Below are 72,089 nucleotides of genomic sequence, written 5' to 3' on the forward strand. Positions count from 1 at the left end.
ACTGGACTCCTGTGGTATCACACTTCATGAAAGAAACTAACAATATGAAGCGGAGTCATCTTAATCATTTTTAGATTGACATTTCAAAAAGGGTTAAGGAGCTATATTCTGTCTGTTCCATCTGTTCACATGTTTCCTGAAAACATGTGCTGTGATCTTTAATTTTCTTTAACAAGCATAGTTTTCACTTACCAATTAATGCTAAAAAAGGTAAAAGAGAGATATAAATACTTATCCTATAGAATTTTGTATTCCAAATCATGTCCATCATGTAAGAAAAAAGTAAAATAATTCATTTTCAGTACCATTATTCAGTACCCGATCTCCTCCAGTTAGAGAAACAAATAATTCTTTCAAACATCTTTATGATTTCAGTAACAACTCACGGGTAGGCAAAAGTTTGCTATTTATTTAATCTTGGAGGAACACTGGAAGGAAAAAGGAATGTAGACAGTGTGGAATGTAGGCAGAACTCCTTTACATAGCTGGCCACATGTGGCTTTAACAGCTTCGGGGAAACTGGCTGAGGCTAAGGTTTACATATTTCTGTTCAGTAAGGGTATCCATGGTGGTAACTCTCATGATGACGGTAGTCATCCTGGTAACCATCTTGGTATCCTTGGTGATAACTATGGTAACCGTAGCCTGCGTACTCATCTTCTGGGCAGCGCATCCCCAGTGACTGCTGAATGGCCATTTCCTGTCTCCGAAGTTGCATCGAATCAATTAAATCATACACTATTACCATGGACCACATTGGGGAAGGATACCAGGATTTTACATTTCCATCTTTTCCAACTAGAAGCATAGAGAAGTACTCTGGGCTCACTTGAAAATAGTTACGTATATCTTTCACTAAATGGGCTGGTACGTCTTCTCGCTCAACAACAGAGCTCCCTAGAATAGGATGAGAAAACAATGTTAGTGGATTAAAGAGTCAGTACTCAGGAAAACATCAAAGTAAGAAAAAAAATCACTGTGAGAATCGAGAGAGGACCTATGAGCCTCATTAGCTCAAAATCCAAAGAAGCTTGCTGGTTTTTTTCAACTAGAAATTAAATATCCCTGCTGTTCTGCAACATTATTAGTGTCAAACTTTGAGGCACATAATGTCTCTTATAGAAATGTTACAAAATATAAAACCAGTCTCTTAATTTAATCCTGGCAAAATCAGTTTGTTTACAATCTGTCACTAACAAAGACTATATTGTTTATATTTTTAAATTTATTTCCAATTAGCTTAGTTAGTTCTTTGTAATTATAGTTTTCCCTTTGGTGCTGTTGTCTTTATAACAAAAAGCTTATTTCATCATCAAAGGTGGAAAATACCAATTATGTAAGAGCTGGATAAATGTATTTGAACTGCTACGATTAGTGAAAAGAAGAAAGGGGGTGGGGGAAGGCAGCTGACACTGTCCAGCTTTGTGCCAGGATTTTAGACACATTATCTAGTGTAAAGAACTTGATCTTGGAAGGAAGGACTGGATTTGCCTTCTGAAACCTTTAGTCATTAGTCATTTTCTTTCAGCTTCTTGGAGCCTGTTAATATATATCCTCATCTGTTGAAAGGGAATCAATAAGATATAATCTATGGGCCTCATAATATCATTGTGAGAATTAAATGAGATAACATACATGAAAATGCTTTGTAAACCATAAAGCCCTGTGCCGACGAAAAGCATTAGTTAAGGAAGTGGATATTTTTACTGTCACTTATGAGTGATTTCATATTTAAAACAATGTTAGTGCTTGCAATCCACTTCCCCTTCCTCTTCACACATACTGTGCACACACACACACACACACACACACACACACACCCCTGTACAGGAGGTGGGGAGGACTCACGGAACTTTGTTCACCTTCGAGGTATACCCACTGCTTGCATATAATTTAATAATTTAACTGAACTGCATAGTAGTTTAAATCGTTAGCAAATAAAAACGCTATACCATTAATCGGGAACAGTTCTAAAACTCCCCCAACTTCCTCTCCAACGCCTAAGAGCTTCAAAATGGTTATGTGGCGCAGACCTGGGAGAAAAAAGAAAGCCACAGAATTAGGGGAAAGGACTCTAAGTTATTTTTTACCTCCAAAGACCAGTGTCTGACAATTAAAAATCTGTAAGTTTAAAAAGAATATGGAACATAACCTGATCAAATAGAATAATCCATTTTTTTTGTAGGTTGAAATAAAGAATTTGCTCTTACATTGTGATTCACACTCTATTAAATAACAAAACAAAAATGAAGTCATCAGAACATTAAAATATCTGAGATGATCTAACTGTTCAGTCTTCTAACATCACATAAGCTTACCTGGATAACTTTCGGAGAAAAGACTGCAGACCCCATTCATTGTCATTGATAATTCTGACTTCCTTGAACAAAAGTTTGTCAGCTTAAAGGGCAGGTTCTTACCACTTATTTAGAGGATTCACACTCAGGCAAGCACAGTATGCTTCCCGCCCTCAACTCAAGTTTCAGGAAAGGAGAGAGGTCATGCCTTGGCAGCTCATTGGAATTCATTTGAAGATGAATTGCACATGAAGGGATTCAGGATGACGAGGGGGCTGTTAGGTCACCCTATCAAGATTTCACGGTTTTAGACAAAATCCCAGCCTGGTCAGGATAATAACTTGAAACTAATAATGTAAATATCGATGGTGTTTATTGTCCAGGAGATAAAATTGAAAGCCACCATGGGAGGCATTTTTTAAGGAGGAGCTTAAGGCAAAATAATATTCACCCCCCAAAAAATGTTTGTGTTCTTTACTCTTCTCCCAGAGAAGTGAGGCATTCTGTTCTACATGCTGTTGGGTCATGTTTTCAGATGGAAAGATCATGAATTTAGTTATTCCTGGGAAACATGACTTGTTCACATTTCCTGATTATTGTAAACAAGAGTTTGCTTACAACTAATGTGCCTTAGGCTCTGTGGACAGAGATTAAGAACACCATCTGATAGCTGCTACAAAGAAATCTTTAGAAAATTAACAAGTCCTGATTTTATTTATATTCTCTTATTGTGAAGGGTCATTAATGGCTCTAGGAAGTTCTGTCTTACCAGCACCATCGGTAGCTATAAATAATTTAAAATAGGCTTAAGAATAGTGGCACAATCAAATCTTATAAATGTTAAAATAAAGTTTTAAATTATTAACCCTGATAATAGGAGTATAAATAAAAACTCCCAAGTTTTCTAATTTTTCTTACTGTTATGAGCTTGTTTTCTGCCTCCTTTGAGTTATTATTTCACATCTTAAAACTGAAATGTGTTTATAATTTACAGTTACAGGTACCTAGCAAGGACCCAGGCTCTGTTAACAACTCTCCCCCCACGCACATAAGTCAAGCACAGGTTTATAACTAACAAATGATTCTTCTTCCTAATGCAAGTGCCAAAATAATGCTGATTCATCTATGTTCCAATAATAGATTTTTAAAATCTGTGGTCCCTGCTACTTCCCCCCACCACCCATGACTCTCAGACATTCTTTCTCTGCAAAGGTACATCTTCAATGAGACTTCAGTTGTGATTTCCACTCTTGAAATTGCCATTATCTCCGTGGTTCATCATTGAATTTAGTAATAAGTTCTATGTGCTATACATTTTCCTTTCTGTATATCCATATTTAAAAATTCTATCAGCCCAGTAAGATAATAATGTTTGGTAAAGAAGCATACGTGAGACGTTATCAAAATGGCAGCGTGCAGTGAGCCTCTGTAAATCTCCCCTGGAATTTACAACTAATCAAACAACTATAACTCCACAAAGGACTCCCTGCACAGCAGACAGGCAAGACAAAGAGGCCCACTACTGAATTCACCTAAAGGTGGGCGAATCCTGCGAGCAGGGAAGGAGGGAAGGGAGAAGTGCGGAGATGGAGCCGCGTGGGCACAGGACGCAGACCTAGCTCAGTGCTCCGAGCTCGCTGCATCTGGAACTACCGCAGCTGTGGGAGAAGGAAGACTCAGACTGCTAGGGCTCCGCTTATGGCCCACAGGGCTGAGGGGGCAGCATATAATACGGCTGAAACCAACGCTCACGGCAGAGACCTCAGAGAAAAGACTGAGGGAAGAAGGCTGAAAATGGTGGTTTAAGCCCTCACTGCGGAGCAGAGAACGGAAGCCTTAGGCACTGAGAAAAGCCGCTCCCTCCCTACCTCACAGAGCTCGCCCCGCCCCCACCTGCCCGGTGCTAGAAGCAGAACAGTAGCAGTGTCAGATCAAAAGAACAGAATATTTGCTGTTCTGAGAACTGTGGACCACAAACACAGATTTGCAGCCCAATAAGTTCCAGCAAAGGGGAGGGATCTGTGGAAGCAGGACCGGCTGTGGTGGTGGTCGCCGCCATTGCTCTGGGCCACCTCTCACAACTCACCCCACCCCTGACCCCACCTATCTGGGCAGATCCCTGCAGGAGTAAACAGAACTGCTGAAACATACGGGCTCTGAATCTGGTGCAGGAAGAGATTTGGAACTTCAAAAGCTCTCCGCATACCCACACGGACACTGCACCCTGTGATCCAGGCAAACTATTAACAGAGGAGAAGCCCGTCTCCCAGGGAATCCCCCCATTGTGTGAGAAGCTGGAATAGTGCAGAGAAAACATAGCACTACCGTGTGAGAGAGGAAAAAAAAGTCTGCAGTCGGAGAGAAAATAAAACATTGTACCAACAAGTACCAGAAAACAAAAGAAACACCTCTTCCTATCAACCTGTTGCAGAAGCCACTCCTGTAGATGTCTAGGAAGAGAAATAATAAATCAGTAATCACCATGAATAACCAAGGCAACAAGACAGCTCAGAAAGAAAGTGAAAAGTCTCCAGAAAAGGAACTTAAAGATATGGAAATATGTGACTTAAATGACAGAGAATTCAAGATTGCAGTTCTGAGAAAACTCAACGAGATGCAAGAAAACACAGAAAGTCAGTTTAATGAACTCAGAAACACAATCAAAGAAAAACATGAGCATTTTACGAAAGAGATTGAAATTTTAAAAAAGAACCAAATAGAATTTCTGGAGATTAAGAATCAATAGAAGAAATTAAGAATGAAATAACCAGCTTAGGTAGTAGAGTTGACTAGATGGAGTAAAGAATCAGTGACATTGAAGATAGAAACCTGGAAATTACACGGATGGAAGAAGAAAGAGACTTGAGACTTAAAAGAAATGAAAGAACTCTACAAGAACTTTCTGACTCCATCAGAAAGAGCAATATACGAATAATGGGCGTACCAGAAGGAGAAGAAAGAGACAAGGAAACAGAGAATATATTCAAACAAATTGTCGATGAGAACTTCCCAAACTTGTGGACAGAACCGGATCCTCGAATCAAAGAAGCAAATAGAACACCTAATTACCTCAATCCCAACAAGCCTTCTAAAAGGCACATTGTATTGAAGCTGTCTAAAATCAACGACAAAGAAAGACTCCTCAAGGCAGCCATGGAAAAGAAGACGGTAACCTACAAAGGAAAGCCCATTAGATTATCATCAGATTTTTCAGCAGAAACTCTACAAGCCAGGAGGTAGTGGAACCAAATATTCAAACTATTGAAAGAGAGAAGTTATGAGCCAAGAATAAAATATCCAGCAAAGATATCCTTTAGATATGAAGGAGGAATAAAGACCTTTCCAGACATACAGAAGCTGAGGGAATTTTCTAATACATGACCTGCACTACAAGAAATACTAAAGGAGGCTATTCGACCATCATCAACAGGGACAATTTGTGGCAACCAAAACATAAAAAGGGGGAGAGTAAAGGCCTGAACCGGAATATGGGAATGGAGAAAGTAAGCGTGCTGAAGAAAATGGAATACTCTAAATATCAAACTTTCTTTTACATGAACTTAAGGGTAACCACTCAAAAAATATCCAGAACTGAAATATATACTGTAATAAAAGAAGAAACAGAGGGAAACATCATAGAATACCACCACACAGAAATAATAGACAACAACAAAAAGGCAAAGAAACAATGGAGACACAGCCTTACCAGAAAACTAAAGATAGAATGACAGGAAATCCTCACATATCAATAATCACCCTAAATGTAAATGGATTGAACTCACCAATAAAAAGGCACAGAGTAGCAGATTGGATCAAAAAACCAAACCCAAACATATGCTGTCTCCAAGAGACACATCTCAGCTATAAGGACAAGCATAGATTCAAAGTGAATGGGTGGAAATTGACACTCCAAGCAAATGGTATCCAGAGGAAAACAGGTGTAGCCATACTGATATCAGATGAAACAGACTTCAGGATGAAAAAGTTAACAAGAGACAAAGATGGACATTTCATAATGGTAAAGGGGACTATACAACAAGAAGACATACCAGTCATCAATATTTATGCCCCCAATCAGGGAGCACCGAAATATACCAAGCAACTACTAACAGAACTAAAGGGACAAATTGACCAAAACACAATTATACTAGGGGACTTAAATACATCATTGACAGCTATGGATAGATCATCCAAACAGAAAATAAATAACGAAATAGGAGCCCTAAATGACACATTAGGTGAAATGGACATAATTGATATATATAGAACACTTCATCCTAAAACATCAGAGTATACATTTTTTTTCTAATGTACATGGAACATTCTCAAGGATAGACCATATATTGGGACATAAAATCAGCCTCAGCAAATTTAAGAAGATTGAAATCATACCCAGCATATTCTCTGATCACAATGCTTTGAAATTGGATATCAACGGCAAAAAGAAAGCAGGAAAAAACACATATACATGGATTTAAACAACATGCTTTTAAAGAACGACTGGGTCAAAGAAGAAATTAGAGGAGAGATCAAAAGATACATAGAAACAAATGACAATGAAAATACATCCTACCAAAATTTTTGGGATGCAGCAAAAGCAGTTTTAAGAGGGAAATTTATATCATTACAGGCCTATCTCAAGAAACAAGAAAAATCCCAAATAAACAACCTCATGTTATACCTTAAAGAACTAGAAAAAGAAGAACAAATGAAACCCAAGGTCAGCAAAAGAAAGGAAATGACAAAACTCAGAGCAGAACTAAATGAAATAGAGAACAAAAAGACAATAGAAAAAATTAATGTGACAAAGAGCTGGTTCTTTGAAAAGATTAACAAAATTGACAAACCCTTGGTTAGACTCACTAAGATAAAAAGAGAGAAGACACTAATTCACAAAATCAGAAATGAAAAAGGGGAAGTTATCACGGACACCACAGAAATACAAAGGATCATCCAAGAATACTATGAAGGACTATATGCCACAAAATTCAATAACCTAGAAGAAATGGACAAGTTCTTAGAAACATATAGCCTTCCTAGGCTGAACCATGAAGAACTGGAAAATCTATACAGACCGATCACCCGTAACGAAATTGAATCAGTCATCCAAAACCTTCCCAAAAGCAAAAGTCCTGGACCAGATGGCTTCACTAATGAATTCTACCAAACCTTCAAAGAGGATCTAATACCAATTCTGCTCAAACTCTTCCAAAAAATTGAAGAAGAGACAGTACTCCCTATCTCATTTTATGAGGCCAACATTACCCTGATACCAAAACCTGGTAAGGACGACACAAAAAAAGAAAACTACAGACCAATATCTCTGATGAATACAGATGTAAAAATCCTAAACAAAATTCTAGCAAATCGAATACAACAATGCATTAAAAAGATTATTCATCACGACCAAGTGGGGTTCACCCTGGGGCACAAGGATGGTTCAACATCTACAAATCCATCAATGTCATACATCACATAAACAAAATAAAGGACAAAAATCATATGATTATATCAATTGATGCAGAAAAAGCATTTGACAAGATGCAACATACATTTATGATTAAAACACTTAGTAAAATAGGTATAGAAGGAAAATACCTTAACATAATAAAGGCCATATATGACAAACCCTCAGCTAATCTCATAATTAATGGTGAAAAACTGAAGCCCTTTGCTCTACGTTCAGGAACATGACAGGGCTGTCCCCTATCACCTCTGCTTTTCAACATAGTGTTGGAAGTCCTTGCCAGAGCAATCAGGCAAGAGAAAGAAATAAAAGGCATCTAAATTGGGAATGAAGTTAAATTGTCACTCTTTGCAGATGACAGGATGCTATATATAGAAAACCCTAAAGACTCCACCCAAAAGCTATTAGAAACAATCAACAAATACAGTAAAGCTGCTGGCTACAAAATCAACGTACAAAAGTCCATTGCATTCCTAGATACTAACAATGAAATCTCAGAAAAAGAAATACAGAAAACAATTCCTTTTCCAATTGCAGCAAAAAGAATAAAACACCTAGGAATAAACTTAACCAAGGATGTGAAAGACCTATATGCTGAAAATTATAAGACATTTTTAAAAGAAATTGAAGAAGACACAAAGAAATGGAAAGACATTCCATGCTCATGGATTGGAAGAATCAACATAGTTAAAATTGCCATATTACCCAAAGCAATATACAGATTTAATGCAATCCCCATCAAAATCCCAATGGCATTTTTTTAAAGAAATAGAACAAAATATCATCAGATTTCTTTGGAACCACAAAAGACCCCGAATAGCCAAAGCAATCTTAAGAAAAAAGAACAATACTAGAGGTATCACACTCCCTGACTTTATCTTGTACCACAGGGCTACAATAATCAAAACAGCATGGTATTGGCAGAAAAACAGACACATAGACCAATGGCATAGAATTGAGAACCCAGAAATAAAACCACATAAATATGGACAGATAATTTTTGACAAAGAAGCAAAAAACATACAATGGAGAAAAGACAGCCTCTTCAATAAATGGTGCTAGGAGAATTGGATAGCCATGGGCAAAACAATGAAACTGGACTGCTATCTGTCACCATGTACCAAAATTAATTCAAAATGAATCAAAGACTTAAGCATAAGACCTGACACAATAAACTTCATAGAAGAAAACATAGGTACTAAACTTATGGACCTTGGGTTCAAAGAGCATTTTATGAATTTGACTCCAAAGGCAAGGGAAGTAAAAGCTAAAATAAACGAATGGTACTATATGAAACTTAAAAGCTTCTGCACAGCAGAAGAAACCATCGACAAAATAAAGAGGCAACCAAGTGAATGGGAGAAGATTTTTGCAAACAGTGCCTCCGATAAGGGGCTAATATCCAAAATATACAAGGAACTCATGAAACTCAACAACAAAAAAACAAACCCAATTGAAAAATGGGCAGACGATCTGAAGAGACATTTCTCCAAAGAGGACATACAAATGGCAAACAGACATATGAAAAAATGCTCAACATCACTAATCATCAGAGAAATGCAAATAAAAACCACAATGAGATATCACCTCACCCCAGTCAGAATGGCTAGCATCAACAAGATAAATAGTAACAAGTGTTGGAGAGGCTGTGGAGAAAAAGAAACCCTCATACACTGTTGGTGGGAATTGAGACTGGTGTAGCCGCTATGGAAGGCAGTGTGGAGGTTCCTCAAAAAATTACTAATAGAATTACCATATGACCCAGCAATCCCTTTCCTGGGTATCTACCAAAAAAATCTGAAAACATTTATACATAAACACACATGTGCTCCAATGTTCAATGCAGCTTTGTTTATGGTGCCAAGACATGGAAACAACCAAAATGTCCTTTGATAGATGAATGGACAAAGAAGTTGTGGTATATGTACACAATGGAATACTATTCGGTGGTAAGAAAAGATGATATAGGAACATTTGTGACAACATGGATGGATCTTGAGAGTATAATGCTAAGTGAAATAAGTCAGACAGAAAAAGCAGAGAACCATATGATTTCACTGATATGTGGTATATAAACCAAAAACAACAAAAGAACAGACAAACAAATGAGAAACAAAAACTCATAGACACAGACAATAGTTTAGTGGTTACCAGAGGGTAAGGGGGGTGGGGGTGGGGGATGAGGGTAAGGGGGATCCAGTATATGGTGATGGAAGGAGAACTGACTCTGGGTGGTGAACATACAATGGGATTTATAGATGATGTATTACAGAATTGTACACCTGAAATCTATGTAATTTTACTAACAATTGTCACCCCAATAAATTAAAAAAAAAAAAGCATACGTTAGTTTTCAAAACACTGGGCAATTCACTACAATAATAATAATAATAATAATAACAATAATAATAATAAATTGTTTCTCTTTACCCGTTTGTCTTAAAAATAAGATTCTTTGTAACAGATCTTGCTGTCTGCCAGTTATAGATCAAAATCCTTTTTAATGGAATGGCAATATATTATAGTGTGCTTCACCTAATATATTAATTCGCAAAGCCATTCCTGTTTTACAAGAGACATTTAATGTGTAGAGAAGTACCCAATGTTGGTACCTAAGAATTACTGAACTACATGATGACACCTGAGTTTTATATTTGAGACAACTATTTAAAAACATCAAAACAAGAAGACACATAATAATACAGATCCCTGAAAGTAAAGGAGTCTTTTCAAACACTTCAATGAAGAATATGAGCAGAGAGAATATTGAGAAAATAAAAAGTAGACCCCAGTCTGAAAAAAGTAGCTCCAGTCTGAAAGAAACTTTGTACTCAATATAATTGAATAAGTGTCTGGGAATCTACAGTCTGGACCGGGGCATATTTCGATGATCTAAGCTGCTGTGTCCCATTTTAGAACTGACCAGGACGAGAGTACTGTGCTAAAGCCATGATGACCAGGCTTCCTACTCACCAAAATTGCAGGCCTGACCACTGAGGGCCGAGAGCTGCTGTGAATAGGCCCAGTCTTCATCACTGGGAGCAGAGATCACCAGCAGCCGCCGCCTCCATCGGAACCTGGGAAAGAAGCAGAAGGCCACAATTACTGCTTCAAACAACAGAGGCTAGTGTAAGAAAGCAGAGGAACTTAGGCTGTCGGTTTTTTCCTGTGCCCAGAATAAAAAACACTGACCCTTAGAAATGTCTCCTAGCTCCTCAAGGCCATTATACTGCATTTCCTGCACTTTGTTCTGTTGTAATTTCACAATCTGCTTACTGTGTGTGGCATTTGCATGATGTGTCAGGCATGAGTCTAGCCACTATGATGGATGAAGTCACTTAAGAAGAGACAAAGCTCTCAGACGCAAGGAAGACTGACCAAAATTGTGTTACAGTGTAGCAACAGAAAGAGGAAATTGGAGGGAACTGAGGAAAACTCAAGTTCTAGTAGCATTCCCTAAGGTTTGGAAGGGGTTAAGAAATGAATATGTGGACAGGAAATAGAATAGGAAAAAATAACTAAATTTTAAGTAGGTAATGGTGACAGGAGGAAGGAAAATGGGAAAGTGGCTCAAAGGATCCAGGAGAGTTCCTGGAAAAACAAAGACTTATTTACCTTCCTCAGGAGCCTGTGATTCTTCCAGAGGCAAATACAAGTTCTAACATAAACCCTATATCACTAGTAAGAACCGACACTTACAGAGTACCCCTATGAAGTAGACTGGGGCTAAACCTAGAGCCATAGGAGTTTAAAATATATAGTACACTTGTTTCTGCTCTTACAGCTCCAACACAGGAGGGTAGTAGAAAGAGCTGCTGTCTTATAGTCAGGAGGCCTGAAGCCATGTTTCGTCGCTGCTACTTTTTGGGTTCCTTGAGCATGTCCCTCAGTTCATCTAAGTTTCTGTTTTTCCTTATCATCTCTAGAATCAGAAATTGCATCCACTTCAAAGTGGTGTTATAAGAAACCAAAGCTCATCCATGTAAGTTTTCCATGTGATGGCATGAATATAGATTGTGTGTACATCTGCAGACTTCTCGATGTAGAACTTTGTTCATGAACAGACCTTGGACATTGTCTACCACGATGCCATATGATAACTGATTTAATCCTTACGTTTGTGTATCATTTTATAGCTTATTTCCATCGACACAGTATATGTTCCTCATTAGAGTTCAATGAGGGAACGGCTTAGTGTCTCCATTTTACAGATGACAAAATGAGGCTTAGAGGAATGAAATAATTTGCCTCATTAGTAAATCTAAGAGGTTGTAGCAAAACACAGATTTCAATGACGCCCAGGCCAGTGGTTTCGCTAATCTCCCACCCTCAGCGATCCTGATGCTTGGCTGGTGCTCTCAGGGTCCCTAAAAGGGTGTGAGGGAGCGAGGGTATGCCGCCAAGGGGCAACTGTATTGAGTTGTCTCAAATTCCGCCTTCACTGGAGCAGGGGTTTTGCTTTGTGCCTTCAGTGTAGGCAACTGTGGGGTATTAATTAGTGCGCTCACTGAGCTGGAAGCCAGATGATTTTACTCACGGCCTCTTTCCCGGTGCCCCTTCTAGCCTCGGAGTGAACATGAGAGTTTTCAACCCAAAGAAAATGCCCTCTTGGGGGAATAGTGGTTTGGGTGAATGAGAGAAAATGATAGTCTGATGAAATACAATCTCTGAATGGACGCCTGTAGCAAGGCTCGCCAAGAATTGCTTGCTGTGACATTACATTTGCTTCCTCTGCTTATTTTTCTTTAAAGGGAAAGAAAAACTAAAATCTCCACTGAGGATAGCAAGATGAATGTGTTTGGCACTGAGGAGGCGAGAGGAGCATCTGAGATTGTCCGAGGTTTCCTGGGAAAGGGAACAGTGACTACTGTCGGATGACAAACATGGTCTCCTGTACTTTCCCTGCTTCCTTAGGAGACATGCCAGACCAGCCCTAGCTCCTTGGCCAGCATGCAAACCAGGCCAGCCTTCCTGGCCTCACACAGAGCTGTAGGGTATCCTGCAGGCAGCTATTTTGGGTGAGGTATATTTTGGCTTGTTTACCTGTGTGCACCACTGACTGCTGTCCTGATTGGAGAGGGATGAGATCTGAGACTCCCTGTCGCAGACACAACTCAGTGAAGGTCATTTCCCCTAAGGAAAGATTTTTTTCTCCTACAGCCCTTCACGTGAAGATAGAAGCCCCCAACTTGTGACACTCAAAGAAGTAACTTCCGTAGGATGTAACAAGGGATGTGAATGGGACCCAGATCCTTATTTTGGATAGCTTGGGTTTTGGGTGTTTTAGTTTTTTGTTTTTTTGTCACTTTAGCTTCTCAGTAAATAAAAATTCTACAAGCTATGCATATGTTTGCTTCTCTTGATTGGCATTCCAAAATTAGTGTGCATTTGCCCACTCTTTGGGGCTTCTGTGTCAGAGAAAGGTAATTATAGCTTGAACCAGATGAGGGTCACTAAAGATTAGACTGGCTTCAGAGTCTGGTCAGCTGAAACCAGGCTGTATAGACCCACCAACAACACAGCAAATTTGAAGGAAAATTCCCACTTGGATACTGATTTATTTATATAACTTTTATTTAAAAAAAATTTTTTTTTCCAGTTCTCTTTGCTTGGGTTTCAATCCTAAGGTGTTTACTAAATTTCCTCCTTTTACCTCTCCCTTGATGAAAAAGCTCTCTAACTAAGAACTGAATAACTGGCCCTAATATTGTTAATAGCCAGAATTTATCAATTACTTACTTTATGCTAGGTTCTGGGGCACCTTTAGTATTGAATTTACCTTTTACAACAATATTAAAAATAGAGAACACTTATCATCCCTATTTTGCCAATGAGAAAACTAAAGCCTAGAAAGGTTAAGTAATCAGCCCAAGATAACACAACTAATATGTAGAGAAAAGAGGAATTAAACTCAGGGCTATCTTACTACTGCTTTTAAGTAATATACTACTGAAATTTAATGTTTAATATCAACGATAATTATCAGCACAGTGATTTCATGAGTTGTGACCACAAGTCATGTATAGCCATGGACATCTAAATTATAATCATATACCATTCTGAATATCCGTAAGAGATGTATGTTCCTGAAATAGTAATGAATGTAAGAACCCATAGCTCTTACATTAGAAGTAAAATATAGTTACATAATGTAGGTCCCTATCCAATTCAAAAGCGTTTAGATGCAAAATGTGTCTACAAGTCTTAATAATCAAAGATAGGACAAATTCAAATCAGTGATCGATGCGTATGAGCGTTGCAAGCTTTGTGAGTGAACAAAATTGAGATAATGTCAGCTTTCCCTTTCAAGTTTAAACCCTATTACACAGTGGGATGGTAAGAAGAATTCCTCATGATGTCTGTTTGTGGCTGAGTGTCATGGCTGGCCCAAATCCTTGGTTATAAATAACATCAGCGAACTGGGTGGTAACTGTCTGTAAAAGTTGGGCAACCCGAGTTTACTGGAATGGTTCAGAAGGTATGTACCTTACAGTCCTGAAAGATTTAGAATTAAGAAGAAAAAGTTTTCAGATAATCAAAGTTATAGTGATAATATATATTTCTAAGAAGGATCCTGGTTTTCTTTCTATAATTTATGTTCTTGTGAAACTTAAGGTAATTTGGCTTAATCAAATGACTACCTTGAAACCCCAAATTAGAATGTGTAATTGAGTAATTGGTTTAAATGTATGGTTTTAAGTTGAAAGCTTACTAAGTTTATACAGTTATTGGAACATATGACAGAACTTTAGATTCACTGTATTTAAAAGATTAACTTATTAAACTTATGGATCACTTAAGTACTCAGAGATTCTTTGGTTATTTTCAAGCAATTGAAAGAAATATATTAAATGTAAAATGGTTGTTTGAAATAATGAAGTTGTTTAATTACTGAGATTTTAAGCAAGATCAAACGTTATTCAAAGCTCCTTAAAAATGATAGCTAAAATTTGCTGTTATAAAAAGAGTAATAAGATTTAAAAGTCTAACTTAAAAGTTTAAGAGAGAACTAAAAGTAAACTTTTAAAGAATCTTTTCCGGAAGGAAGGAAGGAAGGAAGGAAGGAAGGAAGGAAGGAAGGAAGGGAAGTGAAGGGGAAAAAAAAAAACAGTAAAACACCTCAAGGGCAACAATAAGCTCTTATCATTCATCTTCTAAGTCATTGCCATCTAGAGGGATAACCTTGGATCAGAAGTTGATGCTTCAATAGTAGTCCCAGGACTGTACAAGAAGCCTTCTGCCCAGTGGAGTCCTCCTAGAACCCTTTCTCAGACAAGAGAGTGGCCTGAAGACTGAGTTGAGTTTTAAGTCCTTATGGAGGCATGCACCTTCCATGTATATTCCAGATACTTGCACTGCACTGAAAATTTGGATGAAGGAAGAACCTCAGGTTTCTTTCAGTTCCGAAATCCTGTGGTTTTAGGATTATCTTCTTTCACTTCAAACTCTGGGCCTCTGGGTCCAAGACTAAAAATAATTCACATTATATTTTCAGAAGGAGTATTAGATAAGAATATGGACTCTGGGAGCCAGATTATCCTGGAGCCACTGAGTCCTAGAGCTGACATCAGCTCAGTGATGCGAAAAAGTTAGTTAATCTCCATTAGTTTCAGTTGTCTCATCTGCAACATGACAATAGTTGCAGTATTTACATCATGGGATTGTGGTAAAGATTAAACCTAGAAAAGAAGAGGAAATGCTTGGCACAGAGATAAGCATACAAAAAGTGATCACAGCAACCCTGGGATGGAGGTAGGGCTACTTATTATCTTTATTCTCATTTGTGGGGAAGAGATTTTTAAAGCAAGTTAGTTAAGAAGCATAGGGGCAACATAGCTAGTAAATTGTAGATCCAAAACTTTGATGAATGATAAGTCCTATGCTCTTTACATATCATAAGGGTATCTCCTAAGAGACCCAACTTTCCCGAATCTAGAGGAATTCAAGATATTCACTTACTCATCATAGAATCCTTTATTCTCTGGCTCGTTTATGGAGAATGTGCTTTATAGAGACAAGTAAGGAAGTTTTGCCTAGAGTGATATACAGTTAACACTGAGCCTCCAAGCAAAATCTTGTTCCATTTCAGGAGCCCCTCAGCCACACAATATCGTTTGGGTGGTTTGCACTGAGGTCTCTGTAAGTTTATTTGTCATGGGTGGAATTATTGCCACTTTGCCTCTCCTAGGGCCCCAAAGGCGCTGCAGAATTTTCATCCAACATGACGGACTGGATGGAGAATGGAGGAAGTGGAGTGATTTTTTTGTTTTTTAAACACTCTTTTCTGTGTGTGTACCAGAGTTTCCCTACCATGAGTTGCAGTAAACCATACTCCCTGGGGAAGCAGGGAGCTGGGGCAGGAGGATTTCTCCCTTTGAGGTCCTGGTGGGGCTTTGGTTCTCTGCAGAGTTGGCAGGAAGCAGAAAAATCAAGCACAGCATTTCAAATCCTGTTTGAAACTAGAAGGGGCCTATTAAATAAATACGTAAAATAAAAATGCTGTATACAACGCCCTCCAAATTCACTGACCAAATAAATTAACCCTCATAGGTCAGAATTCTGTACTCTGTGCCCAAAAAGGGAGCAGAAAAGAGAGAAAAGATTTATCCAAAGCTACCAAATCAACATTCAAGCTTGGAGATGACCCCAGCCAGTGTTGTGACAAGAGCCACTTCCAACAGGACAAGACTATGCCCGGTGGCCAGGGCTGTGAGGCAGGCAGACCTTCCACCAGGGAAGGTTACTCGCTGCACGTGTCTGCTCTGTGTTTCCTTGGCGTTTTCATTAACTCACCCAGAACACATTCCTGCCTGCCTCCTCGGGGACTCCAAAGGTGATGTACCTGGATAGGAAGTTCTCCAATGACTGCTTCTTGTCTTCCTTGCAAACAATGCCCTCCTTCTTCTGCTTTTCCATGTCTTTGATTCGGGATTGGAAAGTATCAATCAAATCGAACACAGATTTCATTGTTATAGGCACCTCATAGTATTGCTGTTTAAGAAAGAATAGAAAGTACATAATGTTTCTTCCCTCTGCTCAGAGGATAGAGTGCCAGGGAAAATTCAGGGGAGTCTAGAGAAATCAGAGCCTGGAGGGCTCAGTGATTTATAAACTCTGTCCAGCAATAGTGCCTTTGCTGATGTTTGAGGTCCTGAATCCATGAAAGAAACACCTCTGACCTTTAATGAGGATTTCTTCTTAACTGCATTCTTTTTATTGGAAAGGGTCCATGCCTTCCTCACCACCCACATCCTAGGTTCACTGCCCTACCTATGGGACTAAGCTGGCTCCTGTTCACTACACAACTGGAGAGAAAGTGAGAAGGAATAGAATAACATGTTAGAGTATATGACCGGAGTAATAAGGGCAATTTTTCACCAGAAGGATGCCTGTTCTGTAGTCATCAGGAATCTACATAGACTCTTTGATTCCCAGAGATTATTTTGAGTGAGCATCACTTAAAATTAGATCATGCTTCCTTATGTTTTCTCAGAAAGAGTTGGGATCCAACTTAAGATAATGAAATTCAGTTTCCTGGACCACACCTGTTGGACTTACAACAGCAACCTGGATTTGGGGACTGGCTGAGCATAACCAGCATAAACTAGAGAAAAGTTTAGACTTGAAGTTATGCCCCAAGCGGGAATTCAGTAAACCCTAGGATGCGAAAGCTGGCAGTAACCTTAGAGATCATCTAGTCTCAGCTCTCCTATTAGAGATGGGGCAGCACATGTGCAGAATGAATTACTGAAGAGACCTTGTTCAGATTCAAAAATAAATGCTGCAAGTTGGATCTGCTATTCTGACAGCTCAGGCAGCCTTTTTCCTAATGATTTTCACATAATCATGGCATATTCTCAGTACGAAGCCTAATGCTAACAAGGTGAACTTGGGTAAGTTACTTAACCACTCTGGGCCTCTGTCTGTTCCTCTGTGAAACAAAGATAATACTTATTATTTATCCTAGAGGTTTGAGATAAGAATTGTAAAGGGTGAAGGTTAGTGCCTGGCATAAGGAAAACACTCAGTAAAGTTAGTTATTTTTGTTATTATTTATTTTTCATAGTTCAGAACCTTTGTCCCTTACTATATGAAGAAAGTAGGTATAAAACCCTACTGTCTTGTCCATGTTTGATCAGGAGGTAGATTTCCAGGCCTTTCCAAAGTAGGCTTATGTTAAATCTGGTTTTCCTGAAGGCAGAGGCCAAATGTTCTTCACCTTTTATCCCCAGGTCCTGGCACTTCATAGCTATTCAACAAGTATCTGATGAATGCAAGACATGTATATTACAGAAGAATTTATTCTGAATCAAGTAGCTGGGCCATAGGAGGCCATGCAACCCAGTCTTTTTTGGAAACCACATTTCTGGATGCAAATTCCATAGGCCAGCTTGGGATATTTAGACCATTACAAAACCTTCCCATTTATGAAAGAATTTGCGCTTACTTGTACGTTTAATTGACTCACTAACAAAACTTTAGAGCTGCTATTCTAAGGAGTGGTACCACATCATGGAAAACAGGACTCCGTACCTTGACTCTCAGGTCCACGTCTGTGAGCACCATGAAGAATTCATCGTAGGCCATTCCATACTCTTTCCTCAGCTCACTGATGAGATGCTGGTCGACCAAGTCTTCGTCCTCTACCACTCGCATGGGTTTCTCGTTATCTTCAGGGAAATGAAATGTGAATAAATATGGGGGTGACAAGACAGAAATCAGTGGGAAGCAAAGGGCTGGGGGCTCTGGGCCTTAATCGTGAGTTAATTAGAATGGCTTCCATTACTTGCACATATTTGGCTAACATTTTGTTTGAACAAAAGTTAATAAAGTAGATATATAAATATAGAAGCAAATGAATGAACTGATTTTGAAAGTTAGTCTTCTAAAGATGATCAAGCCCCATCTTTGCCCACCTTTGTTGTAGTGAATTGGAAGGAGCTGCCTGCTTTTGCCACAGATCTCTGCCATGCTCTATCTTCTGTCTAAATCAGAGCTGGGTGAACACAAGGTTGTCTGGAAAAGCAGCATAAATTTGGCAGCTTCTTGTTTTGCCAAAGCTCTGTAATCCTCATCAAAGGTTGCAGGGCTAAGGAGCAAACATTCTTCAGCAAGCATCCTGTAAACTGTCTACCTGGTCCTGATCCAGCTGAAATGATTCACAGACTCAAGCCCACTTGGTGGGATTTGGTCATTCCACACAGCCTGCCCCAGACCTAAGATTATTGAGGAGGGAGGATAAACTCTGCTGTGTGCTGGTAAGGACTGGCCCTACATGTGAGACAGTTGCCAAATTTCACGTCCTAGAAGAACTCCAACTCCAAAAGTCAGTGATCAAATTCAGGTGGTAGGAAATTTCCTCATGTATTTGCTCTTCCATGTCTGACTAGAGACAGCAAGGACACTGCAGAAAAATTCAGCTTCAGTTATATCTTGTTAAACTCCAACCGTGTGCCATACATTATGTTTGAAGTGATAGGTAGGTAGATAGATAGAACGAGGAGGAGAAGGAGAGACCTAACCTGGTTAGAAAGCCCCTTGCTGCAACTCCTACTGGGGTCAAGACCCCTTGCAGCTGCCCTCACGTAGGGCACCAGTGCCTTACTAGCCTCACAGGATTCCAGGCTCACACATGCCCCTAAATCAAAGGGATGTGTTGTTAGAAGCCAGAGAAGGAAAGAAGACATCCTGCTTAGTAGAGCATACATTTTACTTATCAGGACCATTTTAGTGAGCTTCTCAAACAAATCATAGAAAGACAGAAACTACCTTGAGAACCAAAGGCAGGACTGAGCACCTCAGCAGAAGAGAAAGAGCTAAGGAGAAGGGAGAGGCGGAGGCAACTCTACCTATAGAAATAAAAGCCTTCATAGAATGTAAGGAGAGGCCATTACCCCTTTTGGGATTGGTCCGCTCCACATCTTGGAGTGTATCTACCTTCACTAATAAACTTCTTACCATCCTATATTTGCACAAAATGCTGTCTTTTGCCTGAATTCTTTCCCTCGGGAAGACAACAGCCTAGGAACACCATCACATCGGGTAACAGAAGCTCTCATCTGCGATGCTTTCTTTTCCGTAATATCCATGGTTTCTCCTCCTCCCACCCTCCCTTCCGAAGTCCAGGCCATGACACCGATGTCCCTGGACCACTTTGCTTTCTCCCATTGCTTCAGTAGTTTCCTATCTCCTCTAGCACTTTTTTCCAAGTATGATCCACTGTCTAACTTCATCACAATCACCTGGAGATCATATTAAAATTATAATCCTTGGATCCAAACCAATTAGATCAGAATCACTAGTGGTGAGAACCAAGAAATCTGCATTTTATTTATTTTTTATGACCCTGGTAAACTTATTCAGTTTCCCTAAACCTTAGCTTACTCAAACAAAATTCAACTTAATCTAATTGGATTAAGTGATTCACGAATCAGGCAGCACCCCATTTAGCAACCAAAAGGGTGCTCCTCAGGACTCTGCATTTTCACAAGTTTCCTGAGTGATTGTTATACTCTGTAAGGACAATAAAATACATATACTTGGCATAGCATACAGACCATTTATGTCCTGGACTCTGTCCTAATTAGCTTGTCTTTTAACTCTTCTTCCATGCATTATGTTTCCAGTCCTCTATTTTCAGTTTCTAGAAACATGCCTTCCCTTTCTGGCATGCTATCTCTTCCCTTGTTCACACGGGAACTCTTAATTACCTGGGAAACCTGTCTTTACCTCATCTGTGCACTCATAAAATGTTTGTATTCTTCTGTAATAATGCTTATCACATTGCATTGCAACCAGTGTTCACACATCTATCATCCCACTAGATAGGAACGACTCAAGGACAGGGACTGAGTGTTGGTCAGCTTCTAAATCCTCGTAGCTGACACACCTAGGCACTTGGTACAAATATGGTAACCATGAAAACTCTCCCCTAAGAAAACAGCACATGAAAAAAAGAGAGTACAAGGCAAAGAAGGTGAGTAATTTTGTTCTGCGTAGAAAACTCACCATTAAACTCTTATATTTTCTTTTACCTTGTGACACCCAAACACAGCCAATCTAAGACTAATTTGAGAACACATACCATATATGTTTATTTTCTAAATCTGGGTTTTCATGTATGAGGTATTATAATTGTATTAGTCATCGATATTTTTTAATTTTCTGTATATTATAATGTTTTGACATCTTAAACAAACAAACAAACAAAACCAAAACCAAACAAAAACAAAAAAACAACTTTCTGGGCGGCGAGAGACTGTTCCTCTCTGGGCTGGCCAATTCTTAGAGATAGCAAAGCGCCCAGCCAGAAGCAGGTCTTTGCAACGCAAACTAACCAACTTAGAGCCCTAACCCCTCCCCTTGGCCCATGGACTCCAGGAGACAATATTCCTCTGCTTTAATCATCCCAGGGCCAGGTACCAAGCAGTTAGGGACCATCTCTACGGCCCGACGCCTGCAGAAATTATTCCAAATAGCCAACAGGAAGCTGTTCACGCTGCCCTCTCTTGCCTTTCCCTTGGAAACCCCAATAGAGACAATGACCCGGGTTCTCTCCTCATTTTTGCTTCTGCTTCCTGACCCAAACCTGGTGTGCCTCCTATGTCGCTGTGAAGCATGCTGCAGTTTCCTCTCTGGGACCTGCGAGTAAATTCTATTTCCCTTTTACATTCTGGTCTCTTGAATGTCATTCACTCTGCTCACCATTCACCGCCATAACTTAATAAACTCTGTCCTGGGATAACATACAATATAGATAAAACATATGTATAAGACATTTAAACTATAACTATCCTACACAAGAAGTCAGTACAAGCCAAACATTTCTTTTGTACTTGGAAAAATCTGGAGGCAAAGACTCCAGCAAGGCTGATTGCTTTTATCTCAAGAATATTCCCTGAATTCCTGAGCAATCTGTCGTAGGTTATTTCAGTTAGGATCATCTCGGCCTCCAGCTATGGGATTTACTTCTTTTTAATTGGAAACTGATCAATGTAAATGACTTTGTAGCTGACCTGCTGTCTCCTGTTTGACTCTGAGTGGGTGGTTTGCCTGCCTACCACGCCATTGTGGGATGGGTGACTGGTGGCAGTGACAGGGAGGAACTAACCTGGCCAATCCTGGTCACAAAGCTGCTGCTCTCACTAGAAAGAGCAACTTGTCCTATCTAGGAAGACTGTCCTTCCAGGTGCTTTTCTATCCTATCCATGAACTCTACCAAACCTTCAAAGTTATTTAAAATTTATTTGAAAAATATATTCCAATATCTCTAGTTGACTTCACATGGTTTACCAAATAAAGCTTGAATTCTATGTCCTGGTATTTGAAATCCTTTAAAATGTGGTGGCAAACTACATTTCTAGCCCTCTTTTCCCTTGTATCCTACACCCAACCCTCTGCTCTAGACCAAATCTGGCTGCAGATCAAAATCACTTGCACAACATTTTTGAAAAGAGAATTCTGGACTCCGTCCCCAAACTGAGTCAGTCTCTTGGAGCGGGGAGAGGACCTGGGAGTCTGAATTTTTGTTCGTATTATAAAGAGTACCTATAAATTGAGATTAAAAAGACCAACAACCCAAGAGAAAAATGGGCAAAGAACACTACAAACAAAATACAAATGCTCCTTAACTATATGAAAAGGTGTTCAGTCATACTTATAAAAAGAGAAAAGCAACCCAACACTACACGACACTAAGATATCATGTTTCACATACCGTGTTGGCTAAAACCATTCACATGTTTGATCACACACTCTGTTGGAGTGTTTTGGGGAAACAGACACTTATACATTGCTGATGGGACTGCAAAATGATACAACTTGTATGGAGAGAAATCTAATGATATCTACCAAAACTAGATACATTTTCCATTTGGTCCAATAACCCTACTTTTAAGAAACTACTGTACAGATACACCCACATACGTAGAATGGCAAATGTACAAGGTCATTAACTGTGAAATTGTTTATAACAAAATACTAGAAGCAAACATGTATCAACAAGGGGACTGGTTAAATAAACTATGGTAGAAGCTCACAATGGCTTAATAAAAAATGTGAAAGATCTCTATATACTCATAAGGAAAGATCCCCAGGAAGTATACTTAAGTGAAAAAAAGCAAATAGTATATATAATACGCTATATATAATATTCTATATTTTGTATAAAAAGAAGGGGAATATAGGTATTTATATTTTTTTGTATTTTCATAAAGAAGCACTAAATACACTAACAAGAAATCATAAAAATACCTATGGGAGCAGAGAGTAACAGGGTAAAGGCCCCAGAAATGGGAGTAAGACTTGTCTGTGTATGACCTTTTCATGCAGCTCTGACTTTGGAATCCAAAAAATTTATCATTTCTTTTTTAAAAAAAAATTAAATAAAAGCAAAAGGTACCTTGATAGAGTCATCACCTACCTGAAAAATCAACTCAGTTTCAAGTTCCCTCCATTAAATTTACGTTTCCAAATTCTCTGACATTTACAATACCTCCTCTGATGACTACAACTGGAAGAGCTTATCCTTCCAACACATTCTTTAAATACTTGTTTTGTACATTTGACCTATCAGGCACTTTACACCCCTGGATTGTCATGGGCTGATCTTGACACTGATACACTTGATGTTAGAGGCAGCGAGGGCAGTGGAATGGGATGGCTGAACCAGTTAGGGTACAGGCGCTCTAGCCTCTAGTGCATAGAGTGATTGATAATCAAAGACTAAATAAACAGAGAGCGACACTGCAGCCCGTGTCCGGAAATCTGATCTCTCACCCAACCTTCCTCTTGGCACAGAGTTGCAGGGCCTAGAGACAGCAGCTGCCTCACATTGTCACCACTGATGAAAGGAGATATTGGGGCAAAGGGTCAATTTTTCAGGTGTTTTTGAGGGAAAGCAGCATTTTTGCATTGGTATGGATCCTGATAGTTGTGAGGTTTGTCCATAAAAAAACAATTCTCTTCAACAGGATCAGAGATAATATTTTAGGCTGATTATATTCTATCATATTCACTTATAAAATTTTTTTTTAGAAATTTACCTATGATTTCCTTACTCATGTGAAGAGGGCATTAATACTTTCTCTCCTGGTTGCCACATTCCACCTCCATCAACTTTTCCACCTTCCCTTCTAGCACTTACCCTCAAACTCCTCTACTTTGCTATGAAAAAAACATGCTTGCGGCATTTCCTCCTCATTTCTATTTTCATTCTGCAAAAGTGCCTTTAGCCAGCAACTTCTTCCTACCTGATAAACTTTGTCTGTAATCCATCCTCTTGACATATACACCAATATTCCTATCCTAGATTGACATTTTAAACACGACTAACAATTAAAAATGCCTTTATGTGTTAGGTCATTCAACCCTCCCGTATATATACTCTGGGTTGCCAAAACCAGATGGGCTTATTATTCTGCATTAGAATTTGTTCAAGCATGAATAACTTTTGTTGGGTAATGCCTGAAATCTTCGGGTAAGTTTCTTGGTATTTGTAGGTTAATCATTTATAGTTCAAATACATTTAACAAGATGGACCAGCTGGGAGGACAGCCCATACTGTAGCTGGATGTGGGCCTCTGTTTTTAAGGCCCAGTAAAATCTGAAAGAGTCAAGAGTGCTTGATTTATTTTTAAGGAAAGTCAGGCCATCTGATAGATTTCCAGCTGAAAATTGGTCAAGGCTGGAGTTTGGTTTACTGAGACCATGGAGAATGCCAATTCCTGTTTTCCCATGGCTGACTCCCAGACTTGGCTGGAAGTACTACGGCCTTTCCCATAAGGGTAACCTGGGACATGACACAAGGACAGAAAGGCCTTCCAGGAATTAGATGAGAAACAAGATAAAAGGCCCCCCAAACCATGCCCAAGCTGCCATTCAGTAAGAGGCAAACATCCAAATCACAATACCTGATTTCTCATAGAGAAAAAAAATACCTCAGTCCCTCTACAGTTCATATTCAATCCAGATGTCTAGAAAACAGCAGGATTAATGCTAAAATTTTGCCAAGGCAGCACCAGATGCTTATAACAGTTGGAACCATATTGAGGTTGAGGTGGGAGATATAATGATTTTTCCAAACTTCCCTGAAATAAGGAATGAGAATTCTTTATGTGAGAGTTGGTGGGTAACACATTTGACACCAGGAGCACCTGGTGAAGGAGAGCTTTCATCACCAGCCAGCACCCGTTTCTACACTGGATTCAATACCTACTTCCTCTCTAGACATCTGGATTATAATTGAACTCACTGAAATGGCTCATGCTACTATTTGAAAATTCAGGAAGCAAATGGTTGAATCCCAGTTAACCACTGAACATGTGGCTTTGTAGTATTATCACCAGGAGTGGGAATGCAGCCTGACCGTGAAGAGCAGTTGTGAGGGTTCACTGTCAACATCCCGTAATAAGCAGAAAGCAATTACAAGTAGTTTTCAGTTATAGGTGTTGTACTCCCTGTGACAGCTCACGGATCGCCAGAAGCTTGCCAGAACAAAAGGTGGTAATGGTGACTACAATAATAGTACGTATTATGTGACAGGTATTTACATACCTTATTAAATCCTCCCCGTAGACTGTGAAATACATATAACTGTGTTCTAAGCTGAGACTTAGGAAGCAACTTGCCCAAGGTCACACAACAAATAAGTTGTGACTGTGGATTTGAAGTGGTTTATTTGACTCTCCAGAACTTCTTTTGTGTTTTTGTTTGTATTATTATTATTATTATTATTATTATTATTTTTGGTTAGGGTAAGGACACTCTTTTGTTGTTGTTGTTCCCCCCCCCAAACATACACACAGCATATCCACACACCAATCACCATTCCACAACGATTTATAATGGGACATTGGGAAAGATGCTATTTATTTTCCTTTGGAGCTATGTCAGGGGAAGGCAGGCTAATAAAAGTAGAGAATGCATAACTGAAATTTCATACCTGAGTAAATTCTAGAGACCTGCTATACAATATGCACCTATAGTTAACAATACTGTATTGTGTGCTTAAAAATTAGTTAAGAGGGTAGATCTCATATTAAGTGTTTTTACCACAGTAAGAAATATGATTTAGAAAGTTAGACCGTATTATAAATCAAATTGACATTATCATGACATAACTACAACTCATATGTGTTCAATTATACCAAGATCACAGGACAGAAAAATCTGTGAGATAATGTATCACATGTATTGAAGTTAAATGTTAACTAATGGCAAAAATGTTTTATATTCTTTCAGATGTTTTCAGATATAATATATTTTATGAAAAACATGCAGACTATGCAAATGTTGGAATATGAAGGATTTTCATTATAGTTAAAATTAGAATAAAAAAGTAGAGAATTCATGTAAGAAAAAAAGTTTTGTGCGTGTGTTTCTTTTAAAAAGTATAAAGCCCTAGAGATGTAATAATTATAAAAGAAATGGGTGGGTCAAATTTGGGGCTTCTGACTATGAGGCTTAACTACTCACAGAAAGTCTTGCAATGTTCCCAGGAGAACTGCAGTGAGTTAGATCTCAGTTGCCCAATGCTGAGCTGTATGCCTCAAGAGTCTCACATGTATCATTAATATGAAAAATTGTGAAAACTCTACATGCAGCCAAATTCTTCTGCTCTCCAAAAGGACTTGGGCACAGTTCAGTCCATATTTTCAGTGACTTTTCATTTGTCTTAACAGCTTCTTTCAGCCCTGGTGAATTCCCTTCCCAGCCTTGCCAGAGTCAAGTATTTCCAAGGGTCTGGCAGGTTCCCACGTATCAGTGAGTCGCCTGTAGCATAAAGGCTGCAGGAAGATCACATGGTGTTGCTCACTGGCAAGAAGACTCAGAATCCAGAAGGAAGTGTCTGAATACCTCTCTGGTTCTCCCCCAAGTGTATTACTTCTCTTTTTTTCTCTACCTTACTGACTTTCAAACCATAGAGTGCTTGCATATTTTTCATTTTAAAGTGCAAAAAACAAGCCAGAACCATCTGGAATGGTTATGTAAATAGGTAAGCAGACTGATGTTTGGTACCACGAGGAAAGAGTCCTCTGGATATCTGGATTTTCTTTTTGATTCCCCACCTACCACCCCCATAAAGTTTGTCCCACCTTAGCTATGAGGAAAACAATAATAATATTAGAATACTTAAGAGAACCTAGCTGGAAGTGGTCGATTTTCATGGAGCTGTTGTTGACAGGACCAAAGATGGTGATCACGGAGATTTTCCTGGTGGCCATCTTGCAGAAACTTTCCAGATATTCATCTCGCTGTTGCACATACATGTTGTTCTCAACCTTAGGAGTGGTGATCAGCTGGAGGTGAGTGAAGGCAGGTAAATGTTAATTAATAGTGATAGTTTCACACTGAAGTAAAATACAAAGGGGTGATTTTGAACGGGGGCAGGTGGCTTGTAGTGACCGACACCTAAACTAAATCAAACTAAATTAAGCTAAGCTAAAGTGAACTACACTAGACGGTTTTGTTGGACAGTTAGCATAATCAGGGCCATAAGGGGGTCATTTGGATAGGACTTTTTTTTTAATGGTTTCAGACCACTTATACTTTTCTACTCATTTCCATTATTTACCTTTCTTACTAGTCATGTGTTTTGGTTTTCTCATTTGGGAACTCTACACAAGAATACTTACTTTGTAAGGTTATTGCATAAATACTTGGCATGTAAAACCTGTTTAATAAATGCTATCTTCCTTCCCTCATTTTGATCTTTATTATGCTAATTTGCTGCTCAGATATCCATGAATTGAGTGGTTACTACAATTATTTCATGTCTCACAGGGTTGAGAGAGTTTCATAGCCAGGCCTTGGGCACTCTGGATGGCTGATGTCTGCAAGGAACACTGTCTATTCATGCTTTGCTGACTCATTGTTTGAGGCCAGCATTTGACTACATTCAAATTTATCAGCCACTTTTTACTTACCCATCTAATCTTATAAAATAATTCTGAAGCCTGTCACTATTAGTTTGGCTTTTTTTGGAGGGGAAGTCACCATGTTGTAATCTCTTCCAAATTCTTTTTCAAAATGGTTAATAAATCTGGTCCCAACTCGATCCTGCTGTTTATTTTTCTCTGTCAGAGATATGTTTATGCTTCCTGCAGGCTTTCCCTTCTAAGAATTCTCTATGCTTGACAAAATACTATCCCTCATGGAAATCAAGATGTGTTCAATAGCTTTTGAGTAGAACATTAACAAAGATTTTCTGGAATGAAGTTATTTTTTTTCTCAGATCATTATTTATTTTAAGTAGACATGATTTCATTTATTTTTGAATTTGTGTTTATATGCCTATTCAGATGGACAAAGTGGGTAGGAAATGCTTGTTTTAGAAATGTAATTTCCCAAGAGGAAAAATAATCAAATTTCCTCAAATTTATTCATTGATTCATATTTAGCCTTAAAAAAATTAATGTGGCTATAAAAAGAGATGGTAATGGTATTTTTGGTTTGTTTGTGAGTTTTTAATTAGCTGTCTGACATTTGAAAATATTTCTTTCAGTTTTTATGGTAGCCCAAATCTTGGAGTTTTATTTTCAGTTGATGTGTTTTATGTTTTTCTTTCTGGCTGTTCTTTGCTTACAAACAGACTACTTTGAAATAAATAAAATGAATGTTTAAATACGGACACAAAATAGTCAAAAACAGTTAAGATTTACTGGTAATGATTTTGGACTCCCTATTCTAAATGAAGTATAAACCCATACTTAGAATATATTTAGAGGTGTCTCTAGGGCACAGCTGCCCAGATGCTAAATGACTGATAATTACCTGCCTCTATAACTTCAAATCCATACATAGACTCTATTTCCTTCATTCCATATTTTGCCATGAACCCTTAAAGTCCATGAACAGACCATGATAACAGGATTTCAAGAGTCCTCAAAACTCCCTCTGATCTTTTTCTTCCCCTTGTACATAATTGAGAATTTCAGACAATATATAATCATACAGAACCTCATCCTCCCTTGCCTGGAAGCTTCTCCCACGGACCTCTGAACATGGCAGTCTTAGGCCATGGATACTCAGTGGGAATCACACTTAAATATATAAAGAGCTCTGATGTTTATTTTCACATTGAGAGCTTTCCCCAAGGATACCTTAACCCACCATGAGGTGACATTCATTTTGCACGACTGATTCCTTAGCTACTGGCATTCAATGATCTGACCCCAGGGTCTTTCTTGCTAATCTTTACTCCTACTTTCCCTTATGTGACCTCTTCACCCTCTAGCCAGACTATTTTAAATTACGAAATGAAAGGAATCTTGGCACGGTGGCACAGAGAAAGGGTGATTATAGTCAAAGTTAGAGGTCCTGGCATTTTAATCCTTGTTCAACCCCTGGTAATCATGTAGCTTTAACAAGGCCATGTGACCTTATGAACCTTAGCTTTCTCATCTTTATAATGGAACAACTTCTCTGACCACCTCATAAAGTAGTGAGAATTGAGCACAAATAAATAGATGTGTGTAAGGCTGTGTGCCCCCGAGTACCATACATCCACACCACCTCTAAATAGTTCACCCACTGTCCTTCCTCAGCTTTGGCTCGCTCGTGTCATCCCTCCCACCCCAAAAGCCCTCCCCTCCCCTCCAATGTATCTGAATGTGAGCCATTCTTCAAATGTAGCATCTTCCTCAAAGTCTTTTCTAGCCCTCAATGATCACTTCTTCCCTTTAATTACTGTTGTTATAGCCTGCACTGCTCACTTGGAATTTATATATTTCCTTGATTTACTATTATATTTTATGTTTATGTCACACCTCCCCAACTAGAGTGTAAGTTCTTCAAAGCACTGAAGCCCTAGCCCCTACCACTGCTGTGCACATGGTAGGAGAACAAACACTATCCACATCCTTCAGGCTACATGGATCATTCCAGCCAGAGGAGAGGAGAGGGACTCAGCAACACAATGGTCCCCCACCACAAACTTGTTGATTTAATCTGTTTCTCAAGTTTGCACCAGGGAAAGTAGAGGAGGCTGATCCTCTGAACGTATTTCAGGAATTCTTTCCCTGTGGATTGACATCTCTGTCCCATTCATTTTCTAGTTTGGCAATACTTCAAACCGTATTTAAAATGGTAACCATTTCCAATCCCCTCTTGCTAAAAAGAGCATCCTAGAAATCCTCCATAAACATTATTGTCTGCTACTTGATCTCTTCCCAGTTTGGTAGCAATAAATCAGGGCATGTCTCATGAATTTAGAATTGTGTTGTGGTTCTTTTTTATGTTTCTGTTCCCAGTGTGTTGGCACAAGGTGCCTAAAGAGTATAATGAAGCCAGTTTGCATAAATAAATGGAGCAAACAGGAATGGGAAATGCTAGGGGGAAAGTATTTTAAGTCTCAGATTATTCTACATACAGCGTGATTTTTACAGATTCTGAAAAATAACATTCAAGCTAGTAGTCTGCCTTAGTAAAACAGAGCTTCATATCCTTTTCTAAAGTTCAATAAAATAAGTAGATTGTTGTCCCAATACCCACATTTTTGAAGTAAGGTTGAAAGTATTAACCACTTGAATTACAGGAGATTCAGTCTCCAAAGAATGTTTAAACTGGAAGTTGAATCTCTGCAATTCAGCGCTAAGAGGCTCTTGATGAGTAGGTATGTACTAGATCTCGGGGCACAAAATGAGGGCTTGTCAGCTTAGTGAGAGTCCAATGCATAAGTGATAAACAGCTTAGCTATATTCTCACCATTGTCACCCCAGACTGACATCAATCAGTCTGAGGGATTAGGTTCATTGGGATTCAGTAATTGGGATATTGCTTCTGACTGACTGCCGGGAAAGCCAGAGAGTTGAGGTGCAGAGAACTAGCTGAGTATTAAAAGCAGAATCTCTACATCAGTGCTCAGCACAAAATATTGACAACTGATATATCTTACCATTTATCTGAGTAATTCAAGGTTGAAAATGAAATTTTAAATGTCTTTATTGATTATCTAACAGGATAATTTATCAGTTTCTCCTTCACTTTATGGCATGTGTCCCATATTCACACCAACAGGAAGGCAGAATGGGGGAGTAGCTTGAGCATGAGCTTTAAAATCAAACAGACCTGACGTCTAATTCTGGCTTTGCCACATATTAGCTATACATCTGAGAAACTTCTCAGCCTCTCTAAGCTTCTGTTTCCTTGTTTATAAAATGGAGTTAGTAGGTCCTTCTCCATAGGACTGTTGTGAAAATTAAACTACACAATCTTGGGAAAAGCCCCTGGCAGGATGTGTTCTTTTCTTCTGACAGACTGAAAGGCAGGGGGTTTGAAGGATTGACCTTTGTCCTAAGAACAGGACACCTGGCTCCTCCTGCAGCTCCTTTGAGGGGCTTTAAGATGCTGTTCACTTAACCACAACCTATACCACTGCTGCCAGTGTTTCTTCAAGTAACTGGTTAAATAGAGATTATGTGATGTTTTCACATCTAAAGAATGATATGAATAAATGCAAGTGACAGAGGGCTTATGATGAATTGTAGTTGGGCACCAGCTTACTGAAAAACGGGAAAGATGAGCTAAAAGACCTACACAATTTCTTGGAATGCAAACCTCATTTCAGTTTGAATGCACTGGGTTAGGCTGAGGCCAGTAGGAGGTATATGTTGTCAGCTGTACTGGAACAGCTTGAAGAGTGCTAAGCCTTAATGAATATTAATTGAATCACTGAACTTCCTGAAAAACATGAGCCATGATTGAGGGGGAAATGATAAATAGCACCAACTACATCTTTCACCCAGAAACACAAGTCTTCTCTCTGTCTTTTCTCTCCACCTTTTGATATTGTTATCATGTTTATTTCATCTTGTTTTTTCCTAATCCATTCTTATTTTGGATATCATCAGCTTTTCAGAAAACACATATCTGATATGATCATCAGCTAGGCACACGTTGAATTGCAAGACTGAAACGCCTCTTGTTGGTACTTTCTTTTTAATAACCAACCTGGTTCACTCACCAGCCCCCAAGAGCAACACTGCCACGAGCAATCCCAGCTGGTTTCTGTTTTGCCTCACATGACATCAGCAGAAGCTGTCATTTGAGTTTCATTTGCTAGAAATTTATGATCAGAGATACTGTTAAAAGCAGAAAAGACCCAGCTGGGCTTTCAAATCCCTCTAAGGGAGTGGAGACAAAGAGAGCAATAAAAGGCATGACTAATAACAGGGATACAGTATGAAAACCCTTTTCTTTTCACTCACACACTAGGGTAATGGAAGTAGTTACCAGTTAGGTGCACAATTACAATCCTGACATTTTACCCATCATTATTTTTCCCCTGGTTAAAACATGACCGTGAGGGACACTTTGCCTGCTTGGTGGCTAAATGGCCAGGGTTGGCTGATGTGCTTTAGCAGGCTGGACAAAGTCCCAGGTACTTAGGAAGAGAGCAATGGAGCACACCACTAATGCTGTCCCACAGTCCAAAGAGAGCAGTTTTTCCTCATGGGTTCTCTAGCAAATACTCAAGTACCAAGCAGAGTTCTGCTCTGAAATCAGTGATTCTTTTGGTTCTGACTGGAACATTCCCATTTAAATTTATGTACTCTGGGGATAACTAAGTAGCTGTTAAACTACTCTAACAGACAATGTATCCTTTGCTAACCTAAGTTTATATAGTTACTTTACGGTTCTGGTTAAAAACAAGTAACAACATACAAAAAAATAACACACACACACATACACACACACACACACACACCTGTAGAATCACAAAAAAATAACACACATACACACACACACACACACACACACACACGTAGAATCTCAATCAAAACTTAGGCTTTGTTCTAATGCATAAATACACTATTGATGGAATAGCTAAGAGAATTTGGGGACGTGCCCCATCCATGATAAATACCACAAGGGACTCTGCTCTGAGTAACATTTCAAATGAACATTGAAACTTTCGAAACCACTAAAGATAAATGGACACCAGAGTTGCTCTGGCTCAGATCATTAATCCAAATTTAGGCCAGATTGGAAAAACTAAAAAACCGTCTGAGAAATGCCTTGAGAGAAGAATGCGTATCTCCTTTGGTGGGGGGGGGGGGTGTGGGGGGGATGCCGAGTGTGGAGTCATCTTGTGCCTTCAGTAGAATAGCTGCTGTCCTCAGTGGCACGAGATGGCTCCATCACGTCCAGGTATCTGAGAGAGTCGTTCCTGACTCATATTACCCAACATTAATGTACTAACCTTTTTCTCTGAAGTTATTGTATCATATTCTTTTCCTCCTTGACAGCCTGAAGTAAAATGATAGCATGAAGCAGCTAGGGGTAAAATCTTGGAAGGGCACTAAAAGAATGGGCAAGGAGACATGGAGAGGAGAAGGAGCCATTCTTACATTGCTGACGAGAACTGCCCTTACATTTAGGATGGGACTTATTCCTGTTTAAAGCCTTCCTGGGGTTTGAACAGATAACTGGTATCATTCTTGGGGTGGTGGCGAGTAATGGCCAAAAGAGAGAGCTACTGAAATGGATCTGTGACTTGCTCAATACTAGTAGCACTCAGAAACAGGCAAAATGAAAGCACTTGCCTCTTTTTTTATACACACACATACTCATGCTCATTTTATAGAGTCTCAGGGAAACTGATATTTGGACTCCAAGTTCAGATGTGTCTAGCGTATTGGATATTGAAACAATTAACCCAGTTCCCCACACTCCATCATTTTGGCCTTTTACTGATAGTTGGACAGTGATGGAAGAGGCAGCCTTTAAGGGGAGAAGATTTCAGACAGCTGGTTTTAAAACCATTTGTGAGGGTCACATCATCGAGGAAACTTCTCCACTCTCAGTCGTACACACTCTCCACCCAGGCTGCCTTACTTTCCTCTGTGAGGTTTCCCATTGTTGATATGGACCTAATTAAGGGGGAGAGGAGAAACCTTATTTCCCCTATACACATGCTTGTAGTTCCTAAGCTCATGAAGAGAAAAACACTTTTCTTAACTTGTAACCAGAGTGAGTCAATGCATGCCATTTCAGGATCTCCTTCATTCTTCTTTTATTCTTTGAACTGAAGAATAAGTAAAAGGGAGCTGTATCCAGAACTATCCCTTGGAAGAGAGAAGTAAGAATAGGGATGGGTACTGATGGGTTTGGAAGAAGCTGACTACAGATGCTTCTCGGGGTACATGTCTAAGGTCCCTTGACAATTGACTCTGAGTCTGTGTGGGAAAAAGTGCATAGAACATCTGAATCCAAAGGAGCTACTGGCCTGGCTGCTTTTTCTTGACACACCTCCTGATCGTCTTGACATGGCACAGATTCAGACACGCTCTGCCATCCAGCAATGTGATTTTAGAATAATAACAACCAAATATTAACACGCCCAACCTCAGCCCACAGAACAATGCCAAGGAGAAGATTACTTACAAGGAGCCTTCGTTTGCCTTCAAAGGAGCCCAGCAGGTCAGTCACCAACTTCTTGGGATTCTGAGTGAAGTGCTTTGTGGTGGGTTTCAGGTAACCATCCTGCTCTGTTTTACCTGCTTTTTTCTTCTTGTTCTTTTCTTTCTCCTGCCTGCTCTTTTTCTCAGCCTTGTCCTTCTTCACTTGCTTTTCATTCTTGAGTAACTTGTCTGCTTTCTCCGTCTTCACCTTTTTTTTCTTCTCCTTCTCAGCTTTCTCAAGCTTTTCATGCTTTTTAGACTCCTTTGCTTTTGGGGGCGGTATATTCCCCACCTGCAACTCCTCCTCCAGCTGAGAGGCAGTAGGCCGGCTGGGGTCATACTTATCCTCATACTCATTGCTGAGAATTTTGTCCTGGGCCTTCTTTTTGGGAGGTTTCCCCTTTGCTGGCTTGTGAGGACCTGGCACCACATTTGGGTCCCGGTGGCCATGCTCCCGCTTGTCTGTGCGGTTGTCCCGGAAACGGCCTGCCACAACCCTGGTGCTGTGCTCCGACGTGGGAGTGGGAGGGGCAGCCGTGAAACTCTCGAAGCTGGTGGCCTTGCTGGGCCTCCTGGTGGTCTGTGGCCTCTCCCTGTGCTGCTCCTTCCTGGATGGAGGGTAGAGATTCTCTGAGACCACGGAGCCCCTGGCCGTGGTCACCTCAGCTGTTGCTGGAGGCCTGTGGGCATCTGAGGAGGGGTGCACCCGGGGGGTCCAGGGCCTCTGGGTGGTGGGAAAGGCCAGGGTGGTTGTAGGTCTTGCTGCTACAGTTACCACCCGAGAGGTGGCCCGAGTCACTGTTGTGACTGGAGCAGGAGGCAGGGTGGTGGCCCTTGGGGTCGGAGGAGGTGGCGTGGGAGCCGCCTTGGTGGTGGCGGGTTTTCTCAGCACCTTCACCCGACTGTCTCTCGTGGGTGGAACTTGTGCTCTTCTCAGGTCTTCTTTCCTCTTCTCACTGCTCAGGCCTGGCCTTCCTGCTCCTCCACCATTGTTCCCCTCATCCACTACCTGGCCCTCCACCCCGGAGGCCTTACATTTTTGGACAAAACCCTTCTGCCTGATCTTCTCTATCCTGCGGATGGGGCCCTGGTCAATGATCTCGTACATGGCCTCCAGCCTGACCGGGTAAGGGTAGCGCTCCTCTACCTGCAGCGTCTTCTTCAGCAGCACCATGCCGAACTTCCCCTTCTCCAGCTTTAAGAAGCTCATCAGCTTTGGGATGAGGGTGGGGTCCAGGGGCTGCTCCAGGACCCGGCCCTCACTGGTGATCCTCCGCACTTTGCCCCCTTCCTCGCCGGCCTGGTGGAACAGCACTATCTGCTGGATGTGCCGTTCTGCCAGCTCACAATACACATCGTCCTTCAGGAGGCTCATCATGAGGCGGTAGTAGCCTTCCGAGGCGTGAGGGGCCGAGATGACCCACACACGATTCTTCCCTGCAAAGCTGGCAAGGATGTTGGGAGAACTGGACCCAGAGGGGAAGCGCAACATTCTTGAACGAGCTGAAGACCCCTCATCTCGGACCATCTCACGGGGAGAGCTTCGGCCTGTGGGTCTCCGCTCAGATCTCAGCAGGGCCCCATTGATGCCCAGCGGGGCCTTCGGGGCCTTCTCGTGGGCTATTCTCAGCACCGGCACACTGCTCCTTCTTAGGTGAGGCTGAAGGTTTGGTTCTTCCAGAGTGGTTCTCGCAATTCCCTGAGACCTTCCCGTGTGCCTCAGAAATCGAGCTGGCTTTCTGTTGACTTCAGAAACCAGAGGTGCTTTCCGCCCTCCATGGCTCCCTCTGTTCATGGCATGGAGGTGGGGTTCTGAGCCACACACCAACCACATTGCCAGCAGCATGGTAAAACTGGGTCCCATTCTCCATGTCATTGTGCAATCCACTTTGGGAGGCAGAAAAATCAAAAGACGAAAGGGGTGGGGAAGGGGGAAACAGAAAAGAAAATTGTTTAATTGCAAACAGAACTGGGCATTTTCTCTTTCTCTATTTTGGCCAAAGTTTTGGGGGAAGGGGTGGTTAGAGAAAAAGAAGGACGGAGGTCAGGGAATGGAAAATAGGATGAGATCTTGTAATTTTTAAGCCCCTGTAATTTGTCAGCGCTTAGCAGAGACAATTACATTAAGCAGGGAACCCAACTCTGTGCCCCATTCAGCATGCTTGCACCCTTTCAACTGGCTCTGATGCTCCAGAGAAAATGCACACTGAGCATATTAATTATGACAACATTCCCATTTCATTTCTTCAAACAAGCAACAAAGAAACAAACACCAAAGACAGAAAGGATTACACACTTACATCGTGGCTCATGGAGATGGAATGCAGATGGTTTAAAAAGCAATCTGTAGTGTGGTCCCAGGACAGTTTCCTAGATGAAATACTTTTCCTCCCAACCCTCTTTCTCCTTTGAGAGGCTGGGGTATGCTGCAGCTCCAGCTCCCAAAGTCGCCTGTCCTGACCTGAGGGCTGAGCTGATTTCTTCTTTTATTTTTCTGGCTGTGTCTTTTTACCTTCTTGACAAGTAGGATGAGGTGACAGGAGCTGTCCTTTGCATCTTAAGTCTTTGCATCTCCATTTTTCTGTAGTTTTTCTCGGTCTTGTGTGTCTGTGTGTGCCAGTCCCCTGTGCCGACAGACAGGACGCCCCTTAAAGTGGAGCCCCAGCTATTTCAAAATCTCACTCTTTTCTCTCTTTAGAGTTCCAGGATCCTTCTTATCACCCTTTCCCTCACAGTCTGGCTTATTCCCTTTGTTTCCCAGTGTTAAAGCACTGGGATTAATATGTTTTCCAGGCTGAGGGAAAACACAGGAATGTGATGTTGAAAAAGAGCTTTTTTTTTTTTTCTCTTTTTCTATGCCTCTCTCCTCCCTTTATTTCTCCCCACCTTTTTTTTCCTCCTCTTTTCCTTCTTTTTCTTCTTCCTCTTGCCTGGATTCAGTCCCAGGAATGCCAGGACAACCTCAGTTTTGATCCAAACCAAACTCACACAACAGCAGCCACTGGAAATCAAGGAAACTTCACTAAGAATTTAACAGATCAGCAAAACACCGCCTCCTTCCCATTTCAGCACGTTGAGAGTGGACTCGGTGCGGAGGGAGAGGGCTGTTCTTTTGGTGGGGGAAAGTTTTGAAACACTACCCATCATCATAAATCACTTTAGAATAGGATGGCTGAGGACTTAACCCCTTCCATACCGAGTAATCAGGATACTTTCCCTTCCTGTCTATACTCATACTGCACACTGGAAAGGGAAAATGCTCAGATTTCTGCATCTGCTGCTTGGTTTTCCTAGAGACAGATATTCCTTTGGGTCAGTGTGCTTGGCTATACATATACAGACAATATATGTATTTATAGTTCCATGTATACATTTTTATCTCTTTCTGCCTGCTGCATGCACTTAGCTTGAGGTTGGAAAAGCCCATGGAAAACATGACTGGGTTGTTTTTATTTTATGCTAATTGGAGATCATATTACTGTGTTCTTGTTCCTAGTTTTCTCCTTGGCATACAAGGAAGCTGGTAAAAGGTTAGAAATGCAGGCAGTGGCTGCTGTCCCCCTGAGACTGCAGTCAGCCATTACATCAGGGGAAGGGCATTATGATCTCCAGTTCGGGCTCTGGCTGGAGATGGTAGGCTAAGACCTTCTTTGGAGGTATGTGTGGGGTTAGGGGGAGGAGTGTAATGCAGTATTTTGCTCTCCAAAAGCTTCAGGTATCTGGAGGGCTTTAGGCAATCCTCAGAAATAACCATATCAAGTTGCAAAGACAAGACTAAGGCATCTCTGTGTGTCTACCTCCTGGACCTGTCATGGGGATTCAGCTTTTACGGGGGTGGAAAGGTGCCTCAGGTTATAGATATTTCTTCCAACTTCTCCAAGAGAATTCAGTTGGTTTTAATTGGCACAGACAGTGGTGAGCCAGAGTTCTCAAAAGGCTCCTTGCAAACTAGACCATGCTCATGGCTGCCCTCATTGGATAAAACCTGGTCCCTAGTTGCTACTCTTTTGTCAGCCCATTTCCAATGGGTCATTTGCCTTTCCTTCACATAAGTTCCCAGCACGGAATTGAAGACCTGTAGGGGTGTTGAGTATAAGGCTTAGCCCACAGTTTGATGACCAAGGAGTGCCAAGAGGAAAATCCTCCTGTGGAGCCCGCACAAATACTTGTAACGACAGTAAAAAAGGTGGGCTTCAGACAGAGACTCTCTGTCCACCAGACTCAGAGAAGGCTTTTCCTTTCATAGGCTTCACCTCTTAAGGGGATCAAATACCTATGCTGTTGGACAGTCCTAGATGGTATTTCCTTTCCCAAATCATAACGTGTTCTATGTTATCCCTTTCAAGGCCTTTCCCTTCCTTCTTTTCTTTTTCTTTTGTGTCTTCTCTACTAATAACAACTACCATTTATGGGGCATTTTCATGTGAGGCTCTGGGCTTAGCACTTCCATATATTCTTTTAGCTGACCTTCACAGCATTACTAGGAGATAGGCAGGATTATTCCCATTTTATAGATGAACAAACTGAGGCTTAGACAGTTTAAATAAATTGCCTACTGTCACACAAATGGTAAGTAGTAGTGTTGACATTCGAACCCAGGTTTAGAAGTGTGTACAAAACATTGTGTTCCTGGCTCCCACTTTCATTTTCTTTCCATGCCTTCTCTTTTTCCTCTTCCTTTAGTTCCTTTTTGTGTTTCCCATATTCATAGAAGAGTCTCATTTGTTTGTTTAACCAGAGCATTTATACTTTTAGAATTCTACTTTCTGGAGTAATTGTATAACGGTACTTTCTACCTTTCATAGTAGATCCTTAGAGTGTTTTATTCCTTTCTAAAAATATCACATGGTACAGAATTGCACACCTGAAATCTATGTAATTTTACTGACAATTGTCACCCCAATAAATTAAAAATAAATTAAAAAAAATTAATGTAGATAAACTTTTTGAGTTTGTTTAACTTTATAACTGAATATTATGGCATCTGTAGTTAATCCTATTTTCCTAAGTATCCATAAAATGATGTTAAATAATGGTTTAAAAAAAAAATTAAAAAAATAAAAATAAAAATATCACATGGTTTCCACCAACCTCCCAACGATGTATACAACATTCCTCACCTGTGCACTGGTAAGGATGAAATATTGCCACTTTAGCCACTTGGATTTGACCCAAAGGGGAAGCCACCCTAGCCTGAGCTGTACCCCGTCTTCCTGGGGACCTCAAGCTTTATTCCCTTCTGTGAGATTCAGCCACTAGATGGCGCGCTAAACACATGTGTGGGAGAGGACCTAATACTGCCACCTCCGTGTCTCCCCAATGCTTCCCCACCCCCTAGGTCACACTGGCAAAGTGGGGCTTCTTGTGCCTGATCCTCAGGATTTTTTAACCTCAATGCCTAAAGCCTTCCCTGGGACCTCAGAATCCTGACCCCCCCACCCCCCCCACCCCGGGGTCCTTTCAGTCCAGCGAACACATGTCTGATAAGAGCAATGAGTAAGTTAGCGTCCACCCCTTCCTGGAGAAGCCCATGATGATACATAGTTTGTAATCATTCTCAATTACAAATCTAGTCCATGATTTAAGAGACCTGTATTAAAAAGTCCCTCACTTAGATCTTTCCAATTTTTTTTGTAATCTAAAAAAGAAGCGTTAACTAATTAGGAGAGAAGAGCCAGAGATATGAGAGACATTGATTTATGTTGAGTTGAAGAAAGGTAAAAGAAATACACTTCAAAAGTAGCTTTTAGAAATACTATTTAGGAATTCTCTGACAAGAAACTGCCTGACATAGGTCGCATAGTAATTTGGAGGGAAGAAAGGACAGAATATGCAAAACAGAATTGCTTTAGAGACACTGTAATAGGTGGTAGTTGTTTGATGAAAGTCAGTGTAAATGTAAGGAGGCATCAGAAGGGGGTGTGCTAACTGATCATACCCACAATGACCTGGTTTCAGCAACCTGGGACTAAGAGTCAGGGAACTATGTCGTCCCAAGCACCCTAGAGAAACCATGGTTTGTGTTACATGCATTTGATTCCCTCGCACAGAGTAACACTCAAGGAGTATTACTGAACTGGATTCAAAGTGTTCTATTGCCTGAAAAAATCATATCCTGGCTCTGGGTGGTGAGCACACAATGTGATATATAGATAATGTATTACAGAAATGCACACTTGAAACCTATGTGATTTTACTAACCATTGTCACCCCAACAAATTTAATTAAAATAATAGTAATAATAATAATAATAATGAGGAAATGAGGAGAAAAGAAAATGGGGGGGAAATAAAAGCCCTTCAGTGTGGTTTTCGAGGGAAACCACCTCTCGTGCTCTGTGATAACCTGTTCCCCCAGCAGGAAAAAAAGTAGAGCCATTTTTATCACACTTTTGTGGCCGAGACACAAACAATAGTCACATTGAGGATAAATGCTACAAGCTTTTCCTTTCCATTTGCAGACTTTAATCAATGTTCAGTCTTAAGCTGAACATTTTTGATTCCTTCAGAATCAAAAAGAATTCTGTTTCTTAGTATTTTCAGAGTAGAACAAACTAAAGAAATAAACAGCAAGGTCCAGGGGAAAGCCCACAATGACTGCCAACTCAGGGTGCTGCTGCAGCTGGAGAAGCTCTGAGAAAGGGTAATCCCCAAAACAAACACTCTGAAATTGTCTCTGAAATGTAAACAAGGTCACATGTTTAATCCAAAGTTGAAGTATATGTATAATTTTAAAAGAAATAAATAAAAATAAAAATTACCTGAAAGAATAGTGGTCAAAACTATTGGGAAAAACGGTTTTAATATTATTTTTTATTCGTTTATTTTTATTTAGAGTTTATTGGAGGAAACTTGAAGGTATTATTTTCCAGGTGGAAAGTTGTTTAATTAAGAAAATGTCAAATTCCTAATTAGAGCAAATTGAAGACTCTTACCCGAAGGTATTAAGAAGGTATGTAAATGACCTAAGGGCTCATTTAAAATTTTTGACATAGTGATTTAAAGTTCAGATTTTTGGGGTTGCCATTCTATGTGAGTAAACTTCTAGGGATATCAATTTACTGCCTGGGGAGTTCGTTCTAGACTGGGAGGAGGTGGACAGCGCTGGGTTCAAGGTCTTAACCACTGGCCATTTAATTCATATGAAATATATCAATCAAATTTGAAGGGGAAAATTTTGAATATGCTGCTCTCCATCCTCTTAGACATAGTCAAGAAGAAAGTCATGATCCAATTTATTTCTCCCTTCTCTCATATGTTCTCCAAGAGTACAGACTTTGTACCAGGAATGATAGAGAACCAGGCAGTCTCTTCCCCTTAGAAGCTCACAGTCCATTGGAAAAGAAAAATAAATATTAGTCAATTGTACTCTCTGCAGCAGCACTGCAACTTTCTCTTCATGTATAAAGTCAGTGCTGACAATGGCAGTAGCCAATATGCACAGAGTCCATTCATGTCAGAGACATTGCCTCTTTGTTGGAGGCAGAAAGAGGCTTCCCATTGCAGCCACTGTTTGGTACCTGGGAAATCTTGTGGTGTGTTCTGTTGGCTCTAGAGTCCTTTAGAGTCTATAAGAGTCCAAATACAGTGTCTGGAAGGATGTGCTAGGTTGCTTGACAGTTCTTTTATCCTCATTTCCTGGTCCCTATTTTGACTCTGTCTTCTGTGCTTGCCCTACTGGGATTGCAATGTCTTTCACTTGTTTTTCTGTATTGACCCTTTGCTCCAGGTTTTGATTGCATCACTGAGAACATCACCTTACGTACTAGGATACCAATTTATTCATTCAACAAATATTTATGCAGAGCAGGCATTGTTCGTGCCACTGGGGATATAGCAATGAATGAGTTCCTAACCCCATGGAGCTTATAGTCCAGTGGCAGAAAGCAAGCCATAAGAACATGAACAAAGAAATGTACTATATCTAGATATGTGCTTGGAAGTGATATTTTCAAAGGGAAGGGAGAAAAAGGTGAGGGGAAAAAAAAATGAAGGGAAGGCAGCCATTTTAGATAGGGGTCAAAGATAATGGTCCTAAGTAAAGCTAAGGAGGCAAGTATCTCAAGTATTGGGGAAGGGAAGAACATTCTAAGTAGAGGGAACAGCAAGTACATAGGCATTGAAGCAGGGATTACTTCATAAGTGTGTCCCAGAAGAGTGATGCTGAAGAATTTTAAGCAAAGATGTGGCAAGAAAGACCTGATCTATGAGTTAAAGGACTCACTATGGGTATCATATGGAGAATAGCGTATGGGGCAAGAATGGCAGTTAGGAGAAGATCAGTTAGGAAAACAATGTACTAATAAAGTGAAAGGTGTGGTACCTTGAATTTGGGTACCAGTAGCAGTGGAGGTGCAGAAAAGTCATCCTCTTTGGTATATATTTTGAAGATAAAGCTGATATGAGTAGTTTGGGGCAGAGACGATCAAATGTTTTGTTTGAAAATCCTGTTAGACATTCTGATACAGAGGCTGAGCAGGCAGTTGGTACATGAGTCTAGACTTCAAGGAAGACTGGGGTTGGCGTTATAAATTTCAAACGATATTTAAAACATGAGGCTGGAAGAAATCATTGAGGGAATGAGTATAAGTGAAGATGAAGCATCCTCCAGCCTGGCATGCAATATTTAGAAGGTAAAAAGAACAATAAATCACATCTCAATAAAGGATGTGGAGGAGGAGCAGCTATTGTGGTAGAGGAAAGGCAGAAGCATGTGGTGGTTTTCACTCACCCACAGCTTGAACTACATGTCACCTCTGACCCTTTCTTTATAAGCCCTTGACATACATGTCTACATTCGGTTCATTGCTCAGTGTCCAGGCTCTGTACTCTTTCCACAGGGTTTTCCCCCAAACCACTCCCCTTTCTCTGGAAAGGTATTCTGTAGAGCATCACTCTTCTGATTATTTTGTATTTGAAATATGGGTTCTTGTTACTCCAAGATCTTTAAGCTACTGAGAACATGTAGCATATAACTACGTTGACAAGGCTAGCCTTTGGTAGTATATGGTCACCCCATCTTAAATAGTGTATTTCTTCTTTCATTTACTACTACTTTTCTCTGCATTGTCTTTCTTTAGGGTAGTTATCGCTCACCAATAGAACGTGAGTTCCATGAGAACACAAACTTACATTTATTTTGAATCCTTCTTGACACCCGGCATATAGTTAAGGTGAAAAAATTATAAGTCCATACCAACCAAATACAGTTAAAAAGAGAGATTACAAAACCCCAGAAGGCAACCCAACTTTGACATCACTTTAAAGTTACTAGCACCAGAGAGTTACTTAATCTCTATTTATTAAATAATACTGTGTTTCCCCGAAAATAAGACCTAGCTGGACAATCAGCTCCAATGCATCTTTTGGATCAAAAATTAATATAAGACCAGGTATTATGTTATATTATATCATATTATATTATATTTATTATATTATATTATATTATATTATATTATATTATATTATATTATATTATATGACCGGGTCTTATATTATAGTAAAATAAGACCGGGTCTTATGTTAATTTTTGCTTCAAAAGACGCATTAGAGCTGATTGTCCAGCTAGGTCTTATTTTCAGGGAAACCTGGTAATAGTAGCAACAGAAGACTTAGCACTATAAATCATCAAAATCAAACCTTCTACTTGCATTGAATTATGGAATTATGAAACTGAGGCAAAGCATTTTATGTAAATAATTATAAATCTTCATTTTATTCATTAATTCATTCAAAGATTGTTTATGAAGCACATTTTATGTGTTGGACATTATTCCAGTATTGGGGATACAGCGATAGATAGATGTTTGTGTTCTTGTGGAACTCACATTCTACTGGGGAGAGATAAGTACACTGAAGAAAAACAATGTAGAGAAAAGTAGTAGTAAATGAAGGAAGAAATACGCTATTTAAGATGGGGTGATCAGATACTACCAAGGGCTAGCCTTATCAAAGTAGTTGTATGCTACATGTAAAGGAACCTTTGGCATATCTTAAATTCTTTCTAACCTTTGAAGTTAGAGTTCAGCTTTAATCATAGTCTGAAGTCTCTAGGAGTTGAGTCTATTGAGTGAGGTAGATTATCAAATTGTATAATTCTGGCTGAGGTCAAAATAATACATGACTACAAAGTAATATTTCCTGCATGGTTCATTAACTAGCTTTGGAGGAAATACGGAAAAAGGAACTTCAAAGTTCTCTGAGTATCTGGCATAGAATAAGTATTTATTATGCATTTGAATAATTGAAACATTGCTATCTAGTTCCCCAAAATGTCTGCTTTGAGGTCAGTGATATTAATTTGAACCCCACTGATTTAAAAAAAAAATAACAGTCACATTAGTTTGTAATCACATCTCAGAAAGCTCTGTTTAAAAACTATATTGTTGTAACTTAAATGCTTTCAACCGAAGTCGGTTGCAAAAATTCCAGAATAAAGATCAAATATAATGTGGACTTCAAAGTGAGTTAAAAAGTTCAAAGTAGAATTCGTTCTGAATATGTTAACAGGTAACATTCCAAAGTTTTAAATGTTATTTTTATTTAAAAGTTAAGCATTTTTAAATAAAGGCATGTGGACCTTTTACAAATAATTTGTGATGGAGGAAATTGACAGAAGCCTTGGCATTAACTATTGGAAAAATTCAGGGGCCATACAAATAAATGTTAGTAAGTAACTGCATCAAAATGAGATAAAAAACTTAGATTGGAAAAAAAAAAAATTCCTGGTTAGAGAACAGTCCCATGTTTGGAGATTTCATTCATTTATTGGATAAGATTTGTTTTGCCTATAAGAAGACAGCACAAAATTTGCAGTCAAACAAACCTTTGATTGGAATCCCAGGTTCGTTCATTGCTCACTAGTTGTGTGACTTGGGCGAGCTGTTAACTTCCCTGAACCTCAGTTCTTTCATCTACAAAAATGTGAATGGTTATTTTTTTTTAATATAAATAATAGAGTTAATTTATTTTTCTAACAATGATTTTATTAGCGTGCTTCCTGGTTCAAATAACAGAAAATACATAGATAACTACTGTAAACAACAGGCAATTTGTCAGCTCATGCAAATAAAATACCCCAAAGTGGGGCAAGTGGGTAGGTTGATTTTGTCTAGAAGTTCTTAATCTTCTGTTTGTTCGTTTCTTTATTGTGTAAAGTACATAACATAACTTTACCATTTTAACGATTTTTAAGTGTATAGTTCAGCGGCCATAGTGCATTCGCATTGTTGTGCAGCCGTCACCACTGGCCTGCTCCAGAATTTTTTCGTCTTCCCAAATTGAAACTCTGTACCTATGAAACAATAACTCCCTGTTCCCCGCTTTCCTCCGTTCCTGGTAATTACTATTCTACTTTGTGTTTCTATAAATTGGATCGTGAATGGTTATTTTTAATGTATGAAATGTGCCTACCACAGAGCTAATACTCAGTTAATGGCAGGGGAAATGGTGTCTGCACAAGAGCAGTCATAAACTCAGACTTCTCCCATGAGGCTAAGGAAGCAACATTGGAAGGAGGTAAAGGCTGAGGTAGAGGTGCTAAACGCCAAACACAAAGATAATGATTAAACATTAAAAAGAGATTCACCTATTAAGTATTTCATGCCAATCGTCATGAAATCAAAAGCCAGATTTATACTTTGTGTCTCCTTTGTGTTTATATTTATTTATACTTTGTGTTTATACTTTGTGTCTCCTCTGGGTTCTCACCTCTGTGGCTGCAAAAATCTTCTAATTGGTTTTCCTCACCAACAGATTCATCCTCTCCAACCTATTTCCCAAATGGCTGTCACTATAATTTTCCTAAAACATCAATGTTTCATTCCTGCTGCAAATTCCTCAACAGTGAGTAGAGAACTTCCAAGAGAAAACACAAGGCTTCCCTGGCCTAGAAGTGAGCTGGGAAATAGGCACTGATCCCAGTGGTAACCATGGAAACCTGGTGATAGTATGAAGTTGGATCCAGGGGAAAGGAGTAATGAGAATGTATGCCTGAAATATAATGCCTGAGTGGAGCTTGGCACCCTGAGATTTCTTCCTGTAAAGATTTTGAACTCTAACTAACAGAGATGAGTGTAATGTAGAAGATGCCCTACAAAAGCAAGAGGAAAACAGTCTGAAGGCCATGGCCTTCAAGAGAAAACCACTTGATGGTTTGAATGCAAGCTGCACAAGATACACTGGAACAATGAAGCACCCGAGACACATCTCACAGCGTACACCAAATAGACAGCTTCCCCATATATGAAGGGAATGCAAAGCCCCAGAGCCTCTGCTTCCCATTAAAGAGCAGCACAATTGCATGATTTAGAAATTGAGGAGCAGTGATTCCATTAATTAAGGCTTTTAACAACTCGGTTATAAAAAAGTTTTCCTGAGTATAAACTTGGAATAAGATGGAAAGAATTTGTTTTCATCATGTTGGACCTAAATTAACTTGGCTATACTTAAAATTTTTTAAAAAAAGAATAAATGCAGGAAGAAGATTGTGGTTTTAATTATGTTTTTAGAAATAATTTATTTTTAAAAGATTGTGCGTTTAATTTTATTTTTAATTTAATGTTGTCTCAAAATAGATGGATGTTAAAATATGACCCACACACACCTATTCATGGTGAGCTAGTATGCCTAAATTATCCAGATTTCTATATGAGTGAGTGATTATAGATAGAAATATAGCATAAAACAGTATTTTAAATCTAGGGGTTGTTTTTAGTGTTTTTTGAAAAACAAAATATTTTATCATGTGTAAATGAATAATATTCACCTAGTTTATTGAAATGTGACAAGTACTTAGAAATTTGAAACTCTTTGTTCTACAGATATTCAGAGTGAGACAATCTGACATATTTAAAAGAACCAATTTTTTCCCTGTGTTTTTAATTGTAATAGAGCTAATTAAACGTTTGCCCAACTATTCAAACTCAATTTACCTCATTGGGAAAAAGTACAAACCGGTTGATTTTTTCCCCTCCCTTTTCCTCACTGTGTTTTTCCAGCATCCCGATAGCTGTACTGTCATATGCCCAAATACTAGATAACATTTCAGCTTATTATAAAGAAAATGTTATAAATATTAGAGCTGTTCAAAGATGAAGAGAGAGACTGGGACGCAGTTAGGTTCCCTGTTGGAGAAGATGTTAAAATAGAGGTTCCTTAGCAGAGAATTTAAACATTGGGTGAGTGGCTAACCCAGGAAATGTTTAGCCTTGAAGTTTCTGGGAATCTATGGTTTCTCTAGTTACTACATACGAATAGATGTAATAATTGCCCTGGCTTCCTTTTGAGAAAAGAAAAATTTACATGAAATACCTGCTATCAGAATTGTTGCCCTGATAACAACTTCCTACACAAGGTAGGAAGCACGTGTCATCATAACACAAAAATAATGAACTGTCCACTAACTAAGTTAGTTTCCAGACATTCTGCTCTGGATAACAGCCTTGCCCATCAATTAGCATCTTTAACAAGAAGTGGTGAAGAACTGCTGAAATTACATACAAAGACGTTAAAAAATAAATTGGCAGAGAGAAAATCAACAAGAATGAAAAAATGATTGGTATCACGTTCCCCCCAAAATAAGACCAGGTCTCATATTAATTTTTGCTCCAAAAGATGCATTAGGGCTCATGTTCAGGGGATGTCATCCTGAAAAAATCATACTGGGGCTTATTTTCTGGGTAGGTCTTATTTTCGGGGGAACAAGTACTTGAAATGAAAATTATTTGGATATCAACAGATTAAAATAAGTCTTTCAGAAAATTAATTAAGACATTGAATAAGCTTAAAAATGTGATCCTTTTGGGAATTGTGCTGTAAAAGTCCAACTGTGACGTGATGGGTACTAGGTCATGTTACGCAATTTTGTTGGGAAAATTTTACTCGCCTCCAAGTCAACAGCTGCGTCTCTTGTTCATCATCCTAAGAATTTAGTGAATATTTGCAATTACAACTCAATCTGGTCAGTCTAAAATACTAAACTTCACATGCTTCTCTCAGGAAAGGTTGCAAACAAGCTTTAAACTATTTGCCATGACATTCAGTACCTGTTGAAATGGATTAATTTTGGTGGACTTCTCTCTTCTATTGAGTAATAGACCTCTTGTGTTTACAAAGGGAGCTCCTTAAAACAATCTGAAAACAGACATGTAAAATAAAAGGCACTGTATTAATGGTTCTTAAAAACTTATTTAACCTTTCCCACCCTGCGCAAATCTACAGCGGAAATCGCAGATGTATGTCAGCCTAAAAGGGAAAAGTCTAAGCCTGTGGTGTCAAGAAGCATCTGTAGAAATCTAAGCTAATTACATTAATTAATTACACTGGAACAGTCATACTAGGCGGCAAGCATCCCTGGGATGTTAGTCGCTGAAAGTAATCATGGCTGATTTAGGTGATCATAGTTTTAGGGGCTTCAACATATCTAGACTCAGGCGTTTATTCCTGACCTAGGTCTGCCCCAGCTCTGCCTGGGACCTCTGTTTTATGAACACTGGTTTGGCCTCTTGACCTACCTCTAGTGTTTTTGGGTTCAGCACGTCTGTCTGAGTGCCTGCTGGAGTCCATTTCTACTCCCATCACCCCTATAGGTATTACCCAGGATTCTTAAAATAAATTTATCTCTGCATAAATTTATCTCTATCTCAAGGTTCCACCTTAATAGTGAATTACCAAGAAAGACTGCCCTGGGCAGGCACAATGGCAGGTTTACTGGAAGCCAATATTTTCCTTCCCTAATTACAGAGTAAGGCCCCAGGAGAGATTTGGGTGGTTGGGAAATCCTGGTACTGAGGTGGAGGTTTACGTTTTCTCAGAGTTGAGGTAGGAAGACTTTGGAGGCAGCGTCAGATACAGAGCCACAAGTACAGACTAGAGCCCAAAGAAAAGCCCATATAGTCTATCAAGACCTTTCTGGCACCTTTCTTGCCCTTTACAGAGGTCAGGTCACACCTTGGCCATAATTATGCTGGCCTTTGGGCCAAGGCAGCAAGATGAAGCTCTTGACGAACAGGCCCTGAGGTAGCATTCTCCTCTAAGGGAGTTTTTCACTTACTTGTTCATCATTAGGAGAAAGGGTTTAACCTCTGGCTGCCTCCTTTCATTACATAATCCATTCATGACTGAAGGCCCAACCCTGGTTGTGGTTGCTTATTTGGATGAAGAGAATTTTAAATTCTGGACTTTGAATTCTTTAAAAGCTTGTCTGGATGGCTTAGCGTCGTTTTCCTCTATGTTGGTAAATTCATGCCAAATGTGTTTATTTAATATGACGACTTTTACATGAAGTAATAGGACAAAGTCTTCAGCTACCTATCTTGCTCCTACATAATTTGTTCTCCTTGCCTTGGGAATAGGAAGCTCAGTCCCATATTTGCCTCTGGCTCTAAACAAACCCAGCACAAGCCCTGAGAGTTCCTCTGTGGAGCATACCAAGACAGTGTCTCACACTCTCTGGAGTTCATCAAGGAAATGTGACAGAGATGAGAAGTATGTAGACCCTTCTCTGTGTCTGTCTTCCAGACGTCCTGTGAGGGCTGGCAAAAAAAAAAAAAAAATGTTCTTATTCTTCAAATATTCACTGGCATGTATTTATGTAGTAAAATTATGTTTGGGGGTTTGTATTTTTTTTTTTTAATGAACATCTGTTACTCTTTCAGTCGAGAGTTTCTGAACCCAACTGGGCAGGGCAACTTGGCTTCCTCTACCACCTCTATAAAGTCACAGATGGAGCCTGTCATCTCTTAGCTCCTTGTTGATTGGCTGACCAGCTGCCACTCACCTCCCACAGCTGTTTTGGCTCTGAGAGGCTCATGGGTGTAGAGGGAGGGGGTCAGAGTCAGCTGGTTCGGTGCACACAGCCTGTGGGAGTTCCAGAAGCAGGGATATTTCATTAAGCTGCTCTGATCAGCTATTACTTAATACTAGTTACAGCCCTTAGGGGCCTGGTGTGTACTGTTGAAAATGGTGAGTCATAGCAGCCTAGTTTTTCAAATTGTTTTTATCTCCTGATTTCTCTCTTCTCTATTTCTATGACATGAGATTATAGATAATGTGACCCCATGCTAAGGTAAATGAAAGATGTGGTTACAAAGAGTGCTTTATTTTCACCAAACATATATGTTCTTTGGATCTATATTATGAGTTTCATATCATTCAGAGAAAGAAATTTTCTTTTCTACATGCCTCAGTATTACCAAATACAAAAATACTTCAGATTTCCAAGACAACTTCAACTCTGACAGCTTTAGGACCCTGGATTTCAAGATGACCAAAATACAAAACTTCAAAAACTCTCTCTCCATACCCTTCATCAAAATTGTATCAATAGTCATAATGATCCATCTAACACACTATTGTATGATGAGTACTCTTCCTGGCTCACAGCTCCAGTGTTGTTATTGTCTTTCTCAAATTTCTTAAATGGCTTGCAGCTATCAAAAAATACAGGGCACACTTTTTAGCTTGGCATTCACAGTCCTTTATGATCCGATCTTAACCTACTTGTCCAAACTCTTATTGCCAAATGCTGCCATTAATGCCTCTTTCAGTTTATTAACCAAAATGCACCACATACTGTTTCTTTGTTGACTGTTTCTCCTTTTTTTTTTTTAAATTAAAGTTTATTGGGGTGACAATTGTTGGTAAAGTTACGTAGATTTCAGGTGTACAATTCTGTAATACATCATGTATGTATCACATTGTGTGTTCACGACCCAGAGTCAGTTCTCCTTCCATCACCATATATTTGATCCCTTTTACTCTCTTCTACCACCCCTGTGAGGACAGAGTCCCAGAGAGCAGTTTCCAGGCTCTCGGCCTCACGTGGAGGGGTGCTGGCTCAGGTCGTAGATGGCCGTCAGCTGTGGCTAGCTGGCCGTCAGCTGTAACCAGTGAGCCATTGGCCACTAATATAACTGCCATGGCTTTACTAGCAGAAAATGGAGGCTAGGATGAAGATGGTGGCTGAGCTAGCAAACGCGGATTGCAATTAGCATGGCTTGTTGTAGCTAGCAAGTGAGGTGGGTTGGCAGAGGAGTGGAAGGCAGGTTGCGGCTAGTGTGGCTCCTGCTTCCTGTGTCTCCAACCCAGCCGCCAGAGAGAATATAGTGGTATGACTCTCCTATGTATGGCTCCATGAGTGTTGCTTTTTAGCCTCACCATGTCCTGCGTTCTTATGTGGGGAGCGGGAGCAGAGACCTCGCAGGCGCCCCGCACGACAACCCCTCTCCCCTCTTACCCATTTTCTCCCACTTCTGTACTTTGCTTATTGTTTCCTGATCTCAAGTCCAAACGCTGTCAAGTCCCCTACCTGTCAAGACCAATTCTAACTCACCTGCTCTGTGAGGTCTTCTAAGCACTCCCAACTGAGCCTGTCTCTGCCACCTCCAATTACTTTCCCCTCCCTCTTTCAAGACACCTTCTGCCATGAATTATAGCTCACAGTGCTATAATTGTCCTACTTTCCCCAAGCAGGGGCAGGCAGAACCTGTGTCCTGTCAACTTTTGTATTTTCCCTAGGACCTTGTCATTAGCCCATGCTTGATAAAGCTATGTTACTAATACAGCAATAGGTATTTGTAGAGAGCTTTAGAATTTCCAAAGTGGACTCACGTTTCTTAATTCATTTAATTCTCATAAGTGAGAGTGGAAAGAACGGGTGTTCTCTTTATTACAAATGAGGAGAAGGGAAAGGGAACTAACTTTTAGTCAGAATTAACTTTTACCTGTTTATCAAACTATTATTTCTCATTTTTAATGTCTGTTTCTTCTGCCATTGTTAAGCTGGATATCAGGAACCATGTCTATTTTTTCATTGTTGTTTCCAGTGCCTAACACATTGCCAGACATAGTGTAAAAACTCATTAAATATTTACTAAATGGATGAATACATGAGTGAATACTGCAATACAAGCAGCGAGCTGAATGTTCTAGACGCACTATTTTAATCTCACAGCAAGTATCATGTCCATTTTGCAGGCAAGGAAATGTAGTCTCTAGGGCACACAGTACTTATGTGTGTAACTGGAATTGAAACCCGTATTTCATAATTAAGGATATCATGTGTTTTACATCACATGATTAACTTTCAATGAAGTGCCTTTAAGTTGTCTTTCCTTTGTAGCTATTGTTGCCTTTACCTTTAATTGCTTTGTAATTCTGTAAAAAGAATGCAATTTTCAAGAGTTACCTTAACACTTAAATATTTAACTCTGTTAATTACAGATATCAAAGCAATGAAATAGTGGCTAAGACATTAGTCACTGTTGCCAAGTCCAATAGTGTCATTGTGTAGATGACATTGAATAGATGGATTGCACTCTTGGAAGGCAGGAAGTCATTTTCTAAAGACTTCTCTATTTTTACTGCAGTTCTCTGCTTTTGATCTAGGAGTGAAAAATAATTAAATGCCCATCACAATTTATTTTGTCCTAAGTGATCAGGAGGAATATTGACAGTTACAGTTTGATCATTGTCTTTGAAGAGAGGAAACAAATATATTGAGCAATTTCCACATGCCAGGACTTTATTTAGGTGAATTAACCTGATGAGGTAGGTATTATTAGCACCTCTATTTTACAAGAGAAAACATTGATTTTATTTCTAAGCAGGGTTTATTTTGATATCTATTAACATTCAAACAAAAATTTAATTTATCATTGAATTGTATAAATCTTCTGCTCTCTCTTTATCTGAAATTTGGGAAAAGATTTTCTTCTTATTTAACAATATTTTTTAAATCCAAAGTCAAAGGGAAAACCTTAAATTTGTAGATTTTTGAGTCTTCTTTCATAGTGTTTTCATACTGTGGTCAAGTCATTAGGCTTGAAAATTTGCATTTGGTTAACAAACCATGCAAAAATGAGAGTTAAATAGTGCCTGAATATTATTATTATTATTGTTTAATGTGTTTGTTTTCCTTTTGTCACAAGATCAATAAATTTCCTTTACTTCTCCTTCTCAACATACATTTGGGAAGCCAAGTCTTGAAGCACTTCCTTTGAAAGGCAGTGTATTTCACATGATTTCTAAGAGAAAGTCCAGTTTATTCATATTTTACAAATCTTCATTAACCTACGTTTACTACCCATTATCTAACTTGCATCTTTAATATTAACTGTGCCTTTAGTCACAATGTGTCTTTCTTTGTTTTCGTGCAGACCTCAGTTACTAAACTACTGGCAAGTAATCATTCTCACAGTGTATTAGACCAAACAAAAGACCTTAAGGCCAAAGCTTTTTGCTCTGCTATCGTTCCCATGAGCCCTGCTTGGTAGCCACAGCGTGTTCCTATCATTGAGATACGTATTCAAAGAAAGCTTTTAAAAACATGGCAGAATAGCAACATCTAATCATCCTTGGATGGAACAGTTGTACTCTCAAACTGTGATCCAAAACTGACATCGCACAGAATCTTTTGTAGAAATTTCTGTTCCCGTGGCTACAGCTGCAGCGCAAAATATTTCTGTGAACCCATGTTTTTAAAATGACTATTTGAAGGATATTGTCTCGTGTTTTCTACTACTGTCTTCATGGTCTCTTCATGAATCTTCAGATTTGTTTTTGCCAGGCACTTTTACAGCCAGGGTCACCTTGAAAGAGACATCTGCAAGGAGAATTTGGGACACTGAAATGCCAACTGTAAAAAAATTAAAATAGAGTTTTCTAAATAATTGTAATTATTTCTTTTCTGAAGATAGGGATGCAATCTTTTCTTTGATGGGCCCGTATACCCACACACACTCCAGGGCTCTAGGGCATTCTGTAGAGTTCCCAGATCCAAAGACATCAGCATCCTTTAAGAACCACAAGGCAAGAGATGGGATCCTTATAAATGCCATTAAAGCTCTGTCCACCTCACTTGCCCCCTCTGCCTGCATGAGATGAGCAAGATTTCCTTTCTTTGCAATAATCCTTAGTCCTAACCCCTCGGATGTTCAACTGTCACACACTTTGGTGTTAACTGTCATTTCTTTGCAATCAGGTTTAACATCACTCCACCTCAGCTGTCTGATTTTGGTCATGGTAGAGCTCTGGCCCACTTCCAGTCATTACTGCTCATCTGTAAAATCTCTAGTCCCTTTCTTCTACTATATATTATTCCCACCATAATATATATTTAATGCTTTCTTTCTGCTTTAAGTAGTAATAACCCCAGCTGATTGATGCAGAGGACATTCACTCTTCAGGTGGTGGCAAGATATACCCAGTGAGTGCATAATATAGTAAATGGAGATAATTATTTTGAAGGATTTAGTTGCCTAACTAATGTCATACAACAGGCTATACTCCGCATAGCCTCTGTCGTTTTGTCTCATTCTCTATGTGCCTCCAGCTCTCTTTCTTGTTGTGCTCTTCTTCTGATATGAGAGTATGAATCAGAATAAATGAAACAGAAGAGATAAAATCACAAGAGCAACACCAACGGAGAAACAATGACACCTTCAATTATAAGGAATATATCAGAAAAGCCACGAGGACCAGTTGAAAGGTATCAATAAATCTTATGGAAACATTATAAATTAATTTTAACTCCCCCATTTCAATAACTACAATGTACGTTTCAGGAAACATCTTGCAAATACCATGCAGAGAGCACTGTCCCTTTCTTTGATCAGTTGGCCACATCAGAAATGTTATTGTAGAAACTACAAGTGAGGGAAACAACTTGAATACAGCCTAGAATTGGGATTTCCTAGAAATCTCCATGCTTTCTCTATCTCATCCTGACACAAAGATATTTTTTATGAGGATGGAAACAGGAGATATATGTTTATTCAGCATAGGTGGACTCTATTATCAGGAATTTTTCTAGGAATTTTAAGAATTTTTGAGAAGGCCTATGATTTTAAGATAATGCCAAAAATACTAGAAAGTTAGTAAAAATAAAGAAGTGAATTTAATAAGTATCAAATGAGAGATGGCAGACATTCTAAATAACTCACAAAAACTTTAGAGAAGAACCTGAAATACCAAGAAGATGATTTTTTTCAGAACTTGGAATTTCACCGGGAAAAAAATTGTTTTTCAAATGAGGCAAAAATATCCACATAAAGAAATAATTGGTCGATTATCAAGTAGCTGGGATCTCACAATGCTTTTATATCTAGAGATTTGGAAATATTGAGATATTTGGTGATGTGGGCCCTATAATTTTATTCCTTTTTAAAAGAATGATAATTCATACTTTGAGTAGCAACACTGAGAATTCCAGACTTCTGAGTACATGTTGTGAATCTGTTTGAGATTATCCAGTTTCTATGACTACTAATAATAAGATGTGGGAGTAGAATCAAACAAAATGATCGAAGGAATCATTGGCCTGTGGATTGTAGCAAAAATACAAGTCACATTTATAGCCCACTGTCATGGAAGTCTAGCTTTCTAGAGTTTGACTTCTAGGCCAATAAATTAAAATTCTTTGGGAAATGGAACAAAAGGAATTAGATTCCATAGTACAAAAATGTTACCTTTACATAATTGAGATGGTCTTTTTCTATTTTTATAAAATATAAAGTAGTTAAAGGGAGGAATGAGGTATGACAGAGACCGATATTTGTCTTTCAATATTCATTCTCCCCTCTATTAGTAATAAGAAACCCACATTTTAGCTTAGAGTGTAGCAAAAAGTATATATGCACAATCTCTCTTTTTGCTACCGTTAACCATGTGATTAATTTTGGCCCATGTAGCATAAATAGAAATATTGTGTGACATTTTAGGAGTTCTCTTGAAAGATGAAAAAGCCCTTTGCTTTCCCTCCATTCTGTTGATGTGATGGTTGGGCACCAGTAGCCATCTTGAACCATAAGAAAAAGGACAACCTCCCCCTACCCCCCACAGGCAAGTATGTTGGAGCAGAACCTTGTAGAAAGACTGGTTCCCTGATGACTCTATGGTCGACATCATTCCTTGGCTTATTTTACGTGAGGGAATGACACTTCTATTTTTCAAGGCACTTTGTGTGTGTGTGAGAGGGGAAGAAGTGGTTCATGTTATTCTCAGCTGAATCGAATCCTAACTGATATATTGTATTCTCTCCTCCCCAGTACTCTGCTGGAACATGACATTGGGTTTTGGGGAAAGTTGGAAGTAAGTGGGGCAGTAATTAGGACAGCCCATACGTCAGAAGGTTTGGCATTCATTATCGCTGCAACCTGAATGCATGATTCTCCAGAGAAAAGGTAAACAAGAAGCAATTTATCTAGAAACTGAAGCAGTTTCTGGATTACCTTCTAGGTTGGCCCCTGTTACCCTATTAAATAAAAGACATAACAAAATACATCAGTGTAATTTTTCCTTTCTTTTCTGAATTCCAAGAGGAATGGGGACATACACAGAAAAGCCCAGAAACCCTGATATTCTCAATGTGGATGTCAGGCTGAAAGTCATTTACTTCTGGATTTTAAAAGGCAGTGTATAAGGGGAAAGGTGAGGGGATTAGAAAACAGTCGGTAACCACAAGATGGCCACGGGGTTTTGAAAATTAATTTGGGGAACGTAATCAATAATGTTGTAAAGATTTTGTAGGGTATCCGATGGACACGTGTCCCATTTGGGCGACCACCTCAGGGATGATGTAGATGCCTGATCACTGCACTGTACACCTGAAGCTGAACAATAATGAATGTCAACTATAATTTTATAAATATATATATGTATATATATGTATGTATATACTTACACAAAGTGGAGTGCAGCATTAGGAATAGAGACAGTGGAAATGTAATGGCTGTGTGCAATGTCAGAGGGATAGTGGATGGGGGCGAGAGGGGTTTACACAGTGTGAGGGATATAAATGATAAACGTCTAAGTATTACTTTGTCTTGTGCACCTGAAACTAAAAAAACAACAACAATGAAGGTTAAAAAAAAAAAGGCAGTGTATTTTACATTTACAAATATATCTAATTTCCGAAGTCAAAACTCAAGTAGAAGAACCTTAAATAACTATAGGCTGCAGTAGGATAGAGGTTTAATAGAAAACTAGAGGAAGTGGTATATTGCAGAACTACAAAAATGAATACTAATATGGCCTTGAGAAATGAAAATGTACAAATTTTGAATTTCTCCAGAATTTGTATTTATAGAATTGACATATGTATGTAAATTTCAATTTTAATTAAAAAAATATTCATGGGTGTTCTTTATATTTGGCCTTCTTCATTGGAAGGCTTCTCCCTGGAGCCATGTTTCTTGTTCCTTCTTCCTCCTACCACTAGCCAGAGACAGTGGGCAGTGAAAATGACCATCCTGAACCGGTCCATTCCATGCTTGTTAGGGTGCCTTTTGTGTGGGAACATTGAGCTAGCTTACCTCTTCCCCACTCTTGTCACAGAACCCTACTTATAGTTAAAGGAGAAAACAGAAGAGGGATGTGACAGAATGGGGAAGTTGTTTTTTTTTGCTTTTTTGTTTTGTTTTTTTTTTTCAGGTTGAGAGAAATCTGCAATCAAAGTGTGAGCTTAAGTTAAATTGACACTATCTGTTCTGGAACAAATTCACAGAACTCTTCCACCCTAAAGCTTGTTTGAAAAACAATTATCTAATTTGAAGGGGCAGAGAGGGGTTAGAGAAAGGCTCCAGCAGACAAACTTCCTAAATAGAAAAAAAATGTAGTCAACATCTGAGTTCCCTAAGTCCTCCTCCCTCCTCTAAAACAAAGTCTGCTAAGGGAAAGCCAATAACTATCCACCTGCTTCTTCCTCCACCTCACATTCAAGCAACATCAAACAAAATCTGCACAAATATTTCCAGATATTTTCTTTCTATATTTTTGTTCCCCTTCCCCACCCTGAAGTTTTTAGTATCTTGACAACTTTTCAGAGGTCAGAGAAAGATCTGGAGATTGGAGGGGAAGAAGAAGGATGGACAGGGCATGGCGGAATTGGGCAGTGGCACCATTTGACACTCGGAAAGTCTAAGGAGCCTGGTGATGGGTGATCTCAGCCTGTCCTAGAAGCAAGGACAAGGAGTTATAGCGCTCTGCTTCCTAGGTGGTCACAGGGCTGGAGAAGACAGTTCAGCCGGATGAGGGGAAGCAGCAGAATGGAAGTATTGGCAAAAAAGGTTTTCTGATAGCCAGAGATGGTGACAAGCTGGCCTTGGATGCTCAGACAGAAATATCTAGAACAATAATTTGGTAAATCCTAAACTAGACAGTGCTGATCCGTATCTATCTAGAAAGAAAATTATCATACACCTTAATTCTCTTAGTTATCTTTCCAGTCTTTCTTCAATGCTCCTTGTTAAATTTTTACTTGATACTCTTCTCCATTAGCTACCTTGTAATCGAGTCTTCATTTTGAGATAATTTTGTCTTTTTCTTCCATCTCCTTCCTGAATTTAATCAATACTCATTTCACTTCTTCCTGACTGGCTTTTGTTTTGTTCCACTTTCACTATTCATTTTTAAATTTTTGATTCATCCCAAATACTGGTAAGGAAGACTTGAAGGAGGCGAGGGGGCTAATCACCTGGTTATCGGTGAAAGCCAGGGCCGGGCAGAGAGAGCAGCACTTGCAAAGACCCTCAGGCAAATACGAACCTGGCTAATCTGAAGCTCATCAAAGGGGCCACCCTGACTGGAAAAGGAGGTCATCAGGATTGTTCTTACTGTGTGTCGGGCACTGTTTTAAGGGTTTTTATGATATTAACTTGTTTTGTCTTTGTAACAACCTTATGAGCAGGCTATGATTATTAGCTTCATTTTACAGATGAGGAAGTGACAACAGAAGGGTTTTTACCCAAAGACACATAGAAAATAGAGCCATGATTTGAATCTGTGTAATCTGTGGGGAGAGGAAGAGGAAGAGATCAAAGGTAACAGGGTGGTCCTCACGTAGGGTCTTGCAGAGCATTTCTGGGCATCTGATTTCTACTCTGAGTGAGATGAAACATCCTGGGAAGATTTTGATCAGTGATTTGATTTACATGTAAAAGGATCCCTCTGGCTGCTGAGTTCAAAGCAGATTGTAAGCAGGGAGACGTCTAAGCAGCTATTTAAAGTAATACAAGTGAGGTTGCCAGATCAGCGTATATTCGTGAATTTTGATTTTTTTAATGTAAAATAATCCCCTTTTTATAAATGTGCTGACAACCAATTCAGGCCTTTGTAAAAGATTGTGACTGCTAATCAAAAGACATGTCTACAGTTCCCTCTGCCTCCACACACGTCTCTGCTCTTGTAGGAGGATCACTGTGGCCTGTACCTTCCTCCTTCTCTCTCAAGCCCTAACTGCTGCTCTCCATTTGAAAATGGATGTGCCACGAATGAATCAGCTTAGTCATTGCTGGAGTGAGGGGGCGACACAGCCAAGAAGAGGCGTAGCAAAGACTGTCTCATCGGAGGATTTCACTTCCTTTAACAGTGTTTATTCTGCTCCCACACTTCATACTGCACCAACTGTTGGGGAGAGGCCTCATTGGCTATTCTTCCTCCCTTTCCACCCCTTACTCTCCCACAGGCAATCCAGATTAGTGGCTGAGGTCATCCTAATTGTTTTTCCAGTCCTTAGAGACCTGAGATCCTGAGTCATAAATGCCCACTCTGTCCCTGCCTTTACATTTGAAAATATGGTTTGCAGGCCCAAACGATGCAGCTGCACAAAGCTTGTGGGAGGGGAGAAGTGTGCAAGCCTTTCTATTTCTTCCCTAGCAGAACCATACAAACTGAAGCAGGGGAGCCCACTAGCCAACAGGGGACATCAGGTATCAATCTGAGAAAATCTCGCAAGAATCTGAGGGGTGAATTGAGCTTTGGCCTTTGCTTCGATACCCAAGGGCTGAGGTTCTGTCTGAGAGGAAGGCCCTTGCATGCAAGAACTTTGCATGGAAGGTTCTCCGTGCATTTCTTTTAGATGTGGTACCAAAGCAACACACAGTCAGGTCAGCCTTGGGAAAGCTGGCAGAGGGCTTCTGTGAGGACATGGAGGCAACCTCATCATCTTATCAGCTGACGTGAGAATTTCCTAAGGGAGAAATGGCTTTGATAGGCTTGTAAGGAAAGTCAAAGTCTAGGTGTTAAGTGGAGAAGGAAAATAAAAGGCCAAATGGGACCAAGCCTTTCAGGGAAAATATGAGGAGTGACGGGAAACAGGCTGCAGAGGGGAAGAGAGGCGTAAAGAAGAGCTGATGAGGTGGAGGGATGGGGTAAAGCTGCGCCCAGGCAGGTATGACCCTTTCCCATTAATCCCAGAACTTGATGAAAACTACAAACAAAATTCCGCATATGTTTAGTGTGGTTGGATTTCTTGTGGAAGCTGGTGAAGGGCCTTGAGCACCAAGGTTATCCTATCCTGGTGCAGAAAGAGTCAACCTGCCCAAATGGAGGAAATAATTAAGGTCTACGACACATGGCCTTTGCAGGACATACGTACAGACAGATCTGGACTACACAGGTGACTTTTTCTGGACCTCATTCAGTCTTCTTCCTTGATGCTCTGAAGGTCTCCCTCCTAGTCCTAGTATTTCTACTTGAAGCCAGTAAGCGCGGTTCACAACCATTTGAAAGCTTTGTCTGAGAGGTAGTGTATAGTGCAGTTGTCAAGAATGAACCTGCGAGAACCAGATAGTCTGGATTTAAATTCTGGGTTGGCTAATTTAATCAGTGTCCTTGGTTAAGTCTATCTCTGCCTCAGTTTCCTCAACTATAAAATGTTATAATAGGGTTATCTATCTCACAGGGGTGTTGTGAATATTAAATAAGCTAATACATGCAAAGTCCTTAAAATTATGCCTAGTTCATGTAAAGTTGCACTAAATAGACCCATTTCTTATGACTAAATATGAAGAGGAAAAAGGAAGTTTAACCATAAAACCAAAACGTTCACTTTCTTATCATTGAGTTTAGGGGTTTTTATTCAATTTACAGTGATAGTTCTCTGCTATTTTTTTTAAATTTTGTTTTTGAGGTATAATTGACAATATAAACTGTACATATTTAAAAAATGCAATTTGATAAATTTTGAAAAAACATATACTGGTATAAATTTTGGTATAAGGGTAATATAGAATGAGTTGAGAAATATTCTCTCCTTCTCTATTGACAGAGTTTGAGAAGATTGATTTTTCTTTAAATATTTGGTAGAATTCACCAGTGAAACCATCTTTGTTTGGGAGGTTTTTAATTACTGACTCAATCTCTTTACTTGTTATGGATTGGTTCAGGTTTTTTGTTTCTTCTTGAATCAGTTTTGACCCATTGGTTATGTAGGAGTATGTTAATTTCCATGTATTTATGAATTTCTCAAATGTCTTACTGTTATTGATTTCTAATTTCATTCCACTGTGGTCAGAAAATAAATTTTGTATGAATGCAACCATTTTAAATTAATTGATCTCAGTACATCCTTCAAGCCATGTCTAAGTTAAGGTTGCTGAGATAAGCCTCTGGCTTCTGTCAAGTTTTACTCTCGGTTGTTTGGAGTTTCTTTTGAGGCTAAGTTGGCTTCCGCGGGCAGCATGTAGCCAGTGAGGGCCAGGCTCAGCTTTCGTCTCTGGGTTTCTTCCTGGCTCAGACTACAAATCATTTGGCTGGGGGAAAGTTGGGAGTGTCCTTATTGCTCTGGTTGGTGGAGCTGAAGGGCATCCTGACCCCAGGCACATAGGAGCACTAGGTGGATATGAACGTAGTGTTCAAACTTATCAGGTTACTTTGAAAGAGCTGTTCTACAAGATTCAAATGAGTGTTAGGATCAATGTAGTTGGATTTCTGATGGTGGGGCTTTTTCATTACATGTTTCATTTCCTTATCTGGCATGCAGCCAACATCCCCCTCACTGACTGTGTTGAAATGAGAATAATAAAACATTCTCTTCCCTCATGCATCTCAATGAAATCTCCCCTCATAACAGGGCTAGATTTCCTGGCCTCTGTCAACTCATGAGGCTGTTCCACCGTGTTTTTTCCTTTATTTTCTGAAGACCTTAGATAGTGGTTTGGAGGTTAGATGAAAGAACAGACTGATAGAATAGGCACACCAACATTCTGAGGCAAGTATGATTCAGAGCCTTTTGGGGTTTTCATCTGAGGAAATATCTAAGCCAGTGAAGTTGAGACCAAACTGAGTTCTACAAATACAGGGGAAGTAAACTAGGTAAATAGAACACATTGGTAACCTGAATAGTCTGCAGGTTCCTCCTTTGGTATGCCACATGACCATGGTCAGGTCAAAGAAACTCTTAGACGTCCTGTTTTCATTGCTTGGAAACAGGAGAATTAAGTCCAGCTTCAAAGGATCCTGTGGTATTTGCCACAAATAAAAAGATCCCATTTTTCTTTTATTGTATTCCTTTAGCTGCTGCCACCAAGTGAGGGGGGATGCCTTAATTATAATTGTGTTTGACTCATAGTGTTTCCCTGGCTCAATGAACCAAGAACGTAACTGAAATATTTCCTTAAATGTTTAACTTCATGTGAAACATTAGGTTAGGGGAATTAATATCTTGTTATATGCTATGTATATAAAACAGTTGTATAAAGTGGAACAGGATTTCAGAGAAACACAAATCTCTACATCTACATATAGACTATTGTTTATCACTAAATTCAACTGTTGTGGTCACCATTTAATGCAATCTAGTTCTAGTTCGAAATCTGACACAAAAATAAAACTCACCCTACTTCCTTCCTAGATTCAGAAACTGATACCCTAGATTCAGAAATATATATGTATATATATATATATATGGACATATATATATATTTGTGTGTGTATGAGGTGTGATTTTAAATTTAAAAAATACGGTGAATGTTTAAATTAAAAAAAAATTATTTACAGTAAAAGACACATTGCCATTAACCCCCCTCAAAACACTCCCCCTTGCTTTGAACACATTCATCCCACTGTTCTTGCCACTTTCTGAAGCAGTTCTGGAAGTCCTCCTTCGTGAGTGTCTTTACTTCATACTCCATCATGGCAATGTTCCCTATTACACATTGCTTCTGGTACGGCAATTTCTGTCAGATAAAAACATTACGGTGTGTCCTCATCCACCTTATTCACTAGATCTGGCACCATGCGACTTCTGGCTCTTTCCCAAAGTCAAAATGACCATGAAAGGTAAACATTTTGAATTGATTCAGGACATCGAGGCAGCCACAATAGCACAACTAAAGATACACACACACACACACACACACACACGCCTTGTGGCTGTATCCTACATAGGACAAGATAATTTTAGAATAGAGGCCATTTAGACCCCTTAACTGCTTTTTAGTAAAAATAAGCTGTTCTTAACAAAAATGATTATCAAAAAAGTAAAAATCTATTGTGCCTGTGACCGAGACTGTGAAGGCGTTATAATTCTAAGCCCAAAATTATCTCCTGTTTTTGACAAGGACATAGTGTGGTATCTCAATGACTGAAAGCATTAGGTAAAAAATGACCTGAAGTTAAGGACTGCAAAATGCAAGGAAGCAGACAGCATCTGGGGACAGACCCTGAGCAGACCCATATGCCACCCTTCCTCAACCTTTACTTCCAGAGTCATCAGCGTGACTTCTGGTGTTCATAACAGAGTAACCTACCCTAGCAATTTGAGAAGGGTAAAAGGCAATGTTAAATAGCTCCTGCCTTCCTCTGTTTCTGTCCCATCACCAATTTTAGTTGGGAAGCTGAGCTCTAACAAGCAAGAGAGTTGTAAGGCATCATTTCCCACCATCTTACTCACTACACAACCGTGAGAAGCCCCTCAACCTGACTGGGTCCCAGCCTTTTCATTCACAAAACAAAATGATTGGACTAGGTGGTCCTCATGTTTCTCTAATTCTTAGATTCAGAGATCTTATTATAGAATTGAAAGTAATCACTATGAATCTATGATGTGAAATATTAAATAATGAATATAAAACAGAAACTATTGAAATAGAAGGAAAAACTGAGTCATAAAGTGAAACACACACACACACACACTAATGACAAAGATTTATTTTGTAACCTGGATGAGCTCAGCTAACTAGCATCTCTTTCCATTACAAGCTGATTATCTTGCAATGCTGTCATCAGGTTGGTCAACTCAGTTATTATTCAGTGATCTCAGAGATAGAAAACTTTCTTGGGGAGATTATTGTTGTATTCCTATGAATACATGGCTGTTTTTACACTTAGCTTTAGTCCGACATTCAAAAACATCTGGTGTTTCATAAAATGTTACCTTTGAACAGAAATTTGGCAATCGCATGCTGAGTTCTGGAAAATGAAATATTGCCTAACCAGAGTCCATGCGTGGGTTCTTATAAGAGATCTGAAAGACAAGTGACTTGATCCAACCCACCCAGAAACCCTGACTGAGCGCTCTGCTTCATGGTAACTTTTCTTATAAGTGTACATTGACCACATTCACGAGCATCATTCAAACACAATCAGGACACAGATACCAGCCAGCCCATAGAGAAGTCTGCCAAGTCAGGGAGGGAGTGATAAGAAAAAAGAGGTAAAGAGCTGGATTCCAGAGACACAGAATATTTGTACTGGTGGGGACATTGTGGATTAATTCTTATCACTCAAATATGAAGCATGGCCACCTAGATCAAAGGAAAGAAATGACTAATGTTACCTTATCTGCCTTTAAATTCTTCTCCTTTCCTCCTCCTTCTCCTCCTCCTCCTTCTTCTTCTTCTCTTTCTGGTGATAGCGTTTGGAGTATCTTAAGCCTCTGGAGCTAGACTGCCTGAATTCAATTTCTGACTCTGACTTTACTTGCTATGAAAACTTGGGCAAGTTACTGATTCTTTCTGTGCCTTGGTTGCCTCATTTTTAAAGTGGGACTAAAAATAGCCTACTTCACAAGAGTTGTTGTGAGAATGTAAGGACTTAATATAGGTACAATTAAAAAACAAACAAACATTAGACTAGTGCCTGGCACAGAGTAAGCACCATGTAAATAACAGTTTTTATTATGCTAACCTTCAAAAGGGAAAATTAATGTGACATACAATGTCTTGGATAGATTGTTTGAAAGATTGTCAGACTTAGAATTTATTTTTTTGGAGGATTCTTAATCATTTTACCACCTGGACTTCATCTAATTCTTTGTGCCACCTGCTTCTTTATGGATGAAAAAAAAATGCAAACTGTTCTCAGACTCGAAACAAGGGGTTTCTTTCAATGAGGTGCCTTTCCTTTTCCAACCGTGGGTCTGCTCAGGAAAGAAATCAACTTGACGGTCTGAAATTAACATATCCCTTCCTTTATGGAGCTTCACTGACTCAAACAATGAAAGGATCCCATGTTTCCCAGTGAAGACGGCTTTGTGCTGCCACCCAGAACTGTGTCTGGCTGGAGATTGACAGCAATTGTGTCACTGATGAGCCACAAATCAAATAAAATTTCTAGGGCTTTGGAGTTTAGACAATAGTTGAATTACAAGGGCAGTGTCCCAGAAGAGACATGCTTATTTTTGCAGCCCTGCACAATCAAATGGCTGTGTCTTTGAAACTAATTGCCCAGGTCTTTGCTTTACTGGGATGTGCCTGCCTTTCCCTTGACAGTAGAGAATTCCCAAAACACAAAGAAAGCAGTTTACCTATTGTAGTCTCTAGTATAGCTTGGTTAACTGTACTTGCAGTTCTCCAAATCCCCTGTGTGACATCAGTGGTGATTGACTCCACCATGCTATGAAAACGTTTTGGACCAGGGAGGGTGATATTGTTTTGATTGGCAATTCAGCCAAACAAGGAGATTATTGCAAACTCAGATGGATGGTTTCCCAGAAATGCTGAGTAATGGTTATGCTATAATCTGAGCAAGATGCTTCGCCAAATATAAGGTCCCACATGAGTAGTTAGTTTCAAGTAAAACACCTGTTTAATGGTCCTAGGACCAGCCTCAGGGTTCAAATGGCAATAGGAGACTCACTGATTCTCAAAGCATTCTAAACACTCTCCAAAATCTTCTTTTCCTAGGATGCTTATTATCTCCTAGGGAAAAAAAAGACTGATAAAACCAATTCTCATTAAGATGTTCAGGTCTGAAGGTGAACCTCCATCCATAATCCAGAGTTATGCAGGCTTAGAAAGAGAACTGAAAAAATAGAGTAATTAATGACCTCGCACAGTTAATCTCAAAGGCAGAATTTCAGGCTATGTGTAATCTATCATATTATCATCACCTATGTCACCACCTTCTCCTCACTCATAAGGCTAAACCTGCAACACTACACTTTCCTGAACAAACAGGTCAATTCTACAAGCATTTAAATGTGGCAATGTGCAAGGAAGGATTTGTGATTCCAAATTAGCAGAATGCAGCACAGAAATTAAGGGCACTGGGGCAGAAGTTAAGAGTTTCAGTAAAATCCTACTTTTACCCATTACTAGCTCTATGAGCCTGGGAAAGTTACTCAAACTTTTGAGTTTCAAGTTCCAAAATAGAACTGATAAATTTACTCCTTATATGGCTCCTGTAGGTATTTTGTAGGATAAAGCTCTTTGCACAATGCCTGGTATGTAGTAAGGGCTCGGTAGGTGTTACTTGTAATGTGGTATTAAGTGGAACCCAAGTGCGTAAGTTCCTTAAAGCTCAGCTGGTGACTATTTCATGGACCACTGAAGTCCTAACTCCTGGCACATGGTAGATATTTAATAAATATTTGTTGAATGAATAAAGTCATAAATTTTTCCTGCTTCATCTACCCACTAGTCCCTAATCCTCGAACCCTGCCTTTTCCATCACAAGGAAACTTCTAGAGCCAGGGGGAAAGAGTATAATGAATAGATGAAGTTGGATGTGGTAGCATGGCTGGTCAAACTAATGCTGACAACAAAAGCTCGGGTGAAAACAGGAGACAAGCAAGAGACCAGACTTCTGGGAAAGTCACAGCTAGGTACCTAGCTGGGAGTGAGACAGAGGTGAGGGCCAAGTCCAGGGCATGTGAGTTCTGTGTGCTTCTTTCTCTGAAGCTGGCTGTGCTGGGAATTCTAGCAAGCTGAACCCACTGAAGATAAAACATAGAGGCTTCTCTCAAGTTTTGCCAGGAACTGTCTTATGACTCATTCCAGGTAGGATGCAAAAAATCACGGTCAATAAGCACACACTTATGATTAGATATTTATTGTGCTCCACCCTCTATTTCTCAGATTCCCTTCTCCCTCTACCTCCAAGGTTTCCATCCCTTTCAGGCATCATGGGAACAGAGAAGGCTGGGGAGCTCTGTTTCCCTACATTTTTGAACTTGAAGGGGCAATCTGCTTTATGAGCATTAGAAAAACTCAAAATGTATGACTCTCACTTCTGTGAAAATTTATCACAAATTAAACAGATTAGGTTTGTGTTTTACATAAATAAAATGAATGGTCTGCACCCAGCTATGTGGGGACAGGCAGTGTGTTGATTGCTAACATATCATTTATTAGTCCTGGGACTAAAATTTCCTTTAACTCTAGTTAACCTTCTTTATGCACTGTGTCCTGAACTCTTCTTACCAGGGATGTTCCATCAAAGGAGACCTTGGGTTTCAAAGCCTTCAGCTTTAAGGAGGAGGAGGAAGTATCATATGGAAGTATGTTTTCAGTCCTGCAGATGGTGGTGGAAGATTGCAAGGACAACCTGAAATAGGTGTTTTGTTTTGTTTTTAAGAACTAAAATTGTTTGTTGGTATTGGCAAGAGGCCTAGTACAAAAGGAGGAAAGAATTTGTTTCTGGCAGCTTTCAAACCCACAAAAAGCCAGCATTTGCTTTGCAAACACAGGTCTCTGAGGCTTTGTGGGCTCCTGCCCACAGTAGGCAAGCAGTTTATTCTTTCACAGAAGCAGCTCAACATGCTTCAAAGTGTTCCTTCATTCCTTCTGTGCAGATTCCTTATTCAGTGCAAGGTGTCTGACCCATGGTGGTGTCCCTAAGACATCAGCATTGAGAGCAGACAATCACATAGAAGCCAGAGGGTTGACCTTTTTTCCACACATCATTGTTCAACTTTTGTTGCTGTGCATTAGTGGTTTTTCTGCTTCTGCTTTTTGTGGCTTTCTAATTTTGTAGCTATTCTTTCTTCAGCTCTTTAGCAAGTATTACTTACACCTTCTCTTTCTGCTTCTTTGAATCTTAATTTATCCAGCTCAGAGGCAGTCTTACCAGACACAAGTCCAGAGAGCAAGGCACCTTTGCTGTAATCACAAGGGAACAGGAAGACTCAGGACACAAAGGCCCCAAATGTGGGTTGAGCAAAAGAGGCAAGTGACTAAGTTACACACATAAAATATACCCCAGATGCTGAAACCAGCAGCAAACAGCAAAAAGAGGTCAAAAATGAAGCCAAGGTTCAAAGCAGGAGCACGGAGGACCTTTGGTCCGATTTCAAGGTTACTTAGCAAGGAAGGCCTTTGTAGCCACTAGAACAACTACCTTTACATTGAATACCTACCATGTACCACACACTCTGCTTGATGCTTTATACACATTATAGCTCTTCAAGGTTTAGTCTCTATGATCTCTAATGTGCAGATGAAGAAGCTGAAGCTCAAAAATGAAGTTCCTTGGCCACACTATACTTTGGATCTATGTCTGTGTGACTGCAGGCCATCCTCTTAGCATGGGTTTCACTGCCACTGGATAGGCTTTTGATGAGCTACATCTGGCTACCCTTCTTAAAGGGAAAATGGTTCAATGGTGGTGTGAAGATGGGCTCTGCTCCATGTTTTCCCTACACGTTTCTCCCTGTTCACATAAAAGGCTGTCTAAGTCATGAATTGGGGAGACAACAGAGTACTGATGTGGTTGGAGGGGCAAAAAGAGGACCAACAACCTCAATTCTACTTCCACCAGCATGTTCCATCGCCAGATAGTCCTCCTATTAGAATCACTCTTTCCAGAAGGGAATGTAGTGTAGTGTGCGTGAAGTCTGCAGTCAAACCACCTGGTCTTTCATTGGAGTTCTATTACTTACTATGCAAAAAGTCATTGTGTTTTTTGCAATTATTTTTAAACTGCAATTACTTTTGCACCAACCTAATAGTTACCTGACCTTGGACTAGTTTCTTGACAGCTCTGTGCCTCTGATTCCCTCTACATAACATGACAGTAATCATATTCAATTTATTGTCTGCTTGCTGTTTTAAGTATTAAATTAAATAATCCAGGCAAAATACTAGGTCAGTTCCTGACAACCATTAAATGTTCATTCTTGTTACCACAGTTACAGGGTCATTATGCCTATATTAAAACTATATAACCCAGGAGCACAGCCTAAACCAGCCTCTCTAAGATTTTGGTTGGCAAGCTCATCCAAAGCAGGATTTCCTGATGAACTGACAAACTGGCTCATCTCTTTGGGATTCTCTCTCTTAAATACCATTTTCCTTCTCTTGGAGTAGAGCAGTGGTTCTCAACCAAGGGGCAATTTTGCCCTCCAAGGGGTAGTTGACAATATCTAGACACACTTTTAGTTGTCACAGCTGGGAGAGGTCTATGCTACTGGCATCTACAGGGTAGAAGTCAGGATACTTCTAAACATCCTACAATGCACAGAATTATCTGACCAAAAATATCAGTGATAAGATTGAGAGTGCTTACCCTAGGGAAGGAAAAATTTAAGAGTCTTAGATGTTATCTACAAAGTTTTTCTCTTCTTTATAGCAGCCTTGCTTATTTCATGGATGTGATGGCCTCTCAAAATTCCCAAATGTACTGAACATATTTTTAAAATTTCTTATCTTTTCCTAAAATTATCTGTTCTCTTGGTGTTTGGTTCTCCTGGTTTTCATATCCCCATGCTGTTGTTGCTTCCCCCTCCCATCAAATGCTAGGTGATTCTAAGTTTTCTGTTTATATTTATAAATTATTTTCCCCCAAATGCTGGTGATTCTAGGTTGTCTGTCTATATTTATAAATGAGGGTCTATATCAACAGTCTCAACCTTGCTGCCCATTAGACCAGTGGACCCCAATCTGTGGGGCTGGAGCCTGGGCTGTAGTTGTTTTAAGTCCCCAGGTGCTTAGAGACATAGTAAGGGTCTAAATGGCCCAGTATCATGATTTGTAATGGTTTTTCCTTGGTACAAATGAAGTTCTCTGCCCCCACCACACTTCCTTAAGTGAACACAGATATTGACTTCAGAATCCTTGAGAAAAGTTGCCAAGGAAGAAAAGGTTGGGGTTGAGATAAAAGATGCTGCCATGAAGAACTTAGTCTTTAAGGGAGAAAGAAACCATGATGCCATGGTTGGGTGTAGCAGACACACCCACATGGGCTCATGGGATGGGTGCTGAGGCTCAGGATGGTAGGGAGAAGCACAAGAACAATAGAAATACGGGGCCAAAAGCCCGACATAGAGCTTTATCATAGATCCAGCTTTATCATTCACCTTCTCTTCTTGAGGGTCCACCTCTACCCTATGCACCTACTTTCTATGGAACCAAGCAGCTGAGTCCTGCCTACAAAGCCTGGATTTCCCTGGTTGGATGAGAAGTATTGGACTTCTGTCTGGAGAAGTCTATTTATAGCTTACATCTTCATTTGGAAATTAGCACACATTGCAAGTTGTCCTTAAAGACAACTAACCACAATCTTCCATAGCATTTTCTTTCTTTCTTTTTTTTATTAGTTTCAGGTGCACAGAACACTGTAATAGTTAGATATTTATCATTTATATCCCTCACACAGTGATAACCCCCCTCCTCCCATCTACCACCTTTCTGACATCGCACACAGCCATTACATTTCCACTGTCTCTATTCCTAATGCTGTACTCCGCTTCTATATATATATAGTAGTTGACATTCATTATTGTTCAGCTTCAGCTTCAGGTGTACAGTGCAGTGATCAGGCATCTACATCATCCCTGAAGTGGTCTCCCTAATGAGATAAGTGTCCATCGGATACCCTACAAAATCTTTACATTATTGATTACATTCCCCAAACTGACTTTCATATCCCCATGGCAATCTTGTGGTTACCAATTGTGCTTTCCAATCCCCTCACCTTCCCCTTTATTCCTACCTCCCCCTCCCTACTAGCAACCCTCAGTTTTCCATGTATGTCTCTGAGACTGTTTCTGATTAGTTCATTCATTTATTCTTTTCTTTAGATTCCACATATAAGTGAGATCATATGGTATTTGTCTTTCTCTGTCTGACTTATTTCACTTAGCATAATGTTCTCTAGGTCCATCCATATTGTTGCAAATGATAGGATTTCATTCTTCTTTATTCCATAGCATTTTTAATGGCAAGCTGAGAAGTCAGCAAGTGAAGAACAAAAATATGGGTGCCCTACACTACAGAACTGGCCAGGCAGCCTAGGTGTGAACTGGCTATATCAAGGTCTTCTCAGGGTCTTTATTTCTTTCTCACATTAATCCAAGTCTCTGAGGTTTCTACATAACCACGCTGTGGCTCTAGGTTGCAAAGCTCCTCCCTCCTCTGCTTTATTCCTGTCTTACCCACAGGCAGGTATAGACAAGTGACCAGTCTTAATTTCTATTTATGCTGGATGAGGCTAGCTAACTTCAGAGACCCCACTCAAGCTAAATCAGGAAGGCTCGTATTGAAGCAGTCAGCATGTGCTCCCTGTTTTTCTTGCATTAATATTAAAAGATGCCTCCTTCATTCTCTTAGAAATGTCAAGGCAAAACAGGGGAAGAAAGCAGGTCAGTGATACCTACCTCAGGACTGGTTCATGGAACTTGCACATGAGGCAGCAATAAAGTCAAGTTAGTACAGTCTTATTTAGCTAGGCAGATACTCGCGCGAGAGACTCTAGGAATCCAGAACAGCAGTGAAGTAGCACACAGCTGACATAAGGAGCTCATCAGTGAGAATGCAGAGCAACAAATTACCAGTTTAACCCAGCTATGCATACTCATTTTGCTTTTATTACATTATGTGGCTACATGCATCCCCTGAAAATAATCTTCTGCATGGACTGAATCTCACTCACTAAATATTAATGGAGCAGCGACTATGTCCCAGGACAGTTCTGAGCTCTGAGGATA

At 39.7% G+C, this 72,089-nt stretch overlaps 1 protein-coding gene across 1 annotated transcript; it reads right to left on the reverse strand.

Moving 5' to 3' along the window:
- Positions 1–389: 389 nt before the first annotated feature.
- Positions 390–37,242, reverse strand: CCDC80 (coiled-coil domain containing 80). The gene is made up of 8 exons (XM_033090003.1): positions 36,467–37,242; positions 34,150–36,053; positions 26,906–27,062; positions 18,298–18,434; positions 16,607–16,755; positions 10,738–10,841; positions 1,953–2,033; positions 390–897 (listed from the first exon to the last, which is right to left on the reverse strand). The coding sequence occupies exons 2-8, from the start codon at positions 36,040–36,042 to the stop codon at positions 551–553; spliced, it is 2,868 nt and encodes a 955-aa protein (XP_032945894.1). The 5' UTR covers positions 36,043–36,053; positions 36,467–37,242; the 3' UTR covers positions 390–550.
- Between the last annotated feature and the right edge of the window lie 34,847 nt (positions 37,243–72,089).

This window comes from Rhinolophus ferrumequinum, chromosome 2, assembly GCF_004115265.2.
Source record: "Rhinolophus ferrumequinum isolate MPI-CBG mRhiFer1 chromosome 2, mRhiFer1_v1.p, whole genome shotgun sequence".
Lineage (NCBI taxonomy): Eukaryota > Metazoa > Chordata > Mammalia > Chiroptera > Rhinolophidae > Rhinolophus > Rhinolophus ferrumequinum.

Coding starts and splice junctions, on each gene's coding strand:
- CCDC80 (XM_033090003.1), bottom strand. CDS start 36,042: ATGACATGGAGAATGGGACCCAGTTTTACCATGCTGCTGGCAATGTGG. Junction 16,756..18,297: donor ACGTGGACCTGAGAGTCAAG/GTACGGAGTCCT, acceptor TTTCTTAAACAG/CAATACTATGAGGTGCCTAT. Junction 898..1,952: donor AGAACTGTTCCCGATTAATG/GTATAGCGTTTT, acceptor ATCCTATTCTAG/GGAGCTCTGTTGTTGAGCGA.